General features: G+C 32.3%; 4 protein-coding genes across 6 annotated transcripts; 1 reads left to right on the forward strand and 3 right to left on the reverse strand.

The window, feature by feature from the left end:
* Window positions 1–17,974: 17,974 nt before the first annotated feature.
* LOC143063152 (serine/threonine-protein phosphatase 6 catalytic subunit) lies at window positions 17,975–35,962 on the reverse strand. Its single transcript, XM_076235133.1, has 10 exons — window positions 35,848–35,962; window positions 25,870–25,965; window positions 25,132–25,197; window positions 24,380–24,447; window positions 23,810–23,883; window positions 22,855–22,934; window positions 20,970–21,089; window positions 20,612–20,701; window positions 19,296–19,353; window positions 17,975–18,621 (listed from the first exon to the last, which is right to left on the reverse strand). The coding sequence occupies exons 1-10, from the start codon at window positions 35,914–35,916 to the stop codon at window positions 18,431–18,433; spliced, it is 912 nt and encodes a 303-aa protein (XP_076091248.1). The 5' UTR covers window positions 35,917–35,962; the 3' UTR covers window positions 17,975–18,430.
* A 2,474-nt stretch (window positions 35,963–38,436) lies between these two features.
* Window positions 38,437–49,508, forward strand: LOC143063153 (uncharacterized). 3 transcript variants are annotated; one of them, XM_076235134.1, is made up of 7 exons: window positions 38,437–38,568; window positions 39,719–40,113; window positions 43,454–43,568; window positions 44,748–45,097; window positions 45,963–46,097; window positions 47,976–48,212; window positions 49,223–49,508. In XM_076235134.1, exons 2-7 carry the CDS (start codon window positions 39,736–39,738, stop codon window positions 49,268–49,270), a joined length of 1,263 nt encoding a protein of 420 aa, XP_076091249.1. In that variant the 5' UTR covers window positions 38,437–38,568; window positions 39,719–39,735; the 3' UTR covers window positions 49,271–49,508. The 3 variants fall into 3 exon arrangements, with proteins under 3 accessions (XP_076091249.1, XP_076091250.1, XP_076091251.1); XM_076235135.1 differs by lacking the exon at window positions 38,437–38,568 and adding an exon at window positions 38,983–39,137; XM_076235136.1 differs by lacking the exon at window positions 38,437–38,568 and adding an exon at window positions 39,086–39,105.
* A 1,458-nt stretch (window positions 49,509–50,966) lies between these two features.
* Window positions 50,967–56,414, reverse strand: LOC143063155 (perlucin-like protein). Its single transcript, XM_076235140.1, has 5 exons — window positions 56,295–56,414; window positions 54,362–54,447; window positions 52,781–52,907; window positions 51,977–52,184; window positions 50,967–51,084 (listed from the first exon to the last, which is right to left on the reverse strand). The coding sequence occupies exons 1-5, from the start codon at window positions 56,326–56,328 to the stop codon at window positions 51,051–51,053; spliced, it is 489 nt and encodes a 162-aa protein (XP_076091255.1). The 5' UTR covers window positions 56,329–56,414; the 3' UTR covers window positions 50,967–51,050.
* A 3,950-nt stretch (window positions 56,415–60,364) lies between these two features.
* On the reverse strand, window positions 60,365–65,142 carry LOC143063154 (perlucin-like protein). Its single transcript, XM_076235139.1, has 5 exons — window positions 65,037–65,142; window positions 63,978–64,072; window positions 63,025–63,151; window positions 61,108–61,309; window positions 60,365–60,465 (listed from the first exon to the last, which is right to left on the reverse strand). The coding sequence occupies exons 1-5, from the start codon at window positions 65,068–65,070 to the stop codon at window positions 60,432–60,434; spliced, it is 492 nt and encodes a 163-aa protein (XP_076091254.1). The 5' UTR covers window positions 65,071–65,142; the 3' UTR covers window positions 60,365–60,431.
* Between the last annotated feature and the right edge of the window lie 6,947 nt (window positions 65,143–72,089).

The following is a 72,089-nucleotide window of genomic DNA, read 5'->3' on the forward strand; positions in this document are numbered from 1 at the left end:
GTGACACACCAATGATTTTAAAATTAATATTTGATGCTTCACAGCTAAGGGCTGCTCCAGATAATTCATTGTCATAAATGTGATTACACCTTCATTCTTGGCAATGTGTTACAGTACCAGTATCATGTTATACAAATAAAACTTTTAAATACATAAAGAAAATTATAACTAAGGTTAAAAATTGCATTTTCATTTTACAATATCAGCCTGACACCTGAAAAGAATTGCTTTTTAGCTCACCATTCCAAAGGAACTGTGAGCTTTAGCCATCACATAGCGTCCTTCGTCGTCCTTCTGGTGTAAATTATTTCAAACATCTTTTCCTCTGAAACTAAAGAACCAATTCCAACCAAACTTGAGCTGAATGGTCCTTAGGGTATATAGAATAAAGTTTGTGTTTTATTTTCTGTTTTGTCAAAAAACATGGCCACCATGGCTAAAAATAAGTTTTGGCTTATATCTCGAAAACCAAAGCAGTTAGAGCAAATCTGACATGGGGTTAAAGGAAATTTTGCAGTTTTTATACGAGCGTAAAATTTGAAAATTTTTTGGTCGTATATTGGTATCACATTGGCGTCATAGTCGTCGTAGTCCGAATACTTTTAGTTTTCGACTCTTACTTTAGTAAAAGTGAATAGAAATCTATGAAATTTTAACACAAGGTTTATGACCTCAAAAGGAAGGTTGGGATTGATTTTGGGAGTTTTGGTTCCAACAGTTTAGGAATTAAGCCCCAGTCCCACTAGACCACGATCGCACCACGCTCACCGCGATCTAACTTAAATTCAGATCGTGGTGAGGTCGCGGTATGAGCGGCATGAAAATGTAAATTTTCGTTGCTTTCACGATGCTACTACGTCCTCATTACGCTTCTACAACGATCCCGCTACGATTATAACACGTTCTCACCGCGCTTATTCTGCGACCTTACTACGCTTATCAAGATCTTTCTACGCTCATCACGTTCTCACAACGACCATACCACGAGTTATCCGATTGCAACACGACCTAACCACGCTTCTGCTGCGATTATAGCACGTTCTTACCACGATTACACTACGTTCAAACCGCGATCTTACTACGCTCTCAGCAATAACGTCAACATCGGGTTCCATATCAATACAGTATCATTCCTTCAGTTCTGTTTCTAATTAATACGTAGATTTCTCGAAAAAAAAAACAATCAAGCCACCAAAATCTACTAGAACTCGTGGGCGTGGTGTTAGGGTTGATGTAGAGGCAGATGGAGCTCTGATAGTAACGAATCTTGATCAAGTAGAGATGTCGGACCGACCAATCCGACCTAAATTACAACCTATTGCTGGTCCATAAAGCTGAAATGACGATATTTTAGTGAACGATAGTAGATATGAAACAGATGTGTCAATAGATATATATAGGAAGATGTGGCATGACGGTGCCAATGAGACAACTCTCAATCCAAGTAATAATCGGCCTTCAACACAGAGCCTTGGCTTACACCGAACAGCAAGATAAAAAAGGCCCCAAAAATTACTAGTGTAAAACCATTCAAACGGGAAAACCAACGGTCTAATCTATATGAAAACAAGAAGCATGGTTGAGCCGTTAGAGAAAATAGACAAGAAGTCCCAATTACATACAGACAAACAAAACCTGAAGAGAATTAATATATTTTATGGGAAAATGACAATGAGAATAATGGTTGCAGTATGAACGTAGTCAGGTCGTGAGAAGAGCGTGATGAGGACGGCAAGGGCGTGCTAGAATCGTTCTATGGTCGTGAACAGCGTGGTATAGTCGTAGTTGAAGCGTAGTTTGGTCGCGGAGAGAACGTGATGATCGTAGTGAGGTCGTAATAACGTCGCAATGAGATCGTAGCGCAGTTTCTCCGAATAGAATCACGCTTTCGCTACGCTCTCACTACGATGGTACAGCGACCTTTGCGATCTTACTACGATCTTAATGCGCTCTCACTACGCTTCTACTACGATCTGATTTGGCCACGACCGCACCACGATTGTTTTGAACATGTTCAAAGTTGGCCACGCTCATCACGATCTTGAAGACCTCACCACGACCGTGATACGACCTTACTGCGATCTACACGATCGTACTACGATCATCAAAATTTGCATTTTTTTCACAGATCGTAGTGCGATCGTGGCCTAGTGGGACTGGGGTATTAGGGGCCAAAAAAGGTCCCAAATAAGCATTATTCTTGGTTTTCGCACAATAACTTTAGTATAAGTAAATAGAAATCAATGAAATTTAAACACAAGGTTTATGACCACAAAAGGAAGGTTGAGATTGATTTTGGGAGTTGAGGTCCCAACAGTTTAGGAATTACAGGGCCAAAAAGGGGCCCAAATAAGCATTATTCTTGGTTTTCACACCATAACTTTAGTATAAGTAAATAGAAATCTATGAAATTTAAACACAAGGTTTATAACCATAAAAAGAAAGGTTGGGATTGATTTCGGGAGTTTTGGTCGCAACAGTTTAGGAATAAGGGGTCCAAAATTGAACTTTTTTTTGTTTGATTTCATCAAACATTGAATAATTGGGGTTCTTTGATATGCCGATTCTAACTGTGTATGTAGATTCTTAATTTTTGGTCCCGTTTTCAAATTGGTCTACATTTAGGTCCAAAGGGTCCAAAATTAAATTGTTTGAATTTAACAAAAATTGAATCCTTGGGGTTCTTTGATATGCTGAATCTAAAAATGTACTTAGATTTTTGATTATTGGCCCAGTTTTCAAGTTGGTCCAAATCGGGGTCCGAAATTAAACTTTGTTTGATTTCATCAAAAATTGAATAAATGGGGTTCTTTGACATGCCAAATCTAACTGTGTATGTAGATTCTTAATTTTTGGTCCCGTTTACAAATTGGTCTACATTAAAGTCCAAAGGGTCCAATATTAAACTAAGTTTGATTTTAAAAAAAATTGAATTCTTGGGCTTTTTTGATATGCTGAATCTAAACAAAATTTTTGATTATGGGCCCAGTTTTCAAGTTGGTTCAAATCAGGATCCAAAATTATTATATTAAGTATTGTGCAATAGCAAGAAATTTTCAATTGCACAGTATTCAACAATAGCAAGAAATCTTAAATTGCACAGTATTGCGCAATAGCAAGAAATCTTCAATTGCACAGTATTGTGCAATAGCAAATATTTTCTATTGCACAGTATTGCGCAATAGCAAGAAATATCTAATTGCACAATATTGTGCAATAGCAAGAAATTTTCAATTGGAGTTATCTTTCTTTGTCCAGAATAGTAGTTGAATCAACTTAAATTATTGTTTTATACAATATACAATGTATATTCACTTTTACTACCAACTGATAAATTAAAACAATCTTTACCACTCAGTGATAGCAAGCACTTTATTTTACGTTTTAATATTTTATGATGTATTTAAATGAGTAGTTATTGTTGCAAACTCCATTAGAAATTTGAATTGAGATCAGTTTTAGGAAAAGGGAAAGGGGGAAGTGAAATAAAAGGGGGGGGGGGGGTTAAATTTTTCTCATTTCATATTTCATAAATAAAAAGAAAATTTCTTCAAACATTTTTTTGAGAGGATTAATATTCAACAGCATAGTGAATTGCTCAAAGGCAAAAAAAAAATATTTTAAGTTCATTAGACCACATTCATTCTGTGTCAGAAACCTATGCAGTGTCAACTATTTAATCACAATCCAAATTTAGAGCTGAATCCAGCTTGAATGTTGTGTCCATACTTGCCCCAACCGTTCAGGGTTCAACTTCTGGGGTCGTATAAAGCTGTGCCCTGTGGAGCATCAGGTTGGTTATTATCTTGAATAGAATTAATGATAAAGATAAACTGTAAACAATAAAAAATTTCAGCAAAGATCTACAAATAAGTTTATAAAACCAAAACTGTCAATTGACCCCTGAAGGAGTAATTGACCTTTAAAGACAATTTTACACAATTTGTTTATCATGTTTTCAAACTTTAAAAAATCTTCTCCTTTGAAACTACTGAACCAATTCCAAGCAAACTTAGCTAGAGGTATAGGGGAGGGTTGAGATCTCATAAACATGTTTAACCCCGCCACATTTTTGGGCCTTTTGGGAGTTTAGTATGGTGTTCATTATCACTGAACTAGTATATATATTTGTTTAGGGTCCAACTGAAAGACGCCTCCGGGTGCGGGAATTTCTTGCTGCTGTGAAGACCTGTTGGTGACCTTCTGATGTCTGTTCTATGGTCAGATTGTTGTCTCTTTGACACATTCCCCATTTCCATTCTCATTTTTATACGACCGCAAAAATTGAAAATTTTTTGGTCGTATATTGGTATGACGTTGGTGTCGTCCGAATACTTTTAGTTTTCGCACTCTATCTTTAGTGAAAGTGAATAGAAATCTATGAAATTTTAACACAAGGTTTATGACCACAAAAGGAAGGTTGGGATTGATTTTGGGAGTTTTGGTTCCAACAGTTTAGGAATTAGGGGCCAAAAAAGGGCCCAAATAAGCATTATCCTAGGTTTTCGCACAATAACTTTAGTATAAGTAAATAGAAATCAATGAAATTTAAACACAAGGTTTATGACCACAAAAGGAAGGTTGAGATTGATTTTGGGAGTTGAGGTCCCAACAGTTTAGGAATTACAGGGCCAAAAAGGGCCCAAATAAGCATTATTCTTGGTTTTCACACCATAACTTTAGTATAAGTAAATAGAAATCTATGAAATTTAAACACAAGGTTTATAACCATAAAAAGAAAGGTTGGGATTGATTTTGGGAGTTTTGGTCGCAACAGTTTAGGAATAAGGGGTCCAAAGGGTCCAAAATTGAATTTTTTTTTGTTTGATTTCATCAAAAATTGAATAATTGGGGTTCTTTGATATGCCGAATCTAACTGTGTATGTAGATTCATAATTTTTGGTCCCGTTTTCAAATTGGTCTACATTAAGGTCCAAAGGGTCCAAAATTAAAATTCGTTTGATTTTAACAAAAATTGAATCCTTTGGGTTCTTTGATATGCTGAATCTAAAAATGTACTTAGATTTTTGATTATGGGCCCAGTTTTCAATTTGGTCCAAATCAGGGTTCAAAATTAAACTTTGTTTGATTTCATCAAAAATTGAATAAATGGGGTTCTTTGATATGCCAAATCTAACTGTGTATGTAGATTCTTAATTTTTGGTCCCGTTTTCAAATTGGTCTTCATTAAAGTCCTAAGGGTCCAATATTAAACTAAGTTTGATTTTAACAAAAATTGAATTCGTGGGCTTTTTTGATATGCTGAATCTAAACATGTACTTAGATTTTTGATTATGGTCCCAGTTTTCAAGTTGGTTCAAATCAGGATCCAAAATTATTATATTAAGTATTGTGCAATAGCAAGAAATTTTCAATTGCACAGTATTGTGCAATAGCAAATATTTTTAATTGCACAGTATTGTGCAATAGCATGAAATATCTAATTGCACAATATTGTGCAATAGCAAGAAATTTTCAATTGGAGTTATCTTTCTTTGTCCAGCATAGTAGTTGAATCAACTTAAATCATTGTTTTATACAATATACAATGTATATTCACTTTTACTACCAACTGATAAATTAAAACAATCTTTACCATTCAGTGATAACAAGCACTTTATTTTACATTTTAATATTGTATGATGTATTTAAATGAGTAGTTATTGTTGCAAACTCCATTAGAAATTTGAATTGAGATCAGTTTTAGAAAAAGGGAAAGGGGATGTGAAAAAAAAATGGGGGGGGGGGGGGTTAAATTTTTCTTATTTCAGATTTCATAAATAAAAAGAAAATTTCTTCAAACATTTTTTCAACAGCATAGTGAATTGCTCAAAGGCAAAAAAAATATTTTAAGTTCATTAGACCACATTCATTCTGTGTCAGAAACCTATGCTGTGTCAATTATTTAATCACAATCCAAATTTAGATCTGAATCCAGCTTGAATGTTGTGTCCATACTTGCCCCAACCATTCAGGGTTCAACCTCTGCGGTTGTATAAAGCTGCGCCCTGTGGAGCATCTGGTTATAAAGTAGAATGATATGATTTTTGATGTTTTTTGTAATCTTGAATTGATTAACGATTTGCATAAAACCCCCCCAAAAAAAACAAAGTAAGATTAAATTGGACACCTAAACTCCTAAACAAAAAAATAAATGACAAACCAGATGCTCCGCAGACGCAGCTTTATACGACCGCAGAGGTTGAACCCTGAATGGTTGGGGAAAGTATGGACACAACATTCAAGCTGGATTCAGCTCTAAATTTGGATTGTGATTAAATAGTTGACACAGCATAGGTTGGTGACACAGAATGAATGTGGTCTAATGAACTTAAAAAAAAAATCGCTATGCTGTTGAATATTAATCCTCTCAAAAAAATGTTTGAAGAAATTTTCTTTTTATTTATGAAATATGAAATGAGAAAAATTGACCCCCCCCCCCCCCCCCCCCCCAATTTTGTTTTCACATCCCCCTTTTCCTTATTCCAAAACTGATCTCAATTCAAATTTCTAATGGAGTTTGCAACAATAACTGCTCATTTAAATACATCATAAAATATTAAAATGTAAAAAAAAGTGCTTTTAATCACTGAATGGTAAAGATTGTTTTAATTTATCAGTTGGTAGTAAAAGTGAAAATACATTGTATATTGTATAAAACAATGATTTAAGTTGATTAAACTACTATTCTGGACAAAGAAAGATAACTCAAATTTTCAAAGAATATTGAAAATATCTTGCTATTGCACAAATATCTATTCTGGACAAAGAAAGATAACTCCAAATAACTGAAAATTGATTGCTATTTCACAATATTGTGCAATAAGATATTTCTTGCTATTGCGCAATACTGTCAATTGAAGATTTCTTGCTATTGAACCATACTGTGCAATTGAAAATTTCTTGCTATTGCACAATACTGTACAATTGAAGATTTCTTGCTATTGCTGAATACTGTTCAATTGAAAATTTCTTGCTATTGCACAATACTTAATACAATAATTTTGAATCCTGTTTGGACCAACTTGAAAACTGGGCCCATAATCAAAAATCTAAGTACATGTTTAGATTCAGCATATCAAAGAAGCCCAAGAATTTAATTTTTGTTAAAATCAAACTTAGTTTAATTTTGGACCCTTTGGACCTTAATGAAGACCAATTTGAAAACGGGACCAAAAATTAAGAATCTACTAACACAGTTAGATTTGGCATATCAAAGAACCCCAATTATTCAATTTTTGATGAAATCAAAATAAGTTTAATTTTGGACCCTTTGGACTTTAATGTAGACCAATTTGAAAACGGGACCAAAAATTAAGAATCTACATACACAGTTAAATTCAGCATATCAAAGAACCCCAATTATTTAATTTTTGATGAAATCAAACAAAGTTTAATTTTGAACCCTTTGGGCCCCTTATTCTTAAACTGTTAGGACCAAAACTCCAAAAATCAATACCAACCTTCCTTTTGTGGTCATACACCTTGTGTTGAAATTTTATAGATATCTATTCACTTATACTAAAGTTATTGTGCGAAAACCAAGAATAATGCTTATTTGGGCACTTTTTGGCCCCTAATTCCTAAACTGTTGGAACCAAAACTCCCAAAATCAATCCCAACCTTTCTTTTGTGGTCATAAACCTTGTGTCAACATTTCATAGGTTTCTATTAACTTAAACTAAAGTTATAGTGCGAAAACCAAGAAAATGCTTATTTGGGCCCTTTTTATACGACCGCAAATTTTGAAAAAATTTTCGTCGTATATTGCTATCACGTTGGCGTCGGCGTCGTCGTCGTCGTCGTCGTCGTCGTCGTCGTCCGGCGTCCGAATACTTTTAGTTTTCGCACTCTAACTTTAGTAAAAGTGAATAGAAATCTATGAAATTTTAACACAAGGTTTATGACCATAAAAGGAAGGTTGGTATTGATTTTGGGAGTTTTGGTCCCAACATTTTAGGAATAAGGGGCCAAAAAGGGCCCAAATAAGCATTTTCTTGGTTTTCGCACCATAACTTTAGTTTAAGTTAATAGAAATCTATGAAATTTTGACACAAGGTTTATGACCACAAAAGAAAGATTGGGATTGATTTTGGGAGTTTTGGTTTCAATAGTTTAGGAATAAGGGGCCAATAAAGGGCCCAAATAAGCATTTTTCTTGGTTTTTGCACAATAACCTTAGGTTAAGTAAATGGAAATCTATGAAATTTAAACACAATGTTTATGACCACAAAAGGAAGGTTGGTATTGATTTTGGGAGTTTAGGACCCAACAGATTAGGAATTAGGGGCCAAAAAGGGACCCAAATAAGCATTTTTCTTGGTTTTCGCACTATAATGTTAGTATAAGTAAATACAAATCTATGAAATTTAAACACAAGGCTTATGACCATAAAAGGAAGGTTGGTATTGATTTTGGGAGTTTTGGTCCCAACAGTTTAGGAAAAAGGGGCCCAAAGGGTCCAAAATTAAACTTTGTTTGATTTCATCAAAATTGAATAATTGGGGTTCTTTGATATGCCGAATCTAACTGTATATGTAGATTCTCAACTTTTGGTCCCATTTTCAAATTGGTCTACATTAAGGTCCAAAGGGTCCAAAATTAAACTTAGTTTGATTTTGACAAAAAATGAATCGGTTGGGTTCTTTGATATGTTGAATCTAAAAATGTACTTAGATTCTTGATTATTGAAGTTTTTTTGGTCCAGTTTTCAAATTGGTCTACATTAAGGTCCAAAGGGTCCAAAATTAAACTTTGTTTGATTTCATCAAAAATTGAATCCTTGGGGTTCTTTGATATGCCAAATCTAACTGTGTATGTAGATTCTTCATTTTTGGTCCTGTTTTCAAATTTCAAATTCTACATTAAAGTCCAAAGGGTCCAAAATTAAACTAAGTTTGATTTTAACAAAAATTGAATTCTTGGGCCTCTTTGATATGCTGAATCTAAACATGTACTTAGATTTTTGATTATGGGCCCAGTTTTCAAGTTGGTCCAAATCAGGATCTAAAATTATTATATTAAGTATTGTGCAATAGCAAGTCTTTTCAATTGCACAGTATTGTGCAATGGCAAGAAATATCTAATTGCACAATATTGTGAAATAGCAAATTTTTTTTTAATTAGAGTTATCTTTCTTTGTCCAGAATAGTAAGCAAGAAATATCCTATTTGTGCAATAGCAAGAATTTTTTTTAATTGGAGTTATCTTTCTTTGTCCAGAATCAACTTAAATCTTTGTTATATACAATATACAATGTATATACACTTTTTACTACCAACTGATAAATTTAAATAATCTTTACCATTCGGTGATAACAAGCAGTTTTTTTACATCTTAATATTTTATGATGTATTTAAATGAGTAGTTATTGTTGCAAACTCCATTAGAAATTTGAATTGATATCAGTTTTGAAAAAGGGAAACGGGGATGTGAAAAAAAAGGGGGGGGGTTAAATTTTTCTCATTTCAGATTTCATAAATAAAAAGAAAATTTCTTCAAACATTTTTTTGAGAGGATTAATATTCAACAGCATAGTGATTTGCTCAAAGGCAAAAAAAACCTTTTAAGTTCATTAGACCACATTCATTCTGTGTCAGAAACCTATGCTGTGTCAACTATTTAATTTAAGATTTAAAAAGTTTGAAGAAGAAATCTTTAATTGATTTGTAAAATCTTGGCATTTGTTTTGTGTAAAAAAAAACCATGTAATGTCAAAAATTTGATCACAATCCAAATTCAGAGCTGTATCATGCTTGAATGTTTTGTCCATACTTGCCCCAACTGTTCAGGGTTCGACCTCTGCGGTCGTATAAAGCTGCGCCCTGCGGAGCACCTGGTTGGCCCCTAATTCCTAAAATGTTGGGACCAAAACTCCCAAAATCAATACCAACCTTCCTTTTGTGGTCATAAACCTTGTGTTAAAATTTCATAGATCTCTTTTCACTTTTACTAAAGTTAGAGTGCGAAAACTAAAAGTATTCGGACGACGACGACGACGACGACGCCGACGCCAACGTGATAGCAATATACGACGAAAATTTTTTCAAAATTTGCGGTCGTATAAAAATCAAGGTGACCGATTCAGGCTCTTGAGAGCCTCTTTGTTTCTGTTAGATTTATATATGCGAATGGTCACATATACTTTCATAAATAGTTCTCTGACATTAACAATATAGGAAAAATGTCATTGTATCAATTTGTATCTTGTCTGTCCACTGTAGTTTGTGTTTGGATATATTATAGGTTTGTATCAGATTTAGATTGTTTTTGGTCTTCTTTCATTTAATGGTAATTTACTGAATTGAGTGAATTGTTTTGTACAAATGTTTTTAAGGAACTTTTACTGTTGAACTTAAAAATATCCAATTATTACAGATTTTTTGGTCATTTTAAAAGTTGTTTTAGTTATATTCAATGTGTTCTGGTGTGAAGAAAATATCTTGAAAATGTGTTGACAGGAAAGTTTGAAAATTTCCATTCTTCATATGATGAAGGTACATACATTTATAAGACATTTTCAAGCATGACCTTTTTTGAATCATCTATTATATAGTGTTATATACTGGTGGTGTCCATATCTAATTATACCCCAAACAACGAAGTTGCGAAGGGTATAATGATTTTGACCCATCAGTCTGTCTGTCCGTCCATCAGTACTGTTCTTATCATTGCAACTCCTCTGAAACCACACAACAGAATTTCATGAAGGACATTACATGTAGATGTGCATATCGACAGGAAATTATGATTCAATTTTTTTTCTCGGAGTTCGTCTCTGGGAACTTATTTGCTTCAATATACTTCAATATGGCACTGCAACAGTTTGTCATCGCAACTCCTCTGAAACCACACACAAGAATTTCATGAAACTCTATAGATAATAAGGACATACTATGTAGATGTGCATATTGACAGGAAATTATGATTCAATTTTTTTTCTAGGAGTTCGTCTCTGGGAACTTATTTGCTTCAATATACTACTGCAATAGTTTGTCATTGCAACAACTCTGAAACTACCATATAGAAATGCATATAATTTTGTAGATAATAAGAACATACTATGTAGATGTGCATATCGACAGGAAATTTTTCCTGTTGATATGCACATATTTTTCTAGGAGTTGCGCCCCTTTGAATTTTTTTACTTCAATATACTAGTTTGTCACCAGAACTCCTCTGAAATCTCATAACAGAATGTCATGAAACGTTTTTGATAATAAGGACAATACTATGTAGATATGCATATCGACAGTAAATTATGATTTAATTTTATTTTATTTGTCCAGTGACAATGTGGGATGTGGGGTATGTGAGCACGCTCACAAAGGTTCTTTAATTTAAACAAGAATTTAAAAACAGTTTTTGCTGTTTCTTTTCAACAGCATGTGGTACTTGGACATAAGAGCAAATAACTTCAACTTAAATCAAAACCAGATGCTCCACAAGGTGTAGCTTTATACGACAGCAGAGGTTGAACTCTGAACAGTTGGGGCAAGTATGGACACTACATTTAAGCTTGATACAGCTCTGAATTTGGATTGTGATTAAATAGTTGACACAACATAGGTTTCTGACACAGAATGAATGTGGTCTAAGAACTTAAACTTAAAAAACTTAAAAATTTTAAATTGGACATTTGCCTATTATGGTCCAATATCCAAAATCTAAATACATTGTTAGATTCAGCATATCATAGAACCCCAAGAATTCAATTTTTGATGAACTCAAATAATGTTCAATTTTAGACACTTTAGACCTCAATGTGGACCAATTTGATGACAGGGCCCAAATATTTAAAATCTAAATACATGGTTAGATTCAGCATATTGAAGAACCCCATATATTCAATTTTTGTTGTAATCAAACAAAGTTTAATTTTGGACAAACTTGAAAACTGGGCCCATAATCAAAAATCTAAATTCATGTTTAGATTCAGCATATCAAAAAACCCCAAGAATTCAATTTTTGTTAAAATCAAACTAAAGTTAATTTTGGACCTGTTTGACCTTAATGTAGACCAATTTGAAAACAGGACCCAAAATTAAGAATCTAAATACACGGTTAGATTTGGCATATATCAAAGAACCCCAATAATTCATTTTTTTATGAAATCAAACAAAGTTTAATTTTGGACCCTTTTGGACCCTAATTACTAAACTGTTTGAACCAAAACTCCCAAAATCAATCCCAACCTTTCTTTTGTGGTCATAAACCTTGTGTTAAAATTTCATAGATTTCTATATACTTATACTAAAGTGTTTGTGCAACAACCAAGAAAAATGCTTATTTGGGCCCTAATTCCTAAACTGTTGGGACGAAAACTCTCAAAATCAATTCCAACCTTCCTTTTGTGGATAAACCTTATGATAAAAATTTCATAAGATTTCTGTTTACTTATAATTAAGTTATTGTGCAAAAACCATGAACAATGCTTATTTGGGCCCTTTTTGGCCCCTAATTCCTAAATTATTGGGAACAAGACTCCCAAAATCAATCCCAACCTTCTTTTTATGGTCATATACCTTGTGTTTAAATTTCATAGATTTCTATTTACTTATACTAAAGTGATAGTGCGAAAACCAAATGTCTTTGGACAACGACGACGATGCCAACGTCATACCAATATACGACCAAAAAATTTTCAATTTTTGCGGTCGTATAACTAGGTGTACAGTAGAGATCAGGTATTCCTGTAGACTTTATTGTCATTCTATTAGCTAGCATGCTAAAATCAGATTCTTTCAGTGTAAATGTAGTATGAAGCAGGGTTGATTCATACCTTCATCATTCCTGAATATACATGAAATATTTGTTGTTCTACCTTAAATGGCCATAAAATAATTGTTGAGACAGGGCTTTATTTAACATCTTTAACAAAAAAAAGGAAAAAAATCTCTTTTTGGCTCTATATTCACTACACTATCAAGAAGTTGAATACCTTAAGCATACTTTCCTGTTAAAAATTAACCAAAACACAACACAACAATCTTGAGGTAGCAACTAGTAATGAGTGCTAAGCATTTATGCTGCTTAGTTGGAAGTATAATTTGTTGACTTTTAGGCAACTAGATGATGTTAGCTTCTATATACAGAAAATTCAAAGTCTATGAACCATAACTGTACACAAAAGACAAATGTTTTTCGACAAAAAGAGTTTTCTACAACCCTGTCAGTTAATTTGATTGCAGTTCAACAGAAATAAGATTGAAACATGCCAAATGATGGCAAAAAAATGGCATTTTTACACCCAATTTCACAAACTATATTTTCCAATACTACTTCTTTTACACAGCAACATTATATACCTTCTTTTTCTTAAAACATCACATAAAATGGTCAAATGAAAAACTGTGAGTAATACCAAAACAAATATCTATACTTTTATTTACATTATAAAAAATTAATTACACTTAATTTTTAACGGTAAAAATGGAAATTCTCGTGCGGTGGTAATATTCACCTATTTAGCGAATCACATAAAATGTGGGAAAATATTCCCCACTTGAATATTTTAAACAAATCAACAATATTTATGGGAAGGGCCCATTTATCATTTGATAAGTGAATACAACCACAGAACGAGACGTTAATGCATTGAAATTGCAAATATTTATAGTATATAACTATTGATGAAATGACATTAGATTCAAATAAGAATTCACTTTTCTAGAAACATAATCTTTCAATCAGTTTAATTGAGGTCTGGAGCTGGCATGTCAGTTAACTGCTAGTAGTCTGTTGTTATTTATGTATTATTGTCATTTTATTTATTTTCTTTTGTTACATCTTTTGACATCAGACTCAGACTTCTCTTGAACTGAATTTTAATGTGCGTATTGTTATTCTTTTACTTTTCTACATTGGCTAGAGGTATAGGGGGAGGGTTGAGATCTCATAAACATGTTTAACCCCGCCGCAATTTTGCGCCTGTCCCAAGTCAGGAGCCTCTGGCCTTTGTTAGTCTTGTATGATTTTAAATTTTAGTTTCTTGTGTATAATTCGGAGTTTAGTATGACGTCCATTATCACTGTACTATTATGCATATTTTAGGGGCCAGCTGAAGGACACCTACGGGTGCGGGAATTCTCGCTACATTGAAGACCCATTGGTTGCCTTCAGCTGTTGTTTGCTCTATGGTCGGGTGGTTGTCGCTTTGACATATTCACCATTTCCTTTCTCAATTTTAATTTCAACCCTTGTTTGGTTTTTCAAAAACACAGTACAAAATAATGTTAAAATGATTCATATTAATATGCAGCAAACTTGTGAAAGTTCATTTTTCTTTTATTTATTCTATTACTGTTAACACATACATTAAAATACATCTTTGATAGAGCATTAATTTCTAACAACATAAAAAAAGTACTATTTAAATAATTTATAACAAATGTTTAACAGTTTGGTGATTTTATAAGATTTTATGGTTTGTCACAAATAAGGACTAGCCCACTGTACTAAGTATATTTCAATATAGAATAACCCTTTAACAATTTTTAACTTTAGCTTTGAATTCAAGGCTTAACAGAATTGTTTCCCTTTCTTATGTCAGCCAAAATAAGTTAAAGATGACTTTACTTATGAAAATATAATTTGTCTGTTATTTCCATAACAGGTGCTTGAAATTTTAGTTGAAAACAAAACACCTAAATAAGGTTAACCAGATGCTCCACAGGGCAGAGCTTTATATGACCGCAGAGGCCAAACCCTGAAAGATTGGGGCTAGTATGGACACAACATTAAAATAAAGTTTTTGGCAAATTTCCAATGGAATTTATTAATAACAAAGTTTTTGGCAAATTTTCAATAAACATAATTTAAGAGCAGTTTAGGTGAGCTATTAAAATGAGTTTCAATTACCAACCTTAAACTGCTTTTAAATCATGTTTTGTACTTAAGTAATTGTCCATTAACCTGGAAACCCTTTTCCCCCTTTTAGCACCTTATTCCTTAACTGTTTGAGCCATAACTCCCAAAGACAATTCTTACCATCCCTTTGTGGTATTCCAATATCCAAAATCTAAATACATGGTTAGATTCATCATATCAAAGAACCCCGAGAATTCAATTTTTGATGAAATTAAATAAAGTTCAATTTTGGACCCTTTAGACCTCAATGTGGACCAATTTGATAACCGGTCCTAAATATTAAAAATCTAAATACATGGTTAGACTCAGCATATTGAAGAACCCCATATATTCAATTTTTGTTGAAATCAAACAAAGTTTAATTTTGAACCCTGATTTGGACCAAATTGAAAACTAGGCCCATAATAAACTAGAGGCTCTAAAGAGCCTGTGTCGCTCACCTTGGTCTATGTGACTATTAAACAAAGGAAGCAGATGGATTCATGACAAAATTGTATTTTGGTGATGGTGATGTGTTTGTACATCTTACTTTACTGAACATCCTTGCAGCTTACAATTATCTCTATCTATAATGAAGTTGGCCCAGTAGTTTCAGTGGAAAATGTTAGTAAAAATTTACAAATTTTATAAAAATTGTTGAAAATTGACTATAAAGGACAATAACTCCTTAGGGGTCAATTGACCATTTCGGTCATGTTGACTTATTTGTAAATCTTACTTTGCTGAACATTATTGCTGTTTACAGTTTATTTCTATCTATAATAATTTTCAAGATAATAACCAAAAACAGTAAAATTTCCTTAAAATTACCAATTCAGGGGCAAGAACCCAACAACGGGTTGTCCGATTTATCTGAAAATTTCAGGGCAGATAGATCTTGACCTGATAAACAATTTATCCCCCTGTCAGATTTGCTCTAAAGGCTTTGGTTTTTGAGTTATAAGCCAAAAACTGCATTTTACCCCTATCTTCTATTTTTAGCCATGGCGGCCATCTTGGTTGGATGGCCGGGTCATCGGACATATTTTTTAAACTAGATACCCAAAAGATGATTGTGGATAAGTTTGGATTAATTTGGCCCAGTAGTTTCAGAGGAGAAGATTTTTGTAAAAGATTACTAAGATTTACGAAAAATGGTTAAAAATTGACTATAAAGGACAATAACTCCTATATGGGTCAACTGACCATTTCGGTCATGTTGACTTATTTGTAAATCTTACTTTGCTGAACATTATTGCTGTTTACAGTTTATTTCTATCTTTAATAATTTTCAAGATAATAACCAAAAACAGTAAAATTTCCTTAAAATTACCAATTCAGGGGCAGCAACCAAACAACAGGTTGTCAGATTCATCTGAAAATTTCAGGGTAGATAGATCTTGACCTGATAAACAATTTTCTAATAGTCAGATTTGCTCTTAATGCTTTGGTTTTTAAGTTATAAGCCAAAAACTGCATTTTACCCCTATGTTCTATTTTTAGCCATGGCGGCCATCTTGGTTGGTTGGCCGGGTCCCTGGACACATTTTTTAAACTAGATACCCAAAAGATAATTGTGGCCAAGTTTGGATAAATTTGGCCCAGTGGTTTCAGAGGAGAAAATTTTTGTAAAAGATTACTAAGATTTACGAAAAATGGTTAAAAATTGACTATAAAGGGCAATAACTCTTAAAGGGGTCAACTGACCATTTCGGTCATGTTGACTTATTTGTAGATCTTACTTTGCTGAACATTATTGCTGTTTACAGTTTATCTCTATCTATAATAATATTCAAGATAATAACCATATAACGGCAAAATTTCCTTAAAATTGCCAATTCAGGGGCAGCAACCCAACAACCGGTTGTCCGATTCGTCTGAAAATTTTAAGGCAGATAGATCTTGACTTAATAAACAATTTAACCCCATGTCAGATTTTCTCTAAATGCTTCGGTTTCAGAGTTATAAGCCAAAAACTGCATTTGACCCCTATGTTCTATTTTTAGCCATGGAGGCCATCTTGGTTGGTTGGCCGGGTAACCGAACACATTTTTTAAACTAGATACCCCAATGATGATTGTGGCCAAGTTTGGTTAAATTTGGCCCAGTAGTTTCAGAGGAGAAGATTTTTGTAAAAGTTAACGACGACGACGGACGACGGACGACGGACGACGGACGACGGACGACGACGGACGCCGGACGCCAAGTGATGAGAAAAGCTCACTTGGCCCTTCGGGCCAGGTGAGCTAAAAAAACTAAGGACACGTTTAGATTCAGCATATCAAAGAACCCCAAGAATTCAATTTTTGTTAAAATCAAACTAAGTTTAGTTTTGGCCCTTTGGACCTTAATGTAGACCAAATTGAAAACGGGACAAAAAATCAAGAATCTAAATACATGGTTAGATTTGGTATATCAAAGAACCCTAATAGTTCAATTTTTGATGAAATCAAACAAAGTTTAATTTTGGCCCCTTATTGCCCCTAATTCATTGGGACCAAAACTCCCAAAATCAATCAAAATCTTTCTTTTGTGGTCATAAACCTTGTGTTAAAATTTCATAGATTTCTGTTTACTTATTCTGAAGTTATTGTGTGAAAACCAAGAAAAATGCTTATTTGGGCCCTTTTCGGACCCTAATTCCTAAATTGTTGGGACCAAAACACCAAAAGTCAATCCCAACCTTCCTTTTATGGTCATAAACCTTGTCTTTAAATTTCATAGATTTCTAGTTACTTTTACTAAAGTTAGAGTGCGAAAACCAAATGTCTTCAGACGACGATGACAACGACAACGTGATACCAATATATGACCAAAAAATTTTCAATTTTTGCAGTCGTATAAAAACAGCTTCAGTATCTGTAAATATACCAGAATAAAATAATGAGGGCTTTTCCAATAAAATAGATGTACATTTGTAGAAAGTAAAAACACATATTAATTTTTGGACATAGGTCATTATTGGTCATTTACGACTGTCAATGTGATGTATGCAAAAACTATAAAAATAAAGTAAGTTGTATGTAGGGGAAATTTGGAAGTCCTTTACAACCCTATCACATTCATTTTATAGGAATAGCCCAGATGAAAAATTGTGAGGGAGAATTATGTACAAAATAATTAGTTTCATTAAAATTAATGAATAACCATGTATTGGTGAATATATTCATGAATAAAATTACACAATAACAAATGATTAAAGTAAACAGAAAATAATCTAGAATTTCATAAGAGGAACATAATTGTTGCAATGTCTACATATTAATGTTAATTTTTTACAGTATATATTCAGATGCAACGAAAAAGAAGAGAAGTGACCACAACTAAGTAGTTGTTTATGCACAATTTGTCCTAGATTATGCCCTTATCCAATATAATTAGTTTCAAACATACAGAATAAATAATTAGTCAATTCAAACATGTGATTATTTTGATACAATTTTCTGATTCTACAGGTCTGTTTACTTAAACAGTTCATTTGCGATCATATGAATCTGTCATTATTTGTCACTCAACTATTCTGTTTGAAATTATTTGTCACTCAACTATTCTGTTTGAAATTATTTGTCTTTATCAACTAATTCTATAAAAAGTATGGTGTTGTTGACTTTGCTGGTATAACTCGTTCTGAATCAGGAACCGCTCTGAAAAGTTTCGCCTCTCTGTTATCTGCGTCGTTAAATGATAATACTGCGGCAATGTTTCCACATCTGTAGCAGTAATTAGGTGCTGACCATACTGTTACTAACTTCTCATCAAACATATACTTATATCCTGAAATGTACAAATTAAAATTCATATTTTTTATTATTATAATTATACAATTTTTTCAACTCAATATGTTATAAAAAATAATTGTAATTGCTTTACATTGCTGATGTAAACCTATGATATAAATTTCACAACAACAAGAAATGTAGGTGTGTAAAGGCTTAAAATCCAATTTTCTTTATAATTAATATACATTTAAATACAGGTATACTCATTCAAAACCATAAATGACAAATATAATATATGCATTAGGTCCTCTTGTACTTAAAATCCCCCATAGAGATTTGGAAAAAAATGGCAGGTATGAAAGTGGATCCAATTCTTGTATTATTGATTTTCAAATTTTGTTTAAATAAATTATATTCATATGTATACTAAGAATACTAAGATGGCTTGATATGGTGAATGCATTGCATCCAAATTTAATTTGGTTATTTTAATAGAAAGTTCTTTTGCTTCATTGTTTGGGTTACATGTTGAGTTGTATTATACCGGTACTTCTATTATTGTTTAGTACAAGTATGCTCTAAATCAATAAATGTGACAAACTAGTGGTGGAGGTTGTTTTCAAAAAGCAGGACCACACCATGAGAAGGTTTTTCAATGCAATTTCAAATCAAGACAAACATGGACAATTCAAAATTAAAAAAATCCAACAAAAAACTAAAGTAACTTACCTTCATGCACTAACTGATGAGCTCGACATATCAACTTCAAACCGTTTATATGTACAAACTAAAACAAAATTGTAAACATATATTACAAACATTCAAATTTGATTCCAATATATAGCACTTTTTATACAATTGAATAACTGCATTACAGGCTTTGAAAAAAACTAATTCTGGTAAAGGGAAGGTTGAGTGTTCACAAACATACTATTAAAACGTTTAATCCTGCAGCAAATGTTTGCACCTGTCCAAAGTCAGGAATCTGATGTACAGTAGTTGTCATCTGTTAATGTTGTTCATATGTTTCTCGTTTCTCATTTTTAAAAAGATTAGACCGTTTGTTTTCCCCATTTCAATAGATTTACACTAGTAATCAGTTTTGGGGCCCTTTATAGCTTGCTGTTCGGTGTGAGCCAAAGCTTCATGTTGTAGGCCGTACCTTGACCTATAATGGTTTACTTTTATAAATTGTTACTTGGATGGAGAGTTGTCTCATTGGCACTCATACCACATCTTCCTATATCTATAAACTGTGCCTATCCATATTCAAGATCCATTAATTCAGAGGTTGTTGTTAGTTGCTATAATATTTGTTCTTTGATTAGTTTCTTTTAAGCATAAATCAGGCTATTGGTTTTTCCTGTTAGCATAAATCAGGCTATTGGTTTTTCCTTTTAGCATAAATCAGGCTATTGGTTTTTCCTTTTAGCATAAATCAGGCTATTGGTTTTTCCTGTTAGCATAAATTAGGCTATTGGTTTTTCCTTTTAGCATAAATCAGGCTATTGGTTTTTCCTTTTAGCATAAATCAGGCTATTGGTTTTTCCTTTTAGCATAAATCAGGCTATTGGTTTTTCCTTTTGGATTGTTTCACATTTTGTTATGCCAGGGTCTTTAATAGCCTAATAAACAGAATGGATTTTGCTCATTGTTGAAGGTCTTAAGATGACCTATAGTGTTAACATCTTAGTCCTATGGTCTAATTGGCAATAATCCTATATACATGTATATCCTCATTTTTATATAGAAGTAAATCATATATATTCAAAACTAGGAAACAGTCAACAAGATTCAATTATCAAATGTATTTCAAAAAATAAATTTTGAATATTGCTTTTTAGTCACAATCAGTGCTAGTTAATTTTATAGGTGCCTGAAAGGTCTAATGACTATAAGTGATAAAGTACCAGGAAGTGTTTGAAAAGTCCAGATATGACAAATAAGGTGTCATGAAAAATTATTCAGAGGGTTATTTAGAGTCAAATATTAATAATAATATTTAAACTCTAGCTTTAAGATATAGTAGCATGCATACTACTAACCTCATTAGTAACTTTGGCACCAAACAACCATCCTGCTCCTCTTGGACTAACAGACCATGTATCTACATCTTCTGGATCAGACCATACCAAATGTTCAATGTGTTAAGGAAAAGTTATATAAGAAAAATTGTTTCATTAACAATTTCTATATTTTACAAATAACCTGAGGGCTAGGAAATGCCATAATGTGTCCTGGTAGGAAAATTTGTGTATACGCAATGTTATCTTGTGAGCAAGATTTATCATGCTATAAAATCAGGGCTGCTTGTGTGTATACTACAGTTAATGTGGTCTTCCACATACTTATGGTGGACAACTTATCTAATTTATATGTATATAATTTTTGGTAATAAAGGATATCACAGAATGCCCCTTTATGTGGTATTTCTTGATTTCTCTCTATTGTACGTATCTGGTCAATAGTTTTAATGTCTGGTGATAATCCTCCATGTACACATAAAATTGTTTCATCTATTATCTACAATTATACAAAATAAAATCAATCAATGAAATTTCAAAATATTCAATTTGAAGGATGCATATTCAAATCAATCTATCAAACTTACTCAGCATTATATTACAGATTTGAAATAAGTATGATAGCTGATGTGAATGCATTTAAACTAAATGCACACAGATATATCTGGTCATATTATGGTGGCATACATTTAATAGTATCAGATTATTACATGGCATTTTTCATATCGCATGTATTATCAGCCCTAGGTTCAATATCAGCCCAAGAGCCGCATGGCTCGAGGGCTGATATTGACCGAGGGCTGATAATACATGCGATATGAAAAATGACATGTTATGATCTTTTTATCATATGCTTCAACAGTAGAGAAAAATAACAGATTCACATATTGATCCTCTACGTGGTTTCCGAAAAGAAGTTGAAAGAGTAAAAAGTTCACGGACGTCGGACCCAAAATTTGATACATTCAATATGAAATCTTTCCATCATATGCCTCAACAGAAGAAAAAAAAAACACATTTTAATATAGACGAATCGACAAAAAAATAATTCAACAATATGATACATAATGAACATTGTTTGGAAAAGTCAACTTTTTTAAAGTAACTTTCTAAATTATGTTTCAGAAAAACTTAAAAAATTCATTTATTTAATATTCTTTTTTTTAATTAAATTTAATTATTTTACACAATATACTTTCCAGTATTCAAATAATTGTTTTGTACACTACTTTGTAATGGTAGCATTGAGATGTATTTTCCGGAATTTGCCGAGTATCACCGGAATGCCATGTGATAACGTTACGGAAAGGCATGTGATAACAATCGAAGCATGTGATAAACTTTTCATATCAGCCCGCTAAGCACCAATTCGAAAAATATGGAAAATACTTTAATTTAATGCTATTATCATACGGTAAAAATCATATGTTATTTAGTCTAAGTATATGATAATTCTTTTTATCACATACTACTTTATAATATTCAATATAATCATGCTAGCATATACGTTTATTAAAATGCTCAAATAAAAAAAATTATTATGATATTTGATCTGCATACTATCCATTGCCACAAAAATTACCAGATGACTACTTATAAGAGCTATTGTATAATCAAAGCATACTCAAGTTATGGCACATGTGAAAATTTTGCTTCAATTTGATAATCAAAGTACTGTTTCCATGGAATTACAAACCAGAACATTTTTTTCCTTCAATTCTAATGTTTTGTTAAAATTATAGTAGATTTGGTGAAAAGCGTTGATGGATGGATGAATGAATGAACATTGGTATACCACAATATGCCCCGTCTAAATGTAAATTGACCTGATTGAGGTGACATATTTATTTAATATTGGAATATATATTTATAATATGCATGTTCTCATAATTTCCTTACATTTACAACAATCGTGTATAAACAATGTATTAGGTTTAACAATAATGTGTCCATAGTACACGGATGCACAATCCACACTATCATTTTCTATTTTCAGTGGACTGTGAAAATGGGGTAAAATCTCTAATTTGTCATTAAAATTAGAAAGATCATATCATAAAGAACATGTGTACTAAGTTTCAAGCTGATTGGACTTCAACTTCATCAAAATCTATCTTGACCAAGATCTTTAACCTGAAGCGGGACAGACGGTCGGACAGACGGACGAACGACCACACAGACCAGAAAATATAATGCCCATAAATGGAGCATAAAAATTTGTTTACATGTACTGTAACAATGTTTAATCACTGTTATAAACTTACTGCTGCAACTGTTAGAAGATCAAATACTTTACAACAATATCTCCATGCATTAGCATTACCATACTTTGTCTGGCACTCATCTGAATAACATAAAATAATATTTATCAGTTATTTGGTGACATTATTCTTTCAGGGGCAGATAAAAAAAATAGTTTTGAGGGGTCAAATAGTTAACATTTTTGAAAGGTGTGTGCATGTGTCAATCAATCTTTATATGAAAGTAATTTATAGATTTGAAGAATTTTGTTTCTGATATTTACACCACATTTTTTTAATATAACTTACAACCACATATGTTATTACCATGTGCAACATTATGCGTGCCACTAATTGAACAGGAACTGCCTTAGATTCTGAAGCACATAATGATCCCACAAGTTTTAGATGGAGTTCATGTTGGTCAGTCTTTAGATTTCTATATAGCGTTGTATAAACTGCAGTTTTTTTTCATTTTTAGCCATGATGTGTCAGTTATTCTTCAAGTCTTCTATGTCCCCTTAGAATCTTATGTTGAACTTTTTAAAATTGTCTCCTACAGCAAATTCAGTAAAATTCACATTTATCAGTGACACATTCATTCAGTCCAATAAGACTGCTAACATAAAGATCCATAATTCAAGTTGATGAGTTTCTAAATTACATACATTCTATTTAATGTATGTGCAATGATAAGAGTGTAAGTTGCCTCTGTTAATAGGAAGCTAAGAATACTGTAAATTCAGAAATTATTGCGATTTTGTCATTTTAGACTAAAATGCGAATTTTATTTTTCTCTAAATTGAGAAAAATACTGTTTACCGTAATTCATATGAAAAATTTAAAAATGCGAGTTTAAATTATTGTGATATTAACCTTGTCGCATTTTTCCCAATAATAAAAATATTGCATTATTTCTGAATTTACAGTATGTAGCTCCTGTGTCTGTCAGATGGACAAAAATTGAATTCTAAATTACCATAAAATCCATATATCTGTGTAATCTGCCTGCTTTCGTGGTTACCTCTCAGTAGGGTCATTTTGTCCGGCCACCTTAAACATTAAAATTCAATTTTAGGTTTTTCAGTTTCAAGTCATATTTATAACAATTGTGTATTATTTTTTACTTGAAAACCATCACACCATCACAAATTCAGTGACAATTTCTTACACATATTCTAGTTCAATATCAAAATAATCCAGTCAAAATATTTTTCTAATCTCATTTTTTAGTCTTCAATGTCTCTTACATCTGTTTTTCATACAATTTCTTCTATTATATATGTACTGAGATTATTTTGACCTTAATTATTATAATAATCACAACTATGAGTGTTGACTTTTCAACTATCAGTTAAACAGGAAGTAGGTGTCTGACAGATTTGCACATTTGTTACAACTCATCGCAAACAAGCTTCTGATTAAAAATGAAGCCATTCTGTTCAGTAGTATTGAAAAGTAGACTCACAAGATAATGAGATATTAGACACATATTTTGAAGAAAAAAAGACTGATAACCTTTCACTGAGGTTATACAAAGCAGACATACCTTGCCTTTAATGTGAGCAGTAATGTAAACGTTTCTAAACTGTAATATCCTCGGTCTACAAAATCACCCTAGAATGAAATAAAATTTCTGTTCACTGATGATCATATTATATAAAACTCATTATATATATATATATACAAAAGATAAAATATAAGAACTATAACAATTCTGCCAATGATTAGTGTCTGAAATGTATAACTGTGCAGTCATTCAGTGCAGTAATATTTGAGGAAAGAATGACACATTTTCATTTAACATATATAAAAAATTCAAATTATCAGTCAACAGAAAGAAGTTATCTGACAATTAAAATATTACATGTCACAACTCATCACTGTCAAACTACTGCTAAAATATAGTCATTGTGTTCAGGACTCTGTAATACCCAGGAAAAAAGTTTCAATAATAATAGTTGGACAAATGGACATCCATAGTGAATGCAATAACAGCCCTACTTCTAGAATGGAGGTAAAAAAAAAACATTAGTACATGTAATAATTCTTTAAAAATGTCTTAGTATAAAGTAAAAACTCTTCCAAAATGGGACAGAAAAGAACAAATATATTATTAAATGATGCATTCATTCGTGACACAAATTATTTACGGGCTCTCCTTCCACAGGTCCAGTTGCATTCTTTTTTTAAAAGCTTCTTACAAATGTATAGCAAGTAATTATTAATAAATTTTTCAATCAGATTACAGTAACTCAATATTTATTTTAATCTGTAATGCTGTGTAGTCTGGTGACTTACCATAAATATATAATTAGTGTCAGGTGCTTGGCCTCCTGTTTTGAACAATTCTATCAGGTCATAAAACTGAAAGAAAACAGTCTTTAATTTAGCACTACATAATTATTATTTGATAATTTGGCAAAAAACATTTGTGTGTTTTAAAGCTAACAAAAATTAGGAAGTTTCTTAAGAATTAATCTTTATTTTATGTTTCAAATGACAAACACTCTTTTTCTGGTTGACATAATATATCAGAACATAAAGTAGAATGGTGCATTTCAAAGCCTTGTAAGGGATACAATACACAGTAAAACTTATAAAGTGAGTATGTTGAAATGGACTGAACAATATACAAAAACAAAAACTTACCTGTCCTCGAATCTCAGCACACAAAGACATGTAATGATAAAGGCTGAACACTGATCATTTAATATGTAGCACTGGGTACAGTAGTTTATTTGGCCATTGATATTAATATTGTATTTTGAGATATAAAAAGGTTTAATTTTTAATAATTGTAGGTAGGACATATCTATATTCTGTAAAGATAATGCATCTTTTTTTTTAAAAAGTGTTCATTCTAGTCAGGACACAATGGGACAGTTTATCATGATTATTCAAGAAAGTTTTTTAACATTTCAAATTCAATCAATCACAATTTTGGGTGTCCATTAATTCATCAGCTTCTGGAAGAAGTTTTCCTCTACTTCATAACACTTTTAATTTGTAATTGAGGGATTTATGATAAATATTTACCTGTCCATGAATGTCACCACACACAGTGACGGGGGATGATACAGGCTGTACATTGGATTCTTCAAGTAGTAACTCACATACCATGTCACATAATCGCTGAAAAAGTATTTATAAAAATAGTCATGATAGTTCAGTAGTTCTTGTCTTCATGACTTTTGTATATATGATTAACCATGTTAAATGGTTAAAGTTGAAAACTATTCCAATTAACATGATATATAGATTATTATAATAGACAATCTGTTTTCAAAAGAAATCACCAAAACCTCTACATGCTCTAAGGGCTTACACTTGAGTCAACTTTTTGTCTCTCAATTTTGTTTTTCTTTGCGATTCTAAAGCAAAGAGGAAAGCACTTGTTAACATTTCCTCTCCTTGTTTAATTATAATTTAAGGACTTTAAAGTTTTAGAAAAACTTTTTTTTTTAAACATACACAAAGCCGTACAGTGACCTATAATTGTTAATTTCTGTGTCATTTTGGTTTCTTGTGGAGAGTTGTCTCATTGGCAATCATACCACATCTTTTTTTAAATGTACATGAAATTACTAATATTATTCAATCTTCTAAACAAAAAATCAGAAAATCTATCATCATAAGCCTTAAAGACATGCTCAACATCTTTGTAGTGTAGGAAACTTAACAAGATATACAACTAATATTCAGATTGTATACCTAATATTATGCAAATGAAGGTGCATTTGTTTGCACTTGCCCTAAGTCAGAAACCTTTTATTCAGTGGTTAACTTGTTATCTGTTAATGTAGGTCATAAGTGTTTCTTTTTTTTTTTAATAGATAGAACCATTGGTTTTCCTGTTGTAATGGTCTAACACACCATTTTTGGGTCCCTTTTGGTAGCACTCCACAGTTAGGTGTGTAGTTTCACATTTTGGCCCCTGTGGATTTTTCAAATATGAGAGCTAGTGTGCAATAAAATTCATTTTTGAATAGCTAAGAATTAAAATAGCCTTTGTATTGGGTTTATATGACCATCAAGATTATATAATGTACGTAATAAACCGGTAGGCTGTTTTCTGTATGACAGTCCCTATCTGTATGTCAATACCATACATTGGTCTTGCAATTATTGTAATGTTTTTTTCCAACTTTTTGTCGCAGGAACTTTGTGATTAGATTTTATGAAAAAATGAGGCAAAAGCCACCCATTTTTTATTTGATCATTAGGAAGATTAATGTCAACAGTTTCTAAAAAGGTATCACTCTATGGCATTGAAATTCTAGTTTGATCCACATTTTGGGGGGGATATGGACCATAATTTGGTATTCGGCCTTTGGTTTCTTTTTGTATCCTTTTTTATAAGTTCTAAAACTTTAACTTTTATTCTGTGGGTTGTGTTGGTGTTAGAATAGTATTAATGGAACAATTGAGTTTTTCAAGAAAAAATTAATACATTTTGATTCACCGTTTACGTGACAGGAAACCAAACAGGAAACCAATCTTTATTTTCTTTATTTTGCACAATATATTTCAAAAGACATAAATGAACACCATTACTAGTGTTACTTGCTTCATGTTAATATTTAAAATCTATTTTCAATGTTAACTTAAAGTTTTTTTCAAACGCGACAGGAAACCATAAGAAACCGAAAGCATTTTTTTAGTTTTATTTTATTGCAAAATCTGCTTAAAATAATCTGAACAGTATACTTTTTCTTAAAATCCATCTTAAATGTAACAGTATTATAAAACTCCTAAATATGTGCTTGTTTTGAAAACAATTAGTACAATTTATTCAGAAATTTCCATATTTTCTTCATTGATACACATGATACAGGATACCATAATCGTTGTATCTTGATGTTTTAGCCAAAAAAATGTATTTATATTTGGTTTTGAAATTCCAGTTATATACAATTTATTCCAAATCATTGGCAATGAAAAATTCTTTAAATCCAGTAAAGAAAAAAACTTTTAACTTGTAATTAAAATCTTTAAAATAGGCACCATGTGATATTTGTGACCTGTACACCATCTACATGGTACATGGTTTCCACATTTTAACCTACTTTAGTGGGCTAAAATCAATTAAGTACTTCCTTTCAAGTCATGCATGGTAAAAGTTTACTTCTCCTTTGACAAGTTTATTGCGTTTCTGAAAAGTGTTTGCAGAACATGAATAAAAAAAAAATAATTAAAAATTGTGACAAAGATACCAACTTTGTACATTCCAAGTGTAACGGTATATTAACATGTATTTTTTATTAAATTATCTTTATTCACTTAAAATATCCAGTAATATTTACTGCTGAAGCAAAATCAATCCAACGAGCATCGGCACAATGATAAGAGACGTAATGTCGATTGAATTTTCGAAGGACCCTTTACATCGTTATCTGGAAACGAAGTGTGTTATAACGTCTGTCAAATCTGAAATCGATTTTGTCAAGTCATTGGGCATTTATTTTCACACAAGATTGTATGTAACATTATGCACATAGGAAAAATAATAGACCCCCGGCGCAATCTCTTTGAAAATTGTATTTTCCTTTTTTAAACAAGACGAAACAAGTCTACAGATTATGTTTGCTAACATCCTGTTGGAAACAAAAACAATGTTAAGACCTAGTATTTCATATATCCAGCCGTAAGGGTGTGATCACATGTTAGTCACATGTTTCACGTATGACCGGAAATTATTAGAACTTAACGACAAAAACAATTTTCATAAAAAAAAGGAAATAACTGGACTTCTGTTTCGTGTGAAATGTATTGCATAATGATAACGTCATTTTCTAACTTAATTATTAAGAAGAACAAAACTAGAATGTAAATCATCTCTGATTTACCTGTTTGAACATCTCGCGAGAGTTCATATTTGCATATTGTTATAAAGAATTCTATTACAACAAAGCAGATTACATCATCTAAAATTTGCGTTACGAAATCAGAAACCAAAGTAACGCTAGTGTTCTTACACCTGCTACAGAAATACTTATAGTTCTCGGCATTTTCTTCTGACTATTCTTATTGGTCGATGTTCTTTATTATTTGAAAGCAAAAGTTACGAATTTGCCGGTGACGATTATCTATAAATCAGTCAGCGTTATGCACTTCGGAAGCGAAAAGTAACGCGAGAAACGACACAAAAATACGGTCGTATAATCTTTGAAATTTGTTAATTTCAATTTTTTTTCTAGGGAAGACTAGCATATACTTGTATGTTGATAAAAATAAAGGCATCTTTAGATGTAGTTACAACTTTTCTTACAGTAATACACATTTTTATCACTTTTCTATCGTTATAGGAAACGAGCCCAATAGCAAATTATGGTCCATATGTGACATGTTCACCCCCCTTTTTACAATTGTTTTATGGTAAATAAATACAGAATGTTGCCATGGATACACTTAAAAGGAATTATTTTTTACCCTTTTAACTCTTGAAAATCAAATCTATGGAAGATACTGATTACATACATACATGTATGCACATGTACAACACAAACAGTTAGGTTAACATATTACAAATCCAGGAATAGGAGATGATAAAACATTTTGTGGCTCATTTTTATTTTATTTTCTAACTGTGGAGTGCTACCATTATAGTTTGCTGTTTGGTGTGGGCCAATGCAGGGTGCTGTGATGAAGGCAGTACCTTATAGAAAAAAAATCAATTTCATAAAAAAATCAAAGCGCTGTAAGCACTGTTGGCAGTTAACCAAAAACCAAGGCAAACATAATTATGAAAACTGTGGCAATATTAATGTTGCTTCAATGTTTGTTTAAAGATTTAAAAGAACAAACATTAAACATTCATATATAATTGTACATTTATGTTCATTTAAATAATTAAATTAAATCATTAAGGCAAACAATTCATATTTTATCAAGGTTTTCAATAGCAACGTATATATCAAGTATATTTTTTTTTCATGGTCATGAGTCTTGAGTCAGCAGTGGTACAAATTCGCAATGATTGCAGTTCTTCTAGTTGATCGTAATTGTTCGTATTAGTTGACTGTTAGTAGTTCAAGTTGACTGTTAGTAGTTCAAGTTGACTTTAGTACGAGCTTGTAAAAGTATGAATGGACTTGCTTCCCTGGAAAGAAAACTGAGTTTGTGTTCTACAGTACAAAAGTTATGAGACAGAAATCAGACAAATGTTTACTACTACAGGGATCAACGGTGAGGTCTGACTGACCTGTCCATAGTAAATGTAAATGACTCCCACCTTCACCCCAAGTCCATGATGTCGAAGTTTGGAATAAAATGACAGGTGTTAGGTCTAGCAAAGTGATATGCATATGTGACGCCTATGAGATTGACCTTGTATGTCATTCCATCTTTTTGAATGAATATGGTTTAGGAGTTGGTATCTGAATCTTTTACAGGTTCTCAAAACACATACAAGAGGGTGTGGGGTGACCATAGGGACTACCCCTCTTTTTCATTTGATTTTTTCAATGATATTGTCCCATATATGAATATATATGGTTTAGGGGTCTGGATCTCGACAGTTATCCAGTTTTCAAACAGGAGGGGTGGGGACTTCAGTGACTTCCCCTGTATTTCATTTGATTTGTTATATTGTCCAATACATGAATATTTATGGTTGAGGGATGGGGATCTCATCTGTTTCCAAGTTATCAAACAGGATTGGGTAGGGTGACCCTTAGGACTCTCCCTATATCAGGCATGGGGTAATCCTAATCAGTAATCGTAATCAGATGTAATGGATTACATTTTGCAGTGTAATCCTATGTAATCAGTAATCATGCCATTTCTGATTACAAGTAATCGTAATGTAATCGATTACATTGCAAAAAACAGGTGTAATCATGATTACTTTCAGATTACTTTAAGATTACATTCATATGATTACTTGCTGATTACAAATCTTGTATCTATATGAAAATAGTTTTTGATAGACCAGATGAAAATAAGAAAATGTAAAGCTTGAATTAAAAATCATGAAACTAGTATTCACAATGATGGGACCTTGTTTAATGGATAAATTGTATCATCTATATAACAAATTTGTATAACCAGTTTACTGAAGGAAATTGCCTCTCCAATATTTTGTTGTGAGATTGAGCTCTTATATATGATACAAGAATATGCCTTTGATTGCATCCCCCCCCCCCCCCACCTTGATTGAAAACTTCTGATATTAACTCCAATTTCATATAAGTTTACCCAATATTTTTACATAACTACTTTGAAATTCAAATGCAGAAAACATTTAGTTCCAATTTGACTTTGATGGTCGACATAAATATATGAGCCCACTTAATTCAAAATGGAAGTTAAAACCAGATTTCATTTATTGACAAATTTAATAAATTTTGTTTCCCATAAATTTGTGTTTAATATGTGCTTTCTAATTTTTATTCTTTATTAACTTTGAGACTTACGGCTCATCACTATTAACAAGTACATGTGCAGTGTATACATGGTATACATATCGCATAATATTACAATCAATGTACATAGTAAACAATAAGTGATGTCAGAAGTTTCATCAATACAAAATATCTTTTATTACATAAACTGTTTCTTAATTTAAAGAGAAATGTATATACTTTCCTGAGTTACAAAGTTGTTTTGTGTTTTCACCTGGCAATAATTCTATTAATTATTAATTAGATCAAGTATTACAAATTTTCAAACAAATAATGACAATCAACCACTTTAAACTTTATTGATATTGTTATTAAGACAATAAAATTTTAATACCCAAGCTCACCTATTGTTTGTTTAAAAAAATGGAAGTAGTGATTAATACCTGTAAAAACAATAATGGATGTGTCAATTATGTCCCAACAGACAATAAAACTATATTTAATTAATTTTTCTTATTTGTTTAGGTTTTTTGTTAATTAGGCAGTTGGTTAAAATTTGTAGAAAAAAATAAAGTTATATCTTTTACATAGAGAAAGGACACTTGTCTATAGCTATTTTATCAAATTACACATGTTGTATTGTACTTGTCTATAAATTCTTTTGAATAAGATGAATTAATTAAGGCTTTAAAAAAAAAATCACCAAAATTAGCTTTTTGTGAGGATAAAAAGTTATAAAAAAAACTTTGATATTGCAATATACAATGTAATCATAAGTAATCTAAAGTAATCATGATTACTTTGAAGAAAAGTAATCTAATGTAATCAATTACATATAAAATAGGATGTAATTATAATATAATCGATTACATTTTATTAGCAAAGTAATTGTAATTTAAACGATTACATTTTAAAGTAATCGACCCCATCCCTGCCCTATATTTCATTTGATTAGTTCTTTTGTCCCATACATGAAAATATATGGTTTAATTTAAAGATGGGGATCTCGACTGTTTCTGAGTTCTCATACAACAGCAGGGGTGGGGTGACCGCAGGGACTCACCCTATATTCTATTTGATTTGTTATTTAGTCCCATACATGAGTATATATGGTTAAGGGGTGAGGATCTTGACTGTTTCCAAGTTCTCAAACAGGAAGGAGAAGTGACCCTAGGGACTCCCCCTATAATTCATTTGATTTGTTATATTGTCCAATACATGAATATATATGTTTTATGGCTGGGGTTCTCAACCGTTTTCAAATTCTCAAACAGGAAGTGGTAGAGTGGCCCCACGAACTCCACCTATATTTCATATGATTTGTTATATTGTCCCATACATGAATATATATGGTTTAGGGGTGGGGATCTCGACCGTTTCCAAGTTCTCAAACAGGAGGGGTGGGATGACCCACAGGGACTCCCCCTACAAATGTATATTTCATTTGATTTATTATATTGTGCCATACATGAAAATATATGGTTTAGGGGTGGGGATCTCGACTGTTTCAAAGTTTCCAAACAGGAGGGGTGGGGTGACCCCAGGGACTCCTCCTGTTTTTCATTTGATTGGTTATATTGTCCCATACATGAATAAATATGGTTGAGGGGTGAGGATCTCGACTGTTTCCAAGTTCTAAAGCAGGTGGTGGTGGGTGACCCTAGGGACTTCACCTATATTTCATTTGATTAGTTATATAGTCCCATACATGAATGTATATGGTTGAGAGGTGGGGATCTCATCCGTTTCAAAGTTATCAAACAGGAGGAGATAGAGTGCCCCAAAGGACTCCACACACATATTATATGATTTGTTTACATTCAGATATCATATAATCTAGTTGCACTATATGTGTAAAATAAGAAACTTCCAGCTATTTTAACTGACCCATCAAAATTGAGAAAAAAAATACCCATTGAAATTGCAGTAATATGTTTACACTTTAAAAGCATCTAACTTGCTTTACCAACATTTATTACTGATAAAGAAAATTTATACTGTCACCAGGACCATATATATTGTTAGATATACTGTTCCCAGCTGTCACAAAGACTCACATTGTATTGGATTTTGACATTAAAATTTATCAAAAAGTAATTTTGAGTTTCAAAACAAAATATTTTCTGTTTTTTTCATTCTTTTACATATATCTTTTGGTTTTCAAGTTTAGTGTTTATATTTATTTACCATGCAAAGATGTATTTTGTCATCTGTCTGATTTTTTTAAAAGTTCAAAGATCGTCAAAACCCGGAATTACCCGTATCCCCTTCCAGAATCAGATCCGGTATTGTAATTTTCTTCTCATGTCAGCCATTTTGTTTTCAATGTTGTTTTGGTCAGATACGATTTTACTCGAATTTACACATTATTTGTCAGCGATTTTCTGTATAAAGCTAGCGATTGATCAAAATGAACATCGATGTCATGAATAATAATGCTAAAAACAAGTTTTTAGATCGTTTATTAGAAGACTTTGGTAAAAAGGTTTGCCAAGTTATTTTTTTATTTCCTCTCAAGTCGGGCATGTTGAGCGTAGCTAGTAACCAAGTCGAAAGTCCGACTGCAAAGTGGATGGTCGCAGACCTCGGACAACCGCTAATTTAAACCCCTGCCTCCAAATTGAAAAGATACAAAAATTTCGTCTTATAATTTTTAAAATGCCGCCAACAGCATGAACAGTGGAACTTATTTTAAGACTTCTGACGTAGTTGACTACGTATTGACGACAAACAATATTCCTACGACTTTTGCCATTTGGGAAATCTAAACTACTTGTCTTTAGAGATTTTTGGCGATTAAACATTTTATACATTTGTTCTTTGACAGCTTAGCCAAAATCTCAGGGGATAATAAACTACATAAAGATTCCTAATGTGCCCTACTTCCTATGTGCAACTTTAAAACTTTTGGATAAATCGACGATCATTTAAGTTTTTTCTGATCATATTTTTTTAATCAAGAATTAAAAGTATGAAAAAAACGTCCAATTAGTTATAGATAACATAACATCCAGATAGATAATAACAATGGCACATATTTCAGCATTTATTGGGTAGAACACAAATCTAGGGTGCTCGTATAACATGTATAAGGCAGCTTAACTGCCTAAAAATCAGTCGATAATCAAATGATTATCATTGTTTGAACTTCAAAAAAAAAATTGCTGTGCTGTCCTGTTATGAAATTGTTAGAAAAAATTTCAATCTGAACATTTGTTACAATCCAAGAATCATTATCATGTCCAAGAGCTTGATCAGGGGGTTAAATGATCATTGCTGATATTTGTGTGCCATTACTGGACATCACAAAAGTTCCCATAAAATTTTGACTACATAATAGAAAACATCTGATACCACAATGAAAAAGTGATTGTTGTATGATGTCAACAGTTCAACCTCAAGCGGGACAGATTTCTAAGGTATATCATATGGTCGTTCCGGCCCCAAGTCAATCCGGCCCCAAGTCGATCTGGCCCCACGTTGATCCGGCCCCATAATAAATGATAAAGAATAAACTACAAATGTATACATGTATATATAATATAGACTTTTAATTAGTATAAATGGAATTTGTAAAAAGTATCAATGATGGATGACAACAGGTAAGTGTGAATATATTTGGAGTACAATTAAGTAAGATGAAATATTTTAAGTCGATACGAAAACGGTTGTGATTGTATTTTTTTCAGGTAACATCTGAGGCTTCTATAACACTTGTTGGTGTTTTTTTGTAATATCGAATACAGTCAACATGGTCAATATATTTTTTTAAAGTTGAAAATATTTTGAATAGTTGTGAGTAGATAAAAAAAAAGTTATTTGAGTATCCATTATTCTTTATTGCAGGATAATCAGTGAAGATAATAACAAAACAATTACACTGAATGCACATTTTCAAAAAGGATTCGGCAAATCAAACAACATTTCTCAATTTGAGGAATTTTAAGAACTTCAAACAAAACTAAGTTTGTATGTATCAGCTTGGGGATCGGCTTGTGCCGTTGTGTATGTAACTATTTGTTATTACACAGGATGAAAGACTTGTTAAGATCACAGTCAATTGAAAGAAATTGATAATTTAATACTGCTGATTAATAAGGTTGATGTCTGTTGATTGTCCTAAATTCTGTAATACTTTTTTAATATAATTATACCCAATAATCTAGAAATCTTGTAAAGCATTTTTTTTCCCGTACACCTTTTACATTATAATAACTCATATACATTTATGAATTACAATTTATATATTTCTTTATTTGAATTCCTTATCACTGATATATTTTTTATTTGGGCGGGATCGACTTTTGGGTCGGATCGACGTTGGGCCGGATTGACGTAGGATGGATCGACTTGGGCCGGATAGACGTGGGGCAGGATCGACATGAAAGCGATTTCTAAATAGTGATAAGGTGTACAAGATTCTGTAAACAAAAGCATTTATATACAATTACTCTAAATATATGAGTATGGCAGGGGCAATTCCTTCAATAATGTGACTAAAGTAAGTATGAAAAGCCGACTGTAAAAACGATTAAAAAATAAAACAAATTTATATCAACTTCACAACAGAAATTCTAAAAATAACTCTGACGATTCATGTCTTGGGTTTGTTTTTTTATGCATTTTAACATTTAGAATCATTTGACATTGTTAACATTCTCAAGCTTCATACTTTGAGGTCATTCTCTGGCAAGTAATTGCAATCTTTTGCTATTTCAATCCACTTTTCAATGTCAGACATTTTGTCGTTTTCCCTGTTTCTGGTACCCGATAAGGATATTTTTAAACCAGTCAGAATTTCTATTATAAAGTGTATATCTATTGTTCAATTTTTCCGTTAAGAAAATTACTTTGACATACTTTTTAATCATATTCCATCTTTAAAATATCAATATAAATTAAAATATTTCATTTTAAAGTTTTATTTCATAATTATATTTTTCTCTTCTTCTTGAATATTGAATCCATTTTCTCATATATTAATGAACACGTTAAAATAGAAGATTACGGTGCGTTTTAATATCTAACTTCGTTAACAAAAGTTCAGACACTCACATATGTTATAATCTCCATTCTATAAAAATCACATACATTTAATTCCAGGCAGGACCAGAACCATTAAATGATTACAATTAGCATTACATTATTATGACATACATTAATTTACATTTCGTCTTAATATCTAGACATGTAATAATATAGTTCCCTAAATAACATGTATGCAATACATGTACATGATGTATATGCATTTAAAAAACAAAAGATTCATTTACACAGAGGATGATGATTAATTCTGATTATAAAATGGTAGTTATAATGACTTGACTATATATGTATTATTTTAATTTTATTTAAGAATTAAAAAAAAATAATTTAAAAATTGTATGTTTTCAAATAATTTAAATTAGTTATGAAATAAAAAAATCAGTCCGTTGTTTTAATGAAAATGAAAAATCATGCTTCAACAGTGGAGAAAAAAATAACTTCTGTATTCTTTTATGTTTTGCTTTGGCATTAAATATTTAATTCTTTTCAAGTTAATAAAGTTCTATTTTTCAAACACATGTACATCTATGGAACAATAAAACAAGAGAACAATCTAACTAATATATAATTCAATTACGTTCTGAAATCCGCATATATACACATAACCCAATTACTGGTTAAGGAGAGATAACTCTCTTAAAACTATGCTAACTTAACCAAACGTCTCGACCATACCAAACTGACACTAGTTGTCCAGCATACACAGACGATAGGGAGATATTTTTCAAGGAGAAAAACAGTATTTGTCCCTATATTTCATATCTCTCAAATGAGGCAAAATTTGTTTGGTTGTTTACTTATGAAAATTTTTCTATACTTAAATATTTAGGGAACTATATTATTACATGTCTAGATATTAAGACGAAATGTAAATTAATGTATGTCATAATAATGTAATGCTAATTGTAATCATTTAATGGTTCTGGTCCTTCCTGGAATTAAATGTATGTGATTTTTATAGAATGGAGATTATAACATCTGTGAGTGTCTGAACTTTTTAATGTTTCATTTCAATATATATAAAATGTTTTTTTCTGAAACAAATCATGATCTATGGTTACATGTCATGGGCCCTTGATTGGAATAATAAATATTTTTATTCTTATTCTGCATCTACATCGGACGACGATTCATTAACACATTGATGACTATATATGCTGGCGTCGGCTCATCGCAAACAGACACTTAATTATTAGTGCAATGATCAATAAAAAAAATTGTGCAAAAATAAAAAATATGTACACATTTACATATATTTTCAAACAGGGTAGGTATATCCATGCAAGTATTTGTATAGTAACTATACAAATTCTTGGTATATCTAAATTTGTATATACCGGCTTTGAAAACACTGTCTGGCAAACTGATTATTGGTACATTTATAAAACAAGAAAATGTTATAATTAGAATGCCATTTATTACAAATAGAATATAAGCATCTGGAGCTGGCATGTCAGTTAACTGCTAGTAGTCTGTTGTTATTTATGTATTATTGTCATTTTGTTTATTTTCTTTGGTTACATCTTCTGACATCAGACTCGGATTTCTCTTGAACTGAATTTTAATGTGCGTATTGTTATGCGTTTACTTTACTACATTGGTTAGAGGTATAGGGGGAGGGTTGAGATCTCACAAACATGTTTAACCCCGCCGCATTTTTGCGCCTGTCCCAAGTCAGGAGCCTCTGGCCTTTGTTAGTCTTGTATTATTTTAATTTTAGTTTCTTGTGTACAATTTGGAAATTAGTATGGCGTTCATTATCACTGGACTAGTATATATTTGTTTAGGGGCCAGCTGAAGGACGCCTCCGGGTGCGGGAATTTCTCGCTACATTGAAGACCTGTTGGTGACCCTCTGCTGTTGTTTTTTTATTTGGGCGGGTTGTTGTCTCTTTGACACATTCCCCATTTCCATTCTCAATTTTATATATAAAAAAAGATATATGTATTATACTTAACATGAAAATTTACATTTACATAAAATTTAGCCAAAATGTAGTATATTTTAGACCAGATTACTTACACACCAATTACCCCAAACTTCATGAACTTGCAAAACTGTTTTATATATATTCATGATATTATAGATCATTATAAAGAAAAATAGAGTCAAAATCGATTAACATTTCCTGGAATTTGTCAATGGATTCCTGAATTTATGAATAACATAATTACAGATTATAAAGTATGATAATACCGACACATCATTGTGAAATGTTTTATTTATAGATATGTATACTAGTAAACATACAATAACAAGGAAATTAAATACACGTTCTTATTAACACCGGAACTGTGTAGTCAGCCACTATTTACTCAGACTTTCCTTCAATATTCCACGAACATGGGTAAGTCATCTGTGGATTTACAAATTGTGTGATCAAAACAACTTGATTTTTAACCTGAACTAGTCTATGATAATTAAAGTTCGACGTATGGTTGAAAGTAGATTTTTTTGTCGATTAAATAATATGAAATATATTAAGGTTAACATTTTAATAAATGACATTAATCTGAAGGTTTCACATATATCGTGATAAATTGTTTTCTTAATATCACCATGAGAAGATCTGAAAACTGTAATAAATAAGCACTACAAAATCGAGATAAAACATCTTTCGATGACCTCATTCCTATATTCAGGTAGAAACGAAAGTAACTTTGTCACTTCTTGTTAGTATTGGATTTTTGGATAATTCGATAGAACTCTTCTAGAATATTCTGTTTACAGCAACAACTGTTTGAACTTTCACATGTTTTAGTTTCGATTAGAAAATTACAAAATGTAACTTCAACAAAAGAGGGGGAAATATTGTCGTTTTGAATACACATTCGCACACAAGCAATCTCAGCAAGTGATATCATACGATATAAATTGTCGTCAGGCAAGAGAATTTGACAATTATTTTATTTATTCGTAAGTTTGATTTAATTTTTTATTTCATCTTATTTTATTTCTTTCATGTGTCTGTTGTTTTTTTCTAGTTTGTCAGATGTACGTAATTCGTGTGATTTAAAAAAAATGTATATAAATATGCCTAGAAATATGCACTTCAAATTTTTGCTATAATTTCTTAGTACGTATTTTTTTTATTTGTAACTAATAAATGCGCAATACAACTAACTGTGTTACAATAAACAGTAGAGATATCCATCTGTTCTTATTTTCTACCAACTATTGATTTGTCCCTGTATTTGGAGTTTTTCGTTAGTGGTTGGTGTGTTCTATTGTACTGTTTATTAATATATTTGGTAATTCCATTTGTCTCTTTCATTTGTCATTGAATATTGCTATGGTTCAATAATAATCGACAGAAGATGACATATTTCTATAGAAATACTTTCTGGTATGTTTAACATATTCACACAGTACATCAATCAAAATGAGAAAACTTTTTAACGTGTTTCGCTACAAATGTGATATAAAGAGATGTTTAACAAATAGGAAAATAAACTTACTATTTCAATAAAGACTAGATTCATTACATTTTATTGTAGAATGATGCATTGATCTAATGGCCTTTAATCATGTCAATGATGATTTTGCAAAACGAGTTCTTCAGAATGAAATTGCTGCATCTGCATTTGAAGCTGCCCAGAGACCTTTAACCGAAAGTATTAGGAGAAATCCTGATGCTGCTTTGGCATTAAGACTTCAAAAAAGAGAAGTCCAGACACCGCTACCTCCAATTATTGACGACGACCACAGTGCAGTTATTGCATTGCAGTTACAAGAACAAGAACATCTCGAGCAAGAGCTTCACGATGCAGAGGTTGCCCAAAGATTAGCAGGAGGTGACGGGAATGGATGGCAAAGGCGAAATGAGGATGGACGAGTTCCCCAACTAAATGAGGCATTACAAGGCATGCATAGACCAAGGCCAAGTAATCAGGTAAAACAGTTAAATTGAGCACTTACTACTTCATTGTATTACAGAAATTGTGACGTATGCTAGAGATATACACAGGTTGACGCAGGAAAAGTATATTTTCATTGAACTGTATCCGTTGCTACTACTTTCACTTTTAAGTCTTTTTTAATAGAAATTTAAAATTTAGACTCTAACACTTTGATATCTTATATACAATCGATCTTGAAAATAAATGAGAAATTTTATAATTAGAACAGATACTTGTCGGAAAACTTATCCTTGCATTTGTTATTTCACACCCTAAATTCTATTCTAATGTCATAACTAGGAATTTAAAAACATTAAAATGTATACACATGAATGTCGGGAAGATTCTCACATTGTTCAACAGAAATAGCTACAGGGTTGAGTTACCAATTCAGTTGAAATGGTATTTCTTTCAATGGTCTGACGATTTTGAAATGCTTACTCGCCTCTCACTAGTTCATGCAACCTTTTATTACTGATGGCCAGTTTAGTGATAGCTGGGCTTGGAACGTTTTATTTAATCGCTTCATGTATTATTTTTATGGCATGCGGTTCAAATAAGCAAAACGGGATGGAGGAGGGACATAGGGGAAACTTGTTTAACCCTCCCACATTTTGAGTCTATTCCAAGTCATGCTATCTTTACCATGTTTGCCCCTGTAATTGTTTGTTTTGCTTGTAAATCTTGGTCATTGGAGTAGTTTTTTACACGTCTGGTGTATCAAATTATAAGCCTGATACCTCTGATATCTATTTACACCACTTGGTCGACTGCTGGTGGAGGCCGCTGGTGGACGCTTCGTTCCCGAGGGTATCACGAACCCAGAAGTCAGCGCTTCGGTGTTGACATGAATATCAATTATATGGTCATTTTTATACGACCACAAAAATTGAAAATGTTTTGGTCGTATACTGGTATGACGTTGGCGTCGTCGTCGTCGTCGTCCGAAGACATTTGGTTTTCGCACTATAACTTTAGTATAAGTAAATAGAAATCTATGAAATTTAAACACAAGGTTTATGACTATAAAAGGAAGGGAGGGATTGATTTTTGGAGTTTTGGTCCCAATAGCTTAGGAATTAGGGGCTAAAAAGGGCCCAAATAAGCATTTTTCTTGGTTTTTGCACAATAACTTTAGAATAAGTAAACAGATATCTATGAAATTTTAAAATAAGGTTTATGACCACAAAAGGAAGGTTGGGATTGATTTTGGGTGTTTTGATCCCAACAGTTTAGGAATTAGGGGCCAAAAAAGGTCCCAAATAAGCATTTTTCTTGTTTTTTGCACAATAACTTTAGTATAAGTAAATAGAAATCTATGAAATTTTAACACAAGGTTTATGACCACAAAAGGAAGGTTGTGATTGATTTGGGGCGTTTTGGTCCCAACAGTTTAGGAATTGGGGGCCAAAAGGGTCCAAAATTAAACTTTATTTGATTTCATAAAAAAAAAGAATTATGTGGGTTCTTTGATATATGCCAAATCTAACCGTGTATTTAGATTCTTAATTTGTGGTCCTGTTTTCAAATGGTTTTACATTAAGGTCCAAAGGGTCCAAAATTAAACTTAGTTTGATTTTAACTAAAAATGAATTTTTGGGGTTCTTTGATATGCTGAATCTAAACATGAACTTAGATTTTTGATTATGGGCCCAGTTTTTAAGTTGGTCCAAATTGGGGTCCAAAATTTAACTTGTTTGATTTCAGCAAAAAATGTATATATGGGGTTCTTCAATATGCTGAATCTAACCATGTATTTAGATTTTTAATATTTGGGCCCGGTTATCAAATTGGTCCACATTGAGGTCTAAAGGGTCTAAAATTGAACATTATTTGATTTCATCAAAAATTGAATTCTTGGAGTTCTGTGATATGCTGAATCTAACAATGTATTTAGATTTTGGATATTGGACCATAATATGTAAATGTCCAATTTAAAATTTGTAAGCTTTTAAGTTTAAGTTCTTAGACCACATTCATTCTGTGTCAGAAACCTATGTTGTGTCAACTATTTAATCACAATCCAAATTCAGAGCTGTATCAAGCTTAAATGTTGTGTCCATACTTGCCCCAACTGTTTAGGGTTCGACCTCTTTGGTCGTTTAAAGCTGCCCCCTGCGGAGCATCTGGTTATAATTTAATGCGAATAAAAGTATGAATAATTCGAAATACTGAGGATTTTCTTATCCCAGGCATAGACCACCTTAGCTGTATTTGGCATAACTTTTGGGAGTTTTGGGTCCACAATGCTCTTCAACTTTATACTTGTTTGGCTTTCTAACTATTTCGATGTGAGCGTCACTGATGGGTCTTATGTAGACGAAACACACGTCTGGCGTATCAAATTATAAGTCTGATACATTTGATTCACTGGTGAGGTCTGTTGAACTTTTTAATGTTTTTGGTAATTCCATTTATCGTTTTCATTTTTTTTTTATTGAATATTGCCATTTCTCTGCATTGGATCTTTGATTTTTATAAGTGTAAACAATGATTAAAGACACAATAATTATGTGTACTTTTTGGTCCGCCAACATGAAATGATTACTTCTGTATGTAAATTATTCGTTACTATATTCTTATATCTAAAATCGTGATAAGTGAGAACCTCGAAACCAACCTTTCATGGGAATTTGACTTATGTATACTGTCTTTCAGATACTAGTATGAAATTACATTAATTTTGATACTAGATGCATATGATCAGAAATTTAACAACAAGTGTGTGATTTGCAGTGTGTCGTTAAAATTGTTTTCGACAGCAGAGGGTTGGTCTAATAAAAATTTCGAGTTAACAAGAGAACATTTCTCAAAGAATATTATTTAGACACTTTGATTATTAAAATTCGACTGCCTTTATCTATGTCTGTATTGAAATAATTACACAGGAACGAATTGATACTCCTTTTAAGAGTTTCATTAAAACCAAAATTAGAGCTGTCTCATACAATAAACATATTCCGACAAAAGTAAGGTTAACCTCTTTAAGTGGACAACGAATTATATGAAGTGAGCACTATCCTAATATGTTTAAACTGAACCTTGTCTAAAACGGAAATCTATCTAACCCGAGCCCTATCTAACAGGAAACATGTATAAACCAAGCATTATCTTTAATTGAAATATGTTAGAACCGACCCCTATCAAAACAAGAAACCTGTCAAACAGACTAAACTAAGTATTCAGTAATACATTAATCAATGGAATCCGAACAGCTTTTGAATCCGTATAAATCTTGAGGGCCGATATGTGATTCGGTTTAGTTTAGTTCCATTTCATATTTCAAATTAGATGTAAATGGTGATAATTGAATAATGTTTTTTTTTTCAACAGATGAATTTCAGTAGATCAGTTCGTGGGCCATCTATGATGGGAACACTTCCATCCAGTCCAGAGTTACATATGTTCGGTCACGGCGAATTAATAGACAGCAGTTCAGATGATACAGGTATAATTTGATACAGAAAAAGATATTACATCACTTTGTGAATATTGTTAAAAAGATTTGTCAGCAAACCAAAACTAAAGTTGTCCAAAGTAGACAAGAAAAAGTCGAAGAAGGACACAATATGATTAAGTAATTATATCTACAACTATTCTCGCATACTCATCGAAGTTAAAACTAGAAAGCATAGATGCAGTTCGAATTAGAAAGCAAAGGAGTAAACAAAGCAATTATGAACACAGAAAAAACATCCAACAAAACACCAAATGCACAAAAATAAAGATTAGACAACGTTACTGAACCATTTAGGAAGTTACTAACAAGACAAAACAAACCTCAGATTCTGATGCCAAGAAATATTTTTTTTTTGACATTCGAAAACAATATAAGAAGGGATGGTACGCTTTTGGGAGGTGGGATTGTGGTATATGGATTGTAAAACAAATTGATATATAGGGAGTGGCGGATCTCGAAAAAAAGGGAAACTGAACGAAAATGCTTTATGATATTATTTATGCCAAACTTTCCAGTAGGACCGATATTTTGAGATCTCTCGAAGAGTAAGCTTAATTTCCACTCGCCTTTGTTAAAATTGAGAATGGAAATGGGGAATGTGTCAAAGAGACAACAACCCGACCAAATAAAAAACAACAGCAGAGGGTCACCAACAGGTCTTCAATTTAGCGAGAAATTCCCGCACCCGGAGGCGTCCCTCAGCTGGCCCCTAAACAAATATATACTAGTCCAGTGATAATGAACGCCATACTAATTTCCAAATTGTACACAAGAAACTAAAATTAAAATAATACAAGACTAACAAAGGCCAGAGGCTCCTGACTTGGGACAGGCGCAAAAATGCGGCGGGGTTAAACATGTTTGTGAGATCTCAACCCTCCCCCCTATACCTCTAACCAATGTAGAAAAGTAAACGCATAACAATACGTTAGTATTATATTGCTGGTTATTTGATTTTAATATTTCCTCCAACTTTTGACCTACATGTAAACGTAAATGGCGTCACATATCAGTCTTAAGTAAAGTGGAAGGGAATACATGTACAACTTCTAGACATGAGTTAAAGCCATACATGATATATAATGTGTTGGTCAATTATTATAAATATGAAACGTTTAGCGCATTTTGTAAGAATATCACCCCAAATTTTATTTTATTCCCTTATAGAAATAGACGGAGAGCCCTCCATACTTCCCCAACCAAGACCTAGACTGCAACACCATAGAAGAGGGCCGGACCAAAACCCATTCCACAGGAATATTCGGGCAGACGAATACGACCAGAGACAAAATGTAGAGCCCTCAATACTTCCCCAACTAAGACCTAGACTGCAACCTAACAGAAGAGGACCGGAACAAAACCGATTCCAAAGGAATATTCAGGCAGATGAAAACGGTCATAGACAGGATATACAGCCTTTGCCGGGCATGTTTCGGTTTGGAGCAAATATAGATAGTATGCCGGATTTCAACCAAGAACAGCAACACGACATAGTGCAACCCCCAAATCAGAGAAATGTATGTATATATAGGTCAGGGAGACTAAGCTTAATGATTGAAACATACAAGTGTTCAAAAAGTTGTTAGATGTCTTAAACATAAAGACAAGCTTTTTCAAACTGATGCCTATAGTTGATGCTGTTATTTTTTCTACTCTCCAATTTTAGGGAAGGGGTGAGCGCCGACAACGATGTTTAACCCCGAAACATATGAACGCGCCTGTCGGCAGTCAGTGGTTATCTTTGGTGAAGTCTTTCATATTTATTTTTTTCGTTTATAAGTATAAATTAAGCCGTAGGTAATCTATTTTACATTGTGTCACATTTTTATCATTCTAGGACCTTTTATAGGTTTTTATACGGTTTTTCGTTTTGCTCATTGCTGAAAGCCATAAAATGACATAATTATTAAGGCTTACATCCTTAACATTTGGTTTCTTGTGGATAGTTGTTTCTTTTAAAATCATACCACAATTCTTTATTGTTTATTTTAGTGATTTTGACTACTAGTATGTTCAATGAAAAGCATGGACAAATCTTTCGAAAGATTTATAATTATTTTGCTTACGACATACTTTATTTAAGTTTCGAACTTTGTAATCGAAACGTGCATCTGGCGTACAAAATTTTAATCCTGGTATACTAGTATCTACGACGAGTTTCTTTAGTAGGAAATTCAAAACCCAGTCTACAGACAAAACGCGAAGTAAATAAAATTTTGAGTATTGTTGTTACTCAATTAATAATACTAATGGAAAGACATAACTTAAAAAAGAGCTTAGAGAGCTGATAGAACCACAAAAATGACAAAATATGTAGCCGAATACCTAGCCATGAAGGGCAACAAATCATTGATTTTAAAGATGTACGTGTTTTTATTATAGTCACACAATCTACTACCTTCTGGAGGATTTAGAGCAAGGTTAATGGACTTTGGTGGTTATCACAGGAATCCCATTCAGAACCGTGATAACAGGAGTCATTTTAGGAGTGATGATATAGATGTTGATGATTATGAGGTAAATACTTGCAACAGATTTGTAGGATAAGTAAAATCACACAAATACCGAACCCTGAGGAAAATTTAAAACGGAAAGTCCCTTATCAAATAGCGAAATAAAAAGCTCAAACACATCAAACGAATGGATAACAACTGTCATATTTTTGACTTACACAGAATTCTTTAACATATAACTTTGATATACATTTAAACAACGTAGATATCTCTCCAATACTCCAAAGATTTGTGTTAAAGTTCTATGCACAATCCGTATCTTTTAATTATTACACAGTTCTATTTATAATAATGGTTATAAAACTGCTAGTTGTATTTACCATTTCCCTGGATACTGCAGATGTAGTAGTCAAACGAAGCAGAGCTTATCCACTCACTGAGGGCTTAGTTTTTTTGTAGCTGTATGACATGCCTACACAAAGGTTGGTGTAGTGTTTCTCTTAAACACAAATCTTAACACGTACATCTATAATACTAAATTAACGAGGTCCAATTTGTCAGCCGTCATCACGTAAAAACGACGAATCAAAGAATTCAACTTTATATATAACTAATATAGTACAAAGGTGTAGATTAAAAATTACACCACTCCAGGCCCTTTTGTTTTCCACGTAATTAATATTGCCAATATTTAAGAAGTTCCGGGTCGAGTCCGATACCGATACCAATAATATATTCACCTGTTACCTATTACCTTATCTGTACGTTCCGCATCTTACAGGCGCACCACCAAACGGTGTATTCAGGATTGATATGCTATATACACGGGTCATAATCACAGGGTTGACACTACTAAATTGTCAAATTGTTACCTATTGTAGTATTTTAAGCAGTAAGACTTTCTAAGATAACAATACGAATACTAAAAATCTGTGACTAAAAATAAGGCGTATAGGTACAGTTTTCAATTTGTTAGCGGATATGACGTAAAACAGCGAATCAAAGAATTCAACTTTATTCATAACTCATATAGGACAATGCTGTTGATTAAAATATACTCCATTCCAGGAGCTTTTGTTTTCTAAATATTTAATATTATTATTAATAATTGATAAGTTCCAGTTCGACGGATTCAAACAGAAAGATTTGATAGCAGAGAAAACTGTGTATCTTATAATCGGCATGACTTTATCAGATAACAATACTAATACTAAAATAAGGCTTGCGCATAGTTATATACTTTGGTTCAGTCACGGACCCGCGATATCACGGGTGTGTTCTAGTTGTATATATAATTACACACTTTTTGTTTAAGGACTTTGCTTTCATATGTAAGAACCCGATAAATGATTTTTCTAGACAAGAAAAAAAGTATAAAAAAAATAGTGACCTCCAATGTGAATTCAAAAAGCGAAAGTCCACAAAACCTGAAAAACAAACGTTAGACTCTAACAACCAACGGAATAAATGGAAATACACTTTCATATTCCTGATTCGGTACATGTGTTTTCGAAGTAAACAGTGGATTAAACCTGGATTTCTAGCTATCTAAACCTTCCAATTGTGTTGCAGTTGTTCATAGTTCAGTTATATTGACAACATTGGGTGTACAACCCAAACAGACATTATTGGTTAATGTGACAATAGTTTGGATCCAGTAACCAAATCAGTGTACACATACAGCACAGACATACAACACAACTGAGTTGAAGAATGAACTAAAAACAAATTAATTTGACAAAGACACAATTATTTGCATTGAAGAGGATAAATAAATGGATTGGTAGAAAACCAGCCTTAAAAAGAATCTGTAGTACCAGCTTTTTTATACTTTCGAATTAAGTTTATCTGCCCAGTGTTTGTCCAAGCCAATCACATACGGGATGAAGAAGCTTAATTTTTGAAGTCTTAAATAATATTATTTTTAAATTGATATTTACAGGCCTTATGGGAATTACAAGAAAGAAACGGCGATGTGCGTAGTAAAGGACTGACGGGAGAACAAATAGGACGAATACCTTGTCACAAATTCAAATCTACACCAGGGCTAAATAAAACTTATAAAAGTGATAAAAATTCATGTAGTATATGCCTTAATGAATACAAAGATGGAGAAAGTATAAAAACGTTGCCGTGTTTTCATTCTTATCATAAAACATGCATAGATAAATGGTTAAAGGTGAGAAAACTTTGATTTGTCTTAAAAGTTTTAAACAGTAATTCTAAAAATAGCAACAAAAAAATCACAGCACTAACACAAAATGTACAGACCTTCATTTCTTCATATAAGGAGATTAAACTCTTAATCAACAGTATACGACATGTTTGTTCGCAAAAATATATGATAAGAGATGATTTATTTTTATTCTTATGTAGCAACATGCAGCAAATATTTATATGAGTTCTAGTGTACATTATATTTTACCTTACTGATACGTATTAGCTACGATATGTACTTGGTCAATTATACGAATATACGACAGTTGTTTTTCACTCGTTCCGTCAGTTTCTATGGACTTCCTCTTTTTCCTTGTCGCTAGGATTTTTGTTTCTTTTTTCTTTTTCCTCATTAATGCATTTTCACTGGAGGTCAACATTTTATGAGCAACACATGTCGACTTGTGCTCTTTATAGAATAGGAACTGCCTACCCTTTCAGGGGCATGTTGCTCAATCTTCACTTTTCAAATCTGTAATTTTTTGGCGGATATTCGTGTCTTCTCGTCTATCTTCTTTTTAATTATTGATCCTGGTAATATTTTGAAAGAGTTATCTTGCAAGTAGTTTAAGAACTTCTCGTTGGTTAAAAAGAAAAAGTCGATGTCTACGGCTACATCAGATTGGTTGTAATTTTAGAGAATGCAGAATTATATGTTTGGTCAAAAGTTACAATTGTATATGTAATAATGTATATTGACTAAGGAGGTGCATATATTAGCTGTGAAAACTTGAATTATAATTCCTTGTATTAACTAAACTTACAATTCCCTGTATGAACTGCCAGTTTCATGTCTTGACTTAACTTACCTCTGTTGAAAATTTAGCTTACAATTCCCTTTGTTAACTAAACTAACAATTTGATTACTTCGCATTTACTTTACTTACAATTCCTTAAATTATTTTGAATTAAAATTTCCGGCATTAACTTTTGAACTTCTTTTTAAGAATATATATATATTTTTATTTTCAGAGTCAAGCTGTGTGTCCGGTTTGCAGAGGGAATATCAAAACAAATTAATGAATAATATTTGTTATTATTTATCATTCTTTGGTTGTTCTTGGATTATGTATTATGCACTTTATTCCTTTTTTTCGCAACTTCCTTTTTTTCTTGTTAAAATTAATATACAATCCGAAACTGTCAATACTCACTTTGTGAAGCTTTAGCACTCAAAACTTATTTTCTTCGGAAAGTTTGCATATTTTGCTTTTAGAAAGTGATTTAAAATGAAAGTAAAAACCAATACCACATCTATCGTTTTTCGTTTAATTGTATTCTTATTGTTGGTTACGTCATATAATATTCTAATGTTATTTTCTAGTCCAATTATACTGATGCCCATGTAGGCTAGCTATCACATAAAAGATAAAAACATCTTCTTCTGTTTTGTACGTATATGTTATTCGCATGTCGTTTGTATTTTCATTTATTATTTTTGTATGGTGATTACCTATAAATAAAGGCTACTGTAGTATACCGCTGTTCTACAGTCATAAATCGATTGAGAGAAAAACAAATCCAGTTTACAAACTAAAACTGAGGGAGACGCATCAAATATAAGAGGAAATCAACGAAACAACAGAAACACTAAAATGCAACATAAATCCAAACGACAATGCAACACACTCAGAAACGAACTAAAATATAACAATTATCTATTTTCCTGACTTTATACAAGCCAAACCACCAGCTTTAATGGCAATGATAAATATAACACTAAAATAACTACATCACGTGACGTCACAAGTAAATTTCTAAATTGAAAAAAAGGATATAGTTCAAGATTAGGTTTGCAATAATGATTATTGATGTATTTAATAACAATAAAAATCACAATAGTATTATAATATAACTATGTACATATAAAAGGTAATTTATTGCTTATTATTAGAAAATCAAATTATCTCGTACCGACTCTATCCCTGGTTCACTTTTACTAGTCAGCACTCTAACCGACGGAGACCTAGGTAAACACGTATTTAATTATATAAACCGCTTATTGCTTAATACTAAGGAGGAGTAGTCCTGTCACACATATTTTATTGCAAGATTCAAATGACTAGCACAACACATTTTCTGGCTACAAATATATTCTGGAAATTCCTTGTATACACCGTGCGTATTTTAGATGGGCGCAAAATGTAACATGTGAACGTGATTCTCACTAGAAAATCACATTTTCTCCTATGGGATTTTAATTCGGGACCTCTGTTACAATCCAGCGCATTAACGGATTCTTCACTAGCTCAACCGTCTTCGTCTGGCCTAGTATCTAGTTATCAAGGGAAGATATGCCGTAACAAATGAAATGGCACGAAACCTATAAACTTTGCTTGACTTTAATAACTTCAACATGTTTTAAGAAGTTACTTTACGTTCATACGTTTAATTTCAGAATCTCCTATTATGTGCTCATTATTCATTAAATGATTTACACTTGATTCCATATTTAAACGCAAATTCTCCGAATAGGTTGTGTAGCGAATCGGTTTTGTAGATTGAAAGAGCCGAGCATAAAAGGATGTCAATGTTTGAATAAAGATAGACAATATGTTATCTGTGTGTTATCATAACTGTTTCAATTCGCGGAATACTGGGCAAATTGTAGTCAAGGACTGTGACTTCAGACATAACATAACATTTAATTTGTTTCCGACAGTTGTGCTAAATGGTCCTTAATACATATTTCAAAAAGTATTAATAGAAAATTCAATATCGTGAATACATCTTTAATCTCAATACTTTAAAAAAAAAGAAAAAAAAGGTACAAGACTACAGTTTTTGCAATAGTATCCATTTATCCTACTACTTCTGGGCAGTAACGTGCTTGTCTGAAAAAAGAAATGAAAAGTGTTGTAGTTCATGAATATATGTGTGGTGAACTTTTATATTTGCTACACCGTGTGGTTTTTAAATTTTTTTTTTAACGATTTTTGATTGTTCATATACACCGTGCATTAAATTGAATATAAATCATAGATTTAAATCCAATCCTCTTGTCGACACGGCGTCAAAGATAAAAGCAATATCATCAATATAATTAACGTTTTAAGTGACAATTTTTTGTAAAGAATGTTTTTCTGTATTAATTTTTTTTATGAAATGTTTAATTGCGACTAACCCATGTATAGATTTCCTAAGCATTATAGGGCCTATTTGCTTTTGATAATTTTGGCTATTAATGGATGGTCATATTTGGTGCGGCCTTCGAACTGTTTTGATTCGAGCGTCACTTGTGAGTTTTTTGTTTTTTCCTCAAGTGTATTAATTTATTAATTGTGGCATCAATAACGACTTTATCCAGCTTTATTTCAAACCGATTAATAATATGGATTAATAATAGTTTGTTACCCCGATTTTGTTTTTTGTCCATAGATTTATGAGTTTTGAACAGCGGTATACTACTGTTGCCTTTATTTATGGAACCCTTTCTGCAACTATTTCAATCAACAGATTTCATAAAATATTAAAAAGAAATGTTTTGTGAAATAAGTTTGAGGCAATAATAACATATCAATTCAAGTGTTATTGGTTAATTGTAATAATACATAATAATTATAATATAATTTTTCATTTCCTAATATATTCTTAAGATAAAATGAATTTTAGGAGGCGTCGATTGTAACATCTGAAGTTCATAGATGTTGGTTTATTTTTCTCATAACGATTTTTTCGTTGGGTTTAAAATCAAGCATCAAATAATCATATATACTCTTATCTTACCCTTTCTCGCAAATGAAATACTCATTCTGTGTACACACATAATCATTCCATTTGAACCCTTCATTAGAGTTTATATGGATGCAGTTTTCTTTTCGGGCAAGGTCATTTGGTTCAGGTTTAGCCCAGTTAAATAATGTGATCTTTTGACCACTGCCGTTCCAATACCAATTGCCATCGGTCCGGTTTTTCACCCCTCCGGTCCAGTATCCTTTATTGGAAGAGAAATGTATTTAACAGTTATCTGTATCCGACAATCGATTATCAACATAGGGATTGGGTGGAAATAGAACTTAATAAACTCATCATAGATACCAGGATGGAAATTTTGGTGTCCGCTACAAAAAACTCATCAGTGACGCTCGAATAAAAACAAATGCCAAAAAGGCCAAATACAGTACGAAGTTGAAGAGCATTGAGGACCAAAAATTCATACAAGTTTTTCCAAATACAACTTAGGTAATCTAGTCCTGATGTAGACAAGCATTAGTATTTAAAAAAAATCTACATTTTATAATTATGAACATATCAATAATAACTAAAGTCAACATAGTAGTGCTCACTTCTTGGCTGGTGATACCCCAGCATTTGCATTGCGCTCAATGACCGGATTGAACAAATCAAGGATCTCTTTATTGTAAAACTGAATTGCACTAACTACATGCATAGAACTATTTAAATTTCAGTTCTTAAATTTGTATTTTTTATTTGGTAGAAAAACGTTGAATAACGTAGTTGCTGCACAATATTTTCTCCAATTTTGTTTTTCTCCTTTCCAAACGTGCACATGTATAAACTATATTTTACCATATATGTAATCCCCTTGTGTTGTACTGTTTGGATGATAGTAGTGTTTCGACATCTGTTCTATGTAATTGTTTTCATCTGTGGTTGTTAATTCAGCCAAGTAACCTCCAGATTCTTGACAATAGTTCTAAACACAATGAAATATATTTATTTAAATGTTCGAACTAAATGAGTCAAGGTCAATTCGCCCTGAATATTTCATACCAGGACTGTCTTCAAAAGGTATTTCAATAATATTCTGACGTTCGCATGCAGTGTGAACGTTTCTATTCTTCTTTTTTTGGGGAACCAGTGCCAGATAAGGTTTTTTTTATTATCATCGTTCAAAATTTGAATTCGACAAGATGATTCAAAACCGGAAATTTATTGCAAATGAAATGGCTTTTGTTATCAAATTAAAATTGTACTGGAGGTCAAAAGTGTAAACCCGCTGGATTTGTTTGCACATGTTCTAATTCAGAAGCCGGTTGTTCAGGGTGTGTTGTTTGTTGATGTGGTTCATGAGTGTTTTTTGTTTCTTTTTTTAATAGTATAGGCCGTTGATATTCCTGTTTGAATTGTTTTATAACAGTCATTATGGGCCTTTATAGCTTGCTGTTTGGTGTGAGCCAAGGCTCAAATCACCGTAAAGAAAAGTAATGTTAATATTCATCAATGTCTTAAAAGCTTCTGGATTTTGACATGCAAAGGAAAGCAATAAAATTTGCCCTATCTCTGTTAATAACCTTTATATAACTTCAAAAACTTGACTTGATTAGAATCGGCAAACAAGTATTCAATACTTACTAACATTCTATTTACAAAATAACTACATATTGAATTACTGCAATGAAAGCTCATTGAAGACGTGTCAAATCAGATGAATTAAGTGAGGTTATACAGATATTAAAATAATTAAAAATGCGTTAACAGTAAAGCTTTTGTTTAAATGTAAATTTATACAATGGTTCATATTTTATCCTCTCAAAAAGAATTGTGACATGTTGTATAGACAGGCACATTAAAGTCATGCACAAGCTCCGTACGTCAGACGAGCGTTTACTCTACATAAGATTAAAAACAAAATGTGCTAAATCAACCTATATTCCTCGTTTTCTGTGGTACAAATATCTTGTGCTCCAAATGAATTTAACATTTCATTACTTGCAATTAACAGGAAATGTCTAGTCAAAAAAATGTGTATTCCGTATCATTCGGAACGTCCACCAGTAGTTGTATTCAACCAATGTTTGAAAAAAAGCTTCAAAGATAACAGTCTTAATGCACATTTTATAGATTACATTATGGAATGAATATTGTTTTACTCGTATGTATTTCTTTTCTAACCTTTTGGTGTCCATTTTGCTGTACTTGATGTTCAAGTTTGCAGTAACGTCCGGTCAGAATCGGAACGTTTAATCCTATGCCTCGTGAAAAGAGATTGCCACGCTGTTTGCACGTTAAGAACCCTTACAAGGTATCTTGCAAGCAATCAACATTTAAAGCTTAAACTTTTTTTTTTGTGTTAAAACCTTCCATATAAAATCCCTACAACAATTTTGTTGTTTCCGTATACTAGTGATTCAATTTTCATAAGTTTACCTGTGCGACATCCCATGGAAGGGTATCGTTACTGAAGAAATAACAGTTGTCATCATGGTGTTCCCAGTCCGGTGGACACACTAGGCCTGCAACAATTAATATAACACAGTACGAAAATTATAAAGTAACCACAATAAGAAAAAAAAATATGACTGATTGATTTAGTCTTAGATGAATGGTTTTTTTTAACAGTTTTGGTATTGGCTTTCATCTAGCTATCAGTAGCTGCGAGTACTCTCAGATTTGTACTTTGTGTCTTTTTATTGATCGATGTCAAAGTAATCGTCACGTCCACTCGGTGTTTTTGAAGGATATTTTTTCTATTTGTATTTATCTGACGAGTAACGCCTCTTTCTACTGATTTTTATAGTGTTTATTTTTTATGTTGAACTATTTCACCACTGTCCTAGGTTATGGGAGGGCTGGCCCCTTCAAATAAGTTTAACCCCACCACATTCTGTATATGCCTGTCCAAATCAAGGAGCCTTTAAATCATTCCATGTCAATAGACAACTTCGAGTTCGATGCATTTCCGTCAAAAACTCTGGCTTTAGTGAACATCATTCGTGCGTTTAGGGGCATCGTCAGTTCCATTCCAATGTTGAGCGAATGGTTGGAAAACTATAATACTATATTTCACGATTTATTTGGCAAGCTAAATTCTCATAATTGACAATCAGCACTGCTGTCATTAGGGAATTTTGCTTAAGCACCAGTGGCGGATCCAGCCATTTATAAAAAAAGGGGGGTCTCAACCCAGAGTGAAAAAAAGGGGGTGGTTTCAACAATATGCTCCCATTTGAATGCATTGATCGTCCAAAAAAATGGGGGTTCCAACCCCCGGACCCTCCGCCTGGATCCACCACTGAGCACCTACGAAACAAAAATTATTTCTAGTTTATCCTGCACAATAACGATCACTTAGACGCTTGATGAACGTTGATAGTGCAGGGATACAGGCGACCCGTCTATCTGGAAAATGACGTCACAACGGCGCGCTTAATTAACCAGTTTTTTCCGGTGACGGATGAACTCGAAAGTGGTTTATTGTTGCAATGTTACATGTTTGTGTTACTAGTAGTTAATCATTTTTGTACATAAATTAGGCCGTTGGTTTTCTCGTTTTAACTGTTTTACATTTATCATTTCAAGGCCTTTTATATATCCTGAATGGACTTTGGTTTTTGTTCGAGACCGTACGGTCACCTATAGATGTACATTTCTGTGTCATTTGGTCTCGTGTGGAAAGTTGTCTCATTTGCAATTATACCATATCGTCTTTTTTCATATACCAACCTACATTTGTTAGATCGGTAGTATGATATTTGTAATGTAGACTTAATGAGAAGTCAATTGTAAATGCGACAACACCACCATCTAGAAAGTTTTGTTTTGAAAGATTGTTTTAACTTAATAACCCTATCCAACTAATATTTGGGGGGACAGGAGTTTGACATTTTAAAACATACACAGTATGACCTTTTGTTTGTTATACGACAAAAAAAACATTAGAAATGAACGCGTAATGAACTTTAATTTGATATTTGACAACCTTACCATCCTGGATGGAAAAGGGGGTTATACAATTTTCATTCATGAGGATCGCTTTTGAATAGAGCTCATATTGAAATTTATTTTTTAGTTACATGACCCCTTTTGGCAAATTCCAAAAATGGCGCAATATCAATTTGATGTATAGAATTTATTAAACTTACAAACTCATTTTAAAACAATTTTAATAATACTTATCACTTTGTTATTAATCAAATATTTTTTGATAATTACCTATGTGACTCAATATTTTTATGTCGTAGTAAATTCTAGTAAACATTTAACATGATCATTACATATTTGACTGAATATTGTTTTTATATTTCACAATAACGTTAGAGATTTAATACTTTTATTTTGTAGATATACAATGTAAACATACCTAAGGTTATGCAAAGTAAAACACCAATGTCCATTTCAATATTTTGGTTTGCCAGTTCCTTATCTTTGTTTGGACAACCTTGCGTGTCTTATATATGCAGGTTTTGCAACAATATCGTCATTGCATAATTGATTAGATAAACTAGACTGTTCATGAACAATTTGATACATACTTCCATAAATTCTAGAAAGTCATTCGAAACTGTTTTCATCCAAAATTTCATCCTTATTATCGCTTCAGTTTTACTTATTTACCTTGGAGTTCGGTATTTCTGGTACTCTTTGTTGAAAGCTGCAACGTCTGGGTTCATTGTGTCGGGATTTTATCGGGTTAAAAATGTTTGCTATTAATTAAACAGTTGTTATTTCAAAAAAACAAATTCTATCATAAATAGATAAAGAAAAATAACATGAACAAGGAACGAATGCCTATTAGACAACTCTCCATCAAAGTCACAAATTATAAAAAATAAACCATTATAGGTCAAGGTACGGTCTCAACACGAAATTTTGGCTCACACTGTGCAACAAGCTATTAAGGGCCCAAAAGATTACTAGTGTTAAACCATTTAAACGGGAAAACCAGGAATCTAACTATATGAAAAAGAAAAAAAAAAGAGAAATGCTTATGAACCATATTAACAAACGACAATTACTGAACATCAGATTCCCAACTTAGGACTGGTGCAAACAATTGCAGCGAATTTAAACCGTTTTATGGTACCAAACGTTCACCCTTAACTGAAACAATTGTGTTACATCACAACAAAGAAAAGATATGCATTTACAAATGGCTAAAGATAAATTAACATTGATATATTTTAATTAATTTTTAAAACTGTAATGATGATAATATAAAATTAGTACAAAGGGGTATCAAAAGATGTGTATGATACAAGGGGAACCCTTAATCAACAGTGCTTGTTGTGTTGCAAAAATAAGGAAAACAGTTGATTTTTCATTTCCTAATTTCCATTTGTATTAAGTGCCTTAATAGCAAAATTTATTTATGAGTTCAAGCAGTAATTATGTTACTAATGCAAGGTTATACTATAATCTTCCAGTAAGCAATTCGCAAATTTTGCGTATGCAGCGATCTCGGCGTAACTTTTCTTTTAAAACTCAAGTGATCGCAATACGTATGGATCTGTCACTGAAATATAAGTAAACTATTATATTATTGTACATGTCATACACGTGTTCAAATCAATGCTTATTTGTTGGTTGTACACTTAGATGACAATCAAATCACGACAAATAATTAGCTGGCATAATTTCACATCATAACAGACTTAGGGATTTTTTCGGGGCTGGGGGCGATTATTCGATATGGGTGCGTAAAAATAATATAAAATCGTGCAGAGGGGACTAAGTTTATACATGTTCACCAGCCCAGTAGTCAGCATTTCGGTGTTGACATAAATATCAATTATATGTTCATTTCTATAAATTTCCTGTTGACAATCTGAGCGTCACTGATGAGTCTTATATGTAGACAAAACTCGCATTTCGCATATCAAATTATAACTTTGATAATTACTTGCATTGGTTCAAGAATTGGAAAAAGGTTTTTTAACCAGTCACTCGTTTCATATGACTTTAAGTCACTACCCGGTAGATAATATGAAATAGTTTGTTGACTACAGCTAAATCAGACTATGATAGTAAAACGATCGTTGTATATGTTTTTATTTATTTCAATATTTTCTAAGATTACTGAAATTCCAGTCTTTTACAAAGTCTCTGTTGTATTTAGGTATTTTCTAAATTTATTATTCTTTTGTCGGAGGAATAGGGGTGTACGGTTTGATAAGGAATATCCTGGTCTGGTAAATGGTAGATGTGTTTAACCGTGTCTATGACAGGATGAAAATGAAAGTAACGCAACTTACGAAAGTATTAACTTGGTTGATTCCCCTGCTAGTGCAGGTTTTCTTGCCGATGGTCTCATTATCCCAGTAGTCAACACTTGTGATGGTAAGAAAGTATCATTGGTATGTTCCTAATGATAAATCAACAGTAAATAAAGCTCTTCAACTTGGAATTTTACTTGGCCTTTTTATAAATTTTTGATTCGGATGTCACTTATAAGTAGATGTGTTTAAGTTTTTTTTTAGATGAAACGCGTGTTTTACGTACACAATGTTTATCATAGAATCTATGATGAAATATTCGCGTAAAAAACCCGGGAATACAGTATAATTATGCGTATTGACTAAGAAGAGTACAGTTATATATAAAATTCTTTGCGCAAACACACACGGTTATTCAAAATCGTTGCAAAGGTAGTAAACTTTAGGGTAAACTCTATAGACAACTATGGCTGGTTTCGAGGTGTCAGACTTTACCTGTGGAATTTCAAGTATATTTACATATTTTTGACATTCACCAAATATTCTAAGCACGCATGAGCTATATTGTTCATAGTTTTAAAAGTTTCTAGAGCCATTGTTCTTATCCGTCTGATCTGCAAGATGGGCACCTTAGCTTTAAGTAAGAGGTCCTTGTAGGAGCTGGTAAAATCCTTATATACAAAACGGAGTGGTCTTTCCTGCACCTTTTCTAGTTTTTTGGATTTTTTCTCAGTGCAAGAATGCCATGCCAAAGGGCAAAAATTAAAATTACTAAGAATAAAAGTATGAAATATAGTAAGTTTACTAAGTCTATTCAAAACTGTGCCTAAACGTTTTAAAACATTTAATTGCTGTGATGTTTTCCTACAGATTGAGCTGATATGAACATCAAAATTTAGCTGGTTGTCTATTTCAATGCCAAATAATTTTACTGTTTTTCACATGTAAGGTTCGAATTTTGAATATGTTTGGATGGGCTCTTTTCAAAGGTCTGTTTGCCAACAGCCAAAACTTGAAATTTGACAGGACTTGCTTGAATTTTATTCACCCTGAACCACTCAATAAGATTTTTTGAATCAGATTCCAAAGTTAAAATTAACAAATCAAAATCTGGAGTACAGAGAGACAAATTATTGTCATCTGCATAGTTATATAAACTACCATTTTTAACGGATTAGATAAATAGGACTTTCAAAGACTAACTGCATTGGGGGTTCAACAATATGCTGATTATCTATCTAGCATTATATTGTGAGGCAGGCAGTCAAAATAATTTGTCGGTCACTCTTTTTATGAAGGGGGTCACTTGGGCTTCTTTAAATTTATCAGGGAAACAGTTATTTTCAATTGACACATTTACAAGAGTTGTCAGCTGTGGTGCAATATAAGATTTACAATTTTTTACTATTTTTGCTTGAATACAATCAGCTCCTGTAGCCTTCTTTATGCTTATTTTATTCAATTTTGTTTCGACATTTTCGTTAAAGATACTTTTTTGAATTCAAAATCAGAATCATGCTTTCTGTTACTCAAAATTTCTTTTATACTTGAGTGATTTGAGGTGTCATATACCACATCTGCTCCAATTTTGTCTGCTACTTTGGAGAAAAAATATTAGAAACATTTGGAACATCATTTGAACAATTTACAATTTTGTCATTTTCACATAATAAGATTTTTTGCTCTTCACAGTTCCCATTTTTTAAGTAAAATGGTTTGACTGTTTCCAAAAATCGCTAATTTTGACCAACCAGAGCAACGTTCTAAAAAGTATATTTTTATTGATTTTCTCTTTATCTTTGTTACCAAATTTCTTTTTTTCTAAATTTCTCCCAATTTTTGTCACTACGGTTTTTAGTATATTGTGAATAAAGCCATTGTTTTCCATAAATGGCCCCTCTCAGTTCTTTATTCATACATGGAAGTGGTTTATTTCTTTGACCCCTCGATTTTACTGGTGGATGTTTATTTAATATGTTTTTAAAATCTTCTTCATAATCATCATATATACTATTTAAATCTTTCTCTGTACAATTTTCTGAAATCTTTATTTTCTGTAAATCATTTGTAAATTCATCAATATCAAAAGTTTTGTAACGTCTATATGTTACATCCCTGCGTTTTTGTGCAGGTAAAGTCCCTTTCACAACTGTTGAAATAATATTGTTACAGTCACTTACACCATTTGGACTATTTGCTGTTTTAAAACACAAATTCATTTTGTTTATATCTTTTTATTTGATGTGTTTAATCTCAATTAATACAATTTTTACAATAGTGTCAATTTATCCAATTACACCTTGGCCTGAGGTTGCCTGACTGAAAAATAAATATGCGTGTTTTAGTTAATGCAAATATATGGAACATAAAATTAAATGGTCAAAAACTAATGTTTACGGACATGCGAGTGCTTGTAAATGAATAACTTATGATATTCATACATATTACAGTGGGTGGACATGTGAGTGCCCCTGATTGTATACAGTGATTTTTTATTTTTAATACAACTTATAGTCATTGTTTAAAAATATGTTTTAATCAAGATTACACATTTTACTAAATCAAATGAAAGTCATAAATATAAATCAGTTGCAATATAATTAATATATTTATCAGCTGTCAGCACTTCTGTATTGAAATGAAAAAAATCTTGAGGTAGCTATGTTATTTTGTTTATCAATTTTTGTTTATGAAATGTGAATTTTTCTCTCTTTTCTTATGTAATGTTTGCCCTATTCTTATTTGGCATTTATTTTTTATTCGACCTTTCCGGTTATAATGCTATTCAGCTACATATTTGAATTGCACGGCCTCCCAACGGTCTTTTGGCGCACATACTCATTGACCTGTTATCCTTGTTAATTTTTTCTAACGGTCTCATAGATATCGCTTAGTTTTCTTATACCGATTGTTTTGTGGGTCTGAAATTGAAAATTAAAAAGAATGAAACTTATATATTACCTCTTCTCGCAAATAAAATACTCATGCCGTGTGCACGTATAATCATTCCATTTGAATCCTTCATTAGAATTTATATGCATGCAGTTTTCTACTCTATTACTTGGTTCACCAGGCGACCAGTCAGTAAACGTGAACTTTTGTCCACTACCACCCCAATACCAATATCCACGTATCAGGTCTTCTTTCCCTCCCGTCCAGTATCCTTAAATGGAAGACCAATTAATTTTGCATTTTTTGAAGCATTTTTTATTCTAAAATATTTTGACCTGAGCACAACTGAATATTCAGTCAACAGAAGTATACCGCTGTTCGAAATTCATAAACCGATTGAGAAAAAACAAAAACAAATCCGGGTAACAAACTAAAACTGAGGGAAACGCATCAAATAAAAGAGAACTACGACACAATAGAAACACAACGCTAAAACGCAACACACACACAGAAACGAACTATGATATAACAATGACCATTTTCCTGAATTGGTACAGGACATTTTTAGAAAAAAAAAGATGGTGGGTTGCACATGGTTTTGCGTCTAACCAAACCTCGCGCTTTTATGTAAATGTTAAAATATAACATTAGATTAACAATATTTGATAGGACTACAGTACAAATAAATGCAAGAACAATAAGAACAAAGAAATGCATTACAATTAGACATTTCGACATGCTTATAGTTATCAAAGGTACCAGGCTTACAATTTAAAACACAATACGTGCGCCTACATAAGACTCACCAGTGACGCTCAGATAAAAATCGTAAAAAAATCCGAATAAGTACAAAGTTGAAGATCATTGGTGACCCAAAATTCTAAAAAAAAAATGGTACCAAAATACGCTATAGGTTATGTTCGCCTGGGATAAGAAAATCCTAAGTATTTAAAATAATTCTTACTTAAATCTATAAAAAATATTGATTGATGATCATGTCAACACCGAAGCGGCGACTTACCACAGAATAGAAAAATACACGTAAAACAAAAAACGAAACCACACAAAACAGTACAAAATAACCTTGCATTGTCACCTTATGAATAACGCTACGCTTCAAAATGACAACACAGGTAAAAATGACGTCACGATTATTTTCGAAAAGTTTGATATAGTTCAAGATAAAGTTTTTAATTCATTAATTCATCCTTTTTTAAGTTTTATAAATGAGGTGCTTCTTTGCCATTCAAAGCATCCAAAAATGTTACATGATTCCTGTAAAACACAATTTGAACTCCAAATCCATGTCTCAGATTTCCAAAAACATCCATAGAACAAATTTTATACCCAATCAAATTTAGTGATCTCTTATGAATTGATATCGCAAACATCGTTTGAAGTTTATGAGAGAATGAAATACTTTAGGAAAAATCTGAGACACGGATTTGGAGGTCAAGCTGTGTTGTACAATAATCTTTAAAATATTTTGGGATGCTACGAATAATAAAGAAGCTAAAGTGAGGACATCATATATATAGTATAGCAACTAATTGCATAACAATTAGTTATTTAATAATATCGAAATTATCACCATTTGAAAGATTAATCTTTCTTCTTTCTTTTGATACCTCATTAATAAATTTATAGAACATCAGCTTAAGGTTGTCTGGTTGGGAGTGAAAAAATCTTGGTATTTTGCTACCTTTTAATACAACAAAAACATTTATTTTCGACATGCGCACCTGTGTGAATCAAAACCTCAAGGATCTCTTATAGGTCAGAAAATGAGCTTATAATCCGGTATTTATTTTTCTTATTGATGAAGACCGTTCGTTTGCTATAACTGCTTATATCCAGTTCTATTGACCTTTAGCCGTCATATCACATCTCCTTGTTTTCATATATGGAAATAAAACAATTAAAGTTTTATATATCTATAACCATATCGGTAGTAACGTAATGACAATATTCGTTTTACATGTTTACCATATAAGTATTTCCCGTGCGCTGTACGGTTTGGGTGATAGTTGTGTTTTGACGTCTGTTCTATGAAACTGTTTTCCTCTCTGGTTGTTATTTCTGTCAAGTAACCTCCGAATTCTTGGCAATAATCCTAAATACAATATCTGATATAGTTCGAATATCAAAAATAACAAATCGAAGTGGACCATTTTTCAATGAATTAATGTATAACCAATGTTATTTTCAAAAAGTATATACTTTGCATTTCTCATGTGATTTGTTGGATATGCGTAAAATTATTATGAAGGTGTAATTACATACCCCATCAAAGTTGAAATTCAAATATCCAACATGTATTTAAAAAAAGGTATACGCCAACCACAAAGAACTTTGAAGACACACACAAAGCCCTTTGAAGTAAACATGCAGTCACGATACTAGTATAAAAATTATACAAATATGCCCGGTTCTAAATCGCCAAAAGACAAACAGAAATTATGAGATAATCAAATAAAATAGAATCCCAGTATCTCCTAGTTTAACAAAACTTTAAGATGAAACAGCAGATAACCACCTACGAGCCTCAGTTGTCTTTACAACATGACGTGTTATGTTTATTCACATTGAAACGAGTTGGTATTACAAAATCAGCTTCAACATATGTAAAGTTGCAAAATGGATTACCTTAGTTTGTAACCAAGAATCATTAAAGATAACGATGATATAAGTTTATTTTATAGATGAGTCTTTATACTCCTTCGTATCTCTGTCGTACTTCCTGAGGTTTCACAAAGCCAAGTTCAGAAAATGATGCATTTTAATATAATGCTACATGTGGAACAGGATCTGCATACACATTTTATATAGGCCTTCCATAATATACAAACATTGTCTGGAACACTTTTTTAGTTTTATTGAAATTGATACAGCTATGCGTAAAATTGAAAAGGGGTCAGATTACATTATTTTAGTCTTACCTGTGCGCCATCCCATGAAAGGACTTCTTTGCTAAATAAATAACAATTGCTATTGTGTGTTTGCCATTCTGGAGGGCAAATGGAACAAACCACGCCTGTAGAAAACAACAAAGAACGTTAAATCTTTACCACATTTTGTTAAGAAATAGAAAGAAAAATTAAATGTAAGTTTAAAGTGATTCACTACAACTTAAAAATATAACATTTAACGGTACAACAAACCCTACTCTTCTCATAAAGAAGTTACGAAAAAGACAATTAGACCGAAAGGAAAGAGTAAAAAAAGCATGAATGTGTGCAGGCGCAAAATAAGTGGAGATTAAATCAGAGGTGATAAAAAACTTCAAAACGTAGAATATATACTGTTCCTAGAATATATAATTTCAGACCATCAAATATTATTGTTGACTTTGATACGGAATATTTATCAACTTATAAAAAAGAAGAAAAAAAAAGTAAGAGACGCTATTTGACATAATCCTGGTTACTTGGGTTTATGCCTGTTTTTATAAAGTCTGAGTAGCAACTGCAAGCTATTGGATACCGAGTTCAATGGAAACTTAATGTTCATTATGCAGGCGAAGTTGGCCTATTGTAACGTAGGTATGTGGAAATTGATGACTTGAAAATTTAAATCGTCTCATTGATCATTGATTCTGGTACTTATTTGGCCATATTTTACCAAAATTGAGGTAACATTCTAAAATGAAAAGGACAGATACCAGAGGGATATTCAAGGACATAAGTCGAAAATAAACTGACAACGCAATGTAAAATGAGGCCGAGGAAGTTTTGTCTGTTGTTTATTTAATTTCTAGTTCTGAAGACCCTCCCCCTTTTTATCTATATTTCATAAATGTCGTGTACATTAATCAAAAATTAACACTTGCACATTGTAAACACTTTTTCCAGAGGAATCAGTTGTAGAACAACAATATAGATATGTTACTAATCAAATAATCTGTGTTTGTATTTTTCGAAACTAGAGCTAACACGTAAATATTTCATACATGATCATTACCTATCATACTTTTACGTTATAGAAAAAAACAAACTAACCTAATGTAATGCAAAGTAATGTAACAATCCACATTTCAGAATTTTGATATCAGAGTTTCTTATCTATCATGTACACAATGCTTATCTCTTATGGACAGGCAATATTTCATTTCTTTTATCATATCAACATAGACCGACAAATGTATGATAGAATGTCACTGTGTCCAACTACTCCGCCAAACAATATTTCGATTGTTAAATATCGAATTTCCTATAAAGTTACGGACCACTAATTCATAGGTGGTGGATGTTTGTTTTACGATTTCAGAAATATCTCCCGTTCATACATGTTTAATGCTATGTGTACGTCGTTATGACTTCGGAGATACAAACTCAACAACCAGTTAACAATATAACCCATAACTAACTCATATTTCAATGATATTTTTCTTTATGAAAAGACATATTTTTCATACTAATAATCAAACAAGAAAACTCTTCAACCAAATGAAAAATCGTACTTTATTTCAGCAAAAATCATGAAGACAAGGGTTCACCAAATTGTAACACCCCATAAAAGTGGTTTAGAAAGTCAATAAGGCAACAGTAGTATACCGCTGTTTAAATGTGATAAATCTACTGAGAGAAAATGAATGATAGTTAGAAAATAAAAACATGGGAAACACATCAACTATAGGAGGTAAATAAAGGAACAACTGGAACAATGAATTGCAACAAAAACAAACGCCAACACACATAGAAACGATCTAATTGATAACAACATTATTCAAAAAATAAGGATATTCCTGCATATTTCACATATTTTGTTGACAGTATACAGAGTGATCAACTTCAAATTGTATTGTGTTATTAATTTTGACTGTCGATTTTTACAATTCCAATACTGGGGACATTGGATATTCTACGTTGAACAAATTCCTATTGCATCAAATTGATTAAAGGGTATCATATCGATTGGCATTTTTCAATAAAAGTCTTTGGGACATCTAATAGTAACGAGATAAACAGAACTTAAGTTTAATACTTTAAAATTAAGATTCCAATCTAAATAACTATTTTTTTTTATCTTAAATTGAATTTGAGTTTTCTGTTGTACTTCTAAATTAATTAAAAGTGAACACTTCCGTCCTCGACAAAAAAATTGTGTGTTGCTTGAGTGAAAGTAGGTTTTGTTTTTCACCGAATTATTATAGTACTAATACCCACGACAGAATAGAGCAGGGCAAATTGCAGTTACTACTTAATGAAGAAAGGAATGAAGAAGAAAGACAATTACATTTAAAGGGAAATATTAATTCTAATGGCGTTAATGTACATTATGCACGTCAAATTATAATAGATCACCCTAACGACAATCAGACCGATGAAAGACACACTTCGCGTAATTTATGTGGAGTTGGCTGGGATATTAGGCACATTGTTCTTGTCATTTTAGTTATATCAACTATTATTGTTATGATAGTTGTTTTATCTAAATGTTCATAGGTAAGAATACCCGGTAACGAAATATCAACATTGATTATGAAGTTTGCATAGTACTAAACAACAACATAAACGGTACCAATTTGTCTTATTGCAATTTAACTATCTGTTTTTTTTTCAAACAAAGTTCACGTGATTTTATATTCTTTCTATGACTTAATGACTGGGGTTCGTGTTGCTTAGTCTTTAGTTTTCTATGTTTTGTTTTCTGTACAATTATTTTTTGTGTTTGTCTTTTTATTTTTAGCCATTTCAATCTATGAGTTTAACTGTTCCTCTGGTATCTTTCGTCCCTCTCTCTTAAAGAACTTGCATAAAAATCAGCCACAAACATAGACTTAAGTACGGAGAAATAGTATGTTAATCAGACCTATATATTGTTGATGTACTTTACACGTTGATGTTGTCTAACTGACTAAGTTCATGTATGAAAAGCCATATATATAATCATGAACGGTTTATGTTGCTGTGTATTAGTGCATTGGCATTTTGGTCCTCAATGCTTTATTTGGCCTTTTCAACTTTTTTGGATTCGAGCGTCACTAATTAGTCTTTTGTAGACGAAACGCACGTCTGCCGTATAAACTAAATTTAGTCCTGGTATCTATGATGAGTTTATTGATTATGTCTAATAAACAAGGATGTCGAACTTAATAGAATTCCGTCGCAGTATCCCAGTTTGGTGGTAAAGTGCACGGATTGAAGGGAAAAACGCAATGTTTTAGGTATAAGGTTCTATTTCTGTGCTTAAATCAACATTATTTTATCCATTCTACTTTAAAAAGCAAAAAGCAAAATATAACAAAGGGACATTCAAATTGTAAGTCGAACATAAACTGACAACAACATCGCTAAAAAAAAAAGAACTAAAGACAAACAATAGTACGAAAAACACAGCATAGAAAACTAGTGACTGAGCAACAGTTACATCCATTAACAAAACTAGGGGTGATCCCAAGTGCTCTGGAAGTAAGTTAAATGGTCAACCATTATAAGCCTCAACTAAACAATAACGTTGTATTTAGCATCTGGGCGAAAGATATGGATATATAAGACTTACTACGCATTGTTGATAGCTATTATTTGTGTGTTTTTCTGTCCTATATGTTCTCCCATTTATCTGTATTGCAGTCCTGTCACGTAATGAAATCATTTTAATGTTATATTTAACATTATCATACAAGCGTGAGGTTAGGCTAGCCACAAACTGAGGCATAACCGAGGGCAAACATTGTACCGGAGGGGACAATAAACTTTCTATTCCATTATCTAGTTAGTAAGTGTTCCATTATATCGAAAAAGACAATAATTGGCGCTGGTGATAAATCAACTGTCGTAATATAAAAAGCAGAAACTAAAACATAACGTTTACTTCATACATATTCTGAAATCCTAAGGCTAAGTCGTACAATGAGGTAAACCCTTGATACCATAGTTGAAACGTGACGTCGTTACTCCTGAAGTATTTTCAAAATCCTCCAATCCCGTAACTGCATTGAAAATCGAGCGCAATATAATGACGCTTTCGATCAAATAGTTTTATCGAGGTCCAAAAATTCAACGCTTGCAATTTTAATAAAAAAATGAAATTGTTGTGTATACTTATTTTATAAACAAAATGAGAATTGAGGTATATTTAAGGAATTTTTTGAATTTCTATAAAACAAAATTAACTTCAGAAACAGATTTAAAATTGAATTGTTCCCTAGACATTATGTTAAACATGATTATAATTCGTTTTTGCGAATTACTCGCATCGTTTATCTTCATCGTAAAGATATGGTGAACATGTGAACTTTTTGAACTTCCATTGATGTACATTCACACTGTTGTTATGCTTTGTGTACATTGCAGACTGTGTATGTTTATCTAAAGACTGACGCAGATAGAGCGAATAGAAATAGTTCATGTAAATATCATTCTGGATTGTAATTTCAAACTGTCACCACAAGGCACAACAACCTAACTTAGGTAGAGAGTTACCGGTCCTGAGAGTGTCTGACATGAACTTTCGGGGGTCCGGCAAAATACTAATTTAAGTAATTTACAAGCATCTTAGAGTTATGAAATATGACCCATATGCAGATGAAGTGTTACTAACGATGATTAAATACTCAAATCGAAGAAAAAGGTCGGATTTATGACTTTTACTGGTATTGTGTTTTGGACATTTATCTAGGGAGTACTCACTAACTAGTAGAAAATGGGCGATATCAATAGAGACCTATCTATCCATTTCTCAACAAAGTACTTATACGGTTTAAAACACAACGAAGTACTCTGTGCAATTGAAGAGGTGATCTCTAGAGAAACTATCAACTCTATACAACTTACAGAGAAAAACTGTGTTGTTACTGTGAAGGAAAAAAATCAAAGGGAAAGATTGATCACTGTTGGAATTAAAATTCGAGACAGGTCAGTTAATTTTGTAGAAATAGATAAACAATTAACAAATGTCACAATTAAAGATTTGCCCTACGAACTTAGTGACAGTTTCGTTACAACACAAATGTCGCAATTCGGGCAAGTGGTCCAAGGTTCGATCAGGAGAGGTGTCATCAAAGACACCAGTATTGAGAATGGTACCAGATATTTACAGCTTAAAAACTGTGTACCTATACTTCTTAATAAGATATCATTTGGTGAACATGAAATCAGACTATTTGCCGACAATAATAGAACATCCTGTAAATTCTGTAATGGAACTGATCACCCCTCGTTCAAATGTAGAGAAAAACCCCAACAACTCCGTAAATGCTACAATTGTCATCAGCTTGGACATATATCTAAAGACTGTCTGAAGGAGGATGTCTGCAATTATTGTTTGTTAGCGGGGCATATAAAGCGGGACTGTGAAAAATATCAGGATGACGAAACAAGGCGAGAAATGGGAGAATACGCAGATGAAATCATTGAAGGGAGACGTGGTCAGTCACAAAGCTTTGACGAATCCATAACACCGTGTGACACAGGTATAGAAGACACATATGTGATTCCAAAATCAACAACTTTAATACTTGGGGCATCAAACGGTAAACGGTTGGGAGATTTTAGCCCTGATGTTATAAATGCGTCTGTGTCTGGTGCCTCTTTGGGAGTATAGATGAACTTCTTAATCATGCTCTGCCCATCATGGATGACACAGATGCGAGTGTCGAAAAGGTGGTCATTTGTCTCGGGACAAATGCTATCACTCGTAATAGAAGTGACCCAGATGAAGTGAATGTAAACGCTACGAGTGCTGTTAACTGTGTGAAATCAAGATTTCCGAATGCAAAAATAGGTCTCTGCACTATCATTCCTCGTAAAGGCAAAGGACAGAGTGAATTGAATGAAACAACACAATCTGTAAACAATTTTCTTGCTAAATTAAGTAAAAAGGATAGTTCTGTATCTCTGATTGACACTTTTAATATATTTTGTCGAAATGGTAATGCTGTGAGGCCACTTTATAACATTAATGACCCTAGCGGAGTACATATCAGTGATAAAGGGGTAGATAAATACATTGTTGAATTGTCCTCATTTTTTGGTAATACTTATGTAGTTGAGGCAATTGTTCACACACCAGCTCTGCGAAAACGCAATCTGAGTTCAAATACTACCCCTTCATCTACTGAAAAGCAAGGTAAACATCACAAAAGTATCTAGGATGGACTCCGTAACAGGAGTGATCTGTTGAGAACTGAGAAAAATTGTTTTTCAAATAATATTCTGAAATGTATTTGCCTAAATGTATGTGGGTTGAGATCGAAGCTTAAGTCTCCTGAATTTCAGGAACTGATGCTGATGTATGATATACTTATATTTTTGGAATCAAAGACTGATGAATTTGACATTCTAGGGATGCCTGATGGGTATAAGTATTTTGCTAAGCATAGAACAAAATTTAAAAAGAAGTCGGGTGGTATAATTATTTGTTTCAACAGTAATCTAGAAAAGTTTTTGAAATTTCCAAAATCTAATTCTGAATTTGTACAGTGGGTAGTATTGGAAAAGGGGTTAGTTGATTTTAATAAAAACTTGTTAATGGGTTGTATGTATCTTCCATCTGAAAATACTAAGTATTCAAGCAATGAGGCGTTCATAGAGGTTGAAATTGAAATGCTAGAACTTGTTAATAAGTATGATGGTCAACCTCTAATTGTTGGTGATTTGAATGCCAAAACCAAATTGTTAGATGATGTTGTCATCCCTGATGACGGTCTTTTTGATATACTGGATGATTTTGAAGATGTCAGTTTTGTATCATATCTGTTCGATTACCAAAATTTATGTGACAATAATGTATCTTTAAAGCGATGTTCAAAAGATGGCAGTGTGTTTAATAACCATGGGTACAAACTTATAGACTTTTGTAAACGTAACAATTTGTATATTGGTAATAGTAGGTTACCAGGTAATGACTATATGATAGGCTTGACTACATGTAATAGTGTATCTCTTATTGATTATTTATTACTGTCCTCCAACATTTTTTCACTGATAAAAGAATTCAATGTTCTCGAATTCAATCCACTTTTTCTGATGTCCATTGTGGCCTATGTTTTTGTTTTCATGCTTCAGTGAACATTTTTACTACACATTCCGATGATAATTGTAGTAGTCAGCGTGGTCATGCGCGATTGGTTCCAGACAAGGAAAACCGGTTTATTGAGACACTCGTCAGTGACGTTACAAAACTAGACGAGATATCACTGCTTTTGTCAGAGGACAGTAACGATCCAAAAGAACGAATCAATACAGTCGTTGACAAAATATGTGATATTTTTAAGAGCACTGCTAGTCGTGTTTTTAAGCCAAAGGGAAGATCCTATCTGTCTGATTCTTCTAACCAACTTTGGTTTAATAAACAATGCAGAGATAAGCGAAAGTTTTTCCATAAAGCGAAAAACCGTTACAGTTTTAATAAAAATAAAGCGAACCGAGATGAGATGAAAAAGTGCGGGAAAGTTTACAGAGCCGAAATGAATAAAAGTTTTGAGAGTTTTCAACATGCACTAGAATCTGACATGCGTAAACTTTCGAAAAAAGATTCTGGTAAATTTTGGAAAATCTTGAAAAGATTGGATAGAGGGGGGTCTGATAAAGATATCAAAATTATTATTGATCAACTATATGAGTATTTTAAGTCATTAAATAAGAGCGATGTTCCAGATGATGATATTGATTTTGAGGATTTAGTTAATAGTATAAAAAGTCAGGGGGTTATTGAAATTATAGATCAGGAAATTACAGAGGACGAAATATTGTCAGCTGTTAAAAAATTATGTAATGGCAAAGCCCCAGGGGAAGATGGGATTGTGAACGAATATATAAAAAGCACGGTGAATCAATTTTTGCCTATTTACACTAAGTTATTCAATTTAGTGTTTGATTCTGGAATCGTTCCCAAATCATGGCTTATTGGTATCACTAAGCCGTTATTTAAAAACAAGGGGGATCCAAATAATTTGGATAATTACCGAGCTATTTGTCTTACATCGAATTTAGGAAAAGTGTTCACCTCTATACTTAATTCAAGACTTAATGCTCTGTCAGACGAGATCGGGATTATAACTGATGCCCAGGGTGGTTTTCGTAAGGGGTATTCTGTCCAAGATAGTATGT

Source organism: Mytilus galloprovincialis, chromosome 2, assembly GCF_965363235.1.
Source record: "Mytilus galloprovincialis chromosome 2, xbMytGall1.hap1.1, whole genome shotgun sequence".
Taxonomy (NCBI): Eukaryota; Metazoa; Mollusca; class Bivalvia; order Mytilida; family Mytilidae; genus Mytilus; species Mytilus galloprovincialis.

Bases quoted from the DNA above. Each gene is read 5' to 3' on its own strand.
- LOC143063152 (XM_076235133.1), bottom strand. From the start codon at position 35,916: ATGTCTGACATTGAAAAGTGGATTGAAATAGCAAAAGATTGCAATTAC. The intron at 23,884-24,379 runs GTATGTCTGCTT...TTAATGTTTAAG, and splicing joins CTGCTCACATTAAAGGCAAG to GTGGCCGGACAAAATGACCC. The intron at 22,935-23,809 runs GTAATTTAGAAT...TATGTTATTCAG, and splicing joins ACAGATATATGGATTTTATG to ATGAGTGCCAGACAAAGTAT.
- LOC143063153 (XM_076235134.1), top strand. From the start codon at position 39,736: ATGGCCTTTAATCATGTCAATGATGATTTTGCAAAACGAGTTCTTCAG. The intron at 43,569-44,747 runs GTATAATTTGAT...ATTCCCTTATAG, and splicing joins CAGCAGTTCAGATGATACAG to AAATAGACGGAGAGCCCTCC. The intron at 48,213-49,222 runs GTGAGAAAACTT...TTTTATTTTCAG, and splicing joins GCATAGATAAATGGTTAAAG to AGTCAAGCTGTGTGTCCGGT.
- LOC143063155 (XM_076235140.1), bottom strand. From the start codon at position 56,328: ATGGACATTGGTGTTTTACTTTGCATAACCTTAG. The intron at 54,448-56,294 runs GTATGTTTACAT...TAATTGTTGCAG, and splicing joins TTTACTTTGCATAACCTTAG to GCCTAGTGTGTCCACCGGAC. The intron at 51,085-51,976 runs GTAAGATAAGAG...TTCTTTTTTCAG, and splicing joins TATTTCATTTGCGAGAAAGG to ACAAGCACGTTACTGCCCAG.
- LOC143063154 (XM_076235139.1), bottom strand. From the start codon at position 65,070: ATGTGGATTGTTACATTACTTTGCATTACATTAG. The intron at 64,073-65,036 runs GTTAGTTTGTTT...TGTTTTCTACAG, and splicing joins ATTACTTTGCATTACATTAG to GCGTGGTTTGTTCCATTTGC. The intron at 60,466-61,107 runs GTAATATATAAG...TTTATTTTTCAG, and splicing joins TATTTTATTTGCGAGAAGAG to TCAGGCAACCTCAGGCCAAG.